Here is a 69,188-nt window from a genome sequence, read left to right on the forward strand (position 1 = left end):
CCCTGTAAAGACCTAGCTCTTGGCTCACGAGCATGTGCAAAATGCAGGAGATTCAGACTCAGAGACTTTGCCATTGTCCCATGGCAGGGATGATGGCTAAGTCCACTCCTAGTCTTACCTCCACTCGTCCCAGCTGGGATCCCATTTTTAGCATGTGATTGTGATGGTAAAGAATGTGTCCAGGGCTTCCCTGGTGGCACAGTGGTTGGGAATCCGCCTTCCAATGCAGGGGACATGGGTTCGGGCCCTGGTCCGGGAAGATCCCACATGCCGCGGAGCAACGGAGCCCGTGTGCCACAACTGCCGAGCCTGTGCTCTACAGCCCACGCTCCGCAACGGGAGGGGCCACCGCAATGAGAAGCCCGTGCACTGCAAAGAAGGGTAGCCCCCGCTCGCCACAACTAGAGAAAGCCCTGTGCAGCAACGAAGACCTAACACAGCCATAAATAAATAAATAAATTTATTTAAAAAAAAAAAAGAATGTGTCCAATGGGGGTGGGGGCACTAAAGATGGCCATTGGTGCACTCCAGTTAGTTCCCTTTGAGTGAGCAGATGGGAAGTTCAGAAGGCAGGGAGGGCATAGCCCGGGATGATGACAGGAGAAGGAAACAGAGGTAGATGAGGCGGTGGAGGTGGAGGGAGAATAGATAGGTTAAGGAGGGTCTGGAGACCCCTCTGGCTCTTAGGAACACCCTAGGAAGAAGGTAGTTGACCCAGAGAGGACTTTGTCCTTGTAGCTCATGGTTGGAATTTATTTTTTAATAGTGATAGTTTCTTTTAATTACATTTTTGCCTATGAAAACATCTTACTTCTCTCTCTCTCTTTTTTTTCCCACACTGCACGGCTTGTGGGATGTGGGATATTAGTTCCCCGAACAGGGACTGAATCCGGGCCCATGGCAGTGAGAGCACTGAGCCCAAACCACTGGGCTGCCAGGGAATTCCCCTGGTTGGAAACTTTTCTGTTCAACAACTGGTTACCAAAGACCTGGCCCTGTTACTGTCCTCTTCTCTCTCTCTCTCCCTCTCCCTCTCTCTCTCTCACCTTTTGTTCATGCTCTGGCGAATGGCTAAGGCCTGGAGTTGGCTTCCTCTTCACTCAGTGCAGACTTTTTCCCAGGGCCAGTCCTAGGAGCTTACCTCCACCCAGGCCACCAGCCCTGCATCCTTTGCTATCAGCTTCCCTGAAAGCAGCGCCTCTGGGCTTCCCTGGTGGTGCAGTGGTTAAGAGTCCGCCTGCCAGTGTAGGGGACATGGGTTGGAGCCCTGGTCGGGGAAGATCCCACATGCCGCGGAGCAGCTATGCCTGTGCGCCACAGCTACCGAGCCTGTGCTCTAGAGCACACAAGCCACAACTGCTGAGCCCACGTGCCACAACTACTGAAGCCCATGTGCCTAGAGCCCGAGAAGCCACTGCCATGAGAAGCCTGCGCACCGCAACTAGAGAAAGCCCACACACAGCAACGAAGACACAACACAGACAAAAATAAAAATGAACTAATTTAAAAAAAAGCAGCGCCTCCATCCGCTGTCTGGACAGAGCATCCCTCTTCTCTGTGTGCACACACCCTGCCAGGTGCTGGAGAATGGGCCATAGGAGGGAGGGGTCTTGCTCGAACCTGCAGGAACTCAGAAGTAAGAAAGGTGCGGATTCCAGAGCCTAACGGAGCCAAGCGTTTGTCAAATAGCTGAGTACACATTCAGCCAATCAGATTAAAAGAAAAGTGGTAAAGACTTAAAGAAGGGGAGGAGGTGTTGAAGGAGCTGGGGTCCAGGCCCAGGTGCGGAGGGGCTGAGATGGTGAGGTGTAGAGTGGAGTGCTGTTTGCCTGGAGTGAGTCCGTGGATTCTGAGGTGAGGGTTGGTATGGGGGTTGTGCGGAGGTGGTGTAGACTTGACCCCTGGAAGCCCAGACTGAAATGTCTGGCATAAATTTGAACGGAATGGAGGCTCCTCTGTGGGGCCCTGGGCAGGTGAGAAGGCAGCTACCCCTTGTGCTCTCCCCAGGCAGAGGCAGGCGTGGGGGGACACAGTGTCCCGGGGACAGTTGCCCTAGACACTGTCTGGTAGCCCTCCACCCAGGCCAACCCGATGTCTCTGAAATCAAGGACCCCAGCAGCCCCTCCTGTCCCACCCCGCACAGCCAGTGACAGCAGAGCCATCTCTGAAATAAACACCATATAAGAACAACAACCCCCAGAAACTCCAAAGGGGCTTTGATGTTGGGGCCAAGGGTTTTGACTAAACAAACTGGAAGCGATTTAGGCCAGAGAATGCTGGCGGCGGCTCTGAAGCCGCTGCACTAGAGAATTGAGTCAGGTTGCCAGGAGCTAGTAGGGGCCTCTAGCCTCCCCACCCCCAATCAGCCACCCTAGGACCTCAGAGACCAGTCCCGAGAGGCGAGGGTGTGTGCATTTCCCCTGCTTCCCTCCTTCCTCCTTCCAGAGGGGCTGGACCATCTAAGGACAACATATCCACCCAGCGAATGCTGGGCTGTGAAGCGGACCAGTTGGAAGTCTCCCCCTCCTCCCCCTCCAGCCCCAGCGCACACAGCCACTGCCCTCCACTTCCCCCACGTCTTCTCTTCCCCAGCCAGTCCTTATCTCAAATGTCCTTATAAGGAACAACTAATTCTAGGAGCAAATCTTGCCCCAGTCCAAAAAATCCCTGACTCTGTAACAGCCACGTTGCTCTGGCGCTGAGTGGGATCAGTCCCAAATAGAGAGTGATGAGTTCAATCCTTGGAGCGTCACTGACTCCCTCCCTAGAGGGTGGCCTCCAGGAGGGCAGAAACTGCATCTGGTTCATCTGTGTCCCCCACCATGATACCTAGCGTCATGCCTAAGGAAGACAGGTGTTCGATACCTGTTTGTTGAATGAACAAATGGATTATCACTTGGGGGGGAATCATGGAAGGTTAAAGAAGAAAAAAGTCCTGGTTCTATCATAAGCCTCAGTTTCCTCTGCCAAGAGGTATGACCCAGCTCATAAGTGGTTTTATGAAATCACACATGCATACACACACATACATATATACATACTGTTGATACAGAAAGTATGTCCAGTGTTCAGCCCAGGGTCCAACATGCAGCAGGTACACAATGACTGGGTGTAAGTGTTATGATTTAGGCTACTTCCCAAGTGGTCTGTATCTCATCTGTAGCCAAAAGAACTTACATTGGTGAATGTGCACAGAAGGGCTTAGAAGAAAGTGGCTGATAATCCTTCCAGGGCGGCGATTCGGGCAGGAAGGCACCAGCAGCTCCCTTCCCTGCCCAACCATGGAAGTGTGGAGAAAGCTGAACCTTTCTGGAAGTGCACGGTGCCTTTCTCTATTAGAGAGGTTGGGGGAGGGGCTGGGGTTTTATCTGTAGCCCTTACAAGAGAACCTCTGCTCTCCCTTCTGACTCTACTCTGGCTGTTTCTATCCCTCATACCCTCTCCCTGAAGGCCATCTGCCTTCCTGCCTTTTATTTTTTTATCTTAATTATTGTTTTACATTTAATCACCAAGTCTTGAGTAATAGGATCCTAAAGAGCTAGTGAGATCTCCCCAGGCTGAACTGACTCTCACAAAGGAACAAAACAAAACAAGGGAGCCACTCACAGAGAGCCAGACACGTGCTTACACACTTTCTTACACACACACACACACACGCACAGACTCCTATACATGAACAAAGAAGTACAAGGAACATGGGCGTGCCACACAAACACTCAGACACATGCACTTAGACGCATACACATGCTGTCTCAAACACAGATGTCTACACACACACATACATTCACTACTAACAAAGAAACTCCAACAAAGCAGCGCACGCGCACGCACACGCGGACTTACAGGAGACCGGATGACTGTACTTCAAGCTTCACCTCCCCAACCCAAGCCCAAAAATCTGTCTCCAATTATCTGGCCCGTGTTGGGAGCAGCAGGAAATCCAGAGCTGCCTCTGTCTTCTGGGGCAGATGCCGGGATTTCAGCCATTTCTCCATCTTTGGAAAACAAAAGCCTTCTGGTCTTGCCTCCTTCTCCCTGCTTCCAAGGCAGCTGGGGCTAGGAGGGTGTGGGGTGGAGGGAAGTGTAAAACCGAGCCTAAGAACCTCTTGGGAAAGAACAGCCTGGGAAAGCGGCCAGGGGTCTCTGAGCCCTGAATATGAGCCATTCCAGCTTCCTCCCAAACACTGAACAGGGCAGTTGTTTGGGTCAAGGATAGGGGCCTATGGTGGGCACCTCAGAATCAGCAATGACCCTAGGCACCAGCCTTGTGGGGTGACAAGGCACAGTAGTACCACAACCACCAGACTTCCAATCGGAAGGCCTGGGCTCGTGTCCCAAATCTGCAGTGAGTCAGCTGCCAGTGACTTCACTTCTCAGAGCCTCACTGGGAAAATGGGGGTAAGAACATGCCTTACGGGGTGGCTGTGAGCAGGCAGCGAGCTGGTCCAAGTGCCTGTGTAGCTCTTGCTATGAGACGGTGTCCCAAAACGTGTTAAGCGGCCGACCGCCTCCCCAGATAGGAAGCTCCTCTTTGTCTTCCCCAGATACACTTGGCTATTCCCATAGAAGAGAAAATACTGTTTCAAGAACCCTGAATCGGCTTCTTCCTCCCTCTCCCCTTATTAGGTGGAGCTAGTCTTCCCATCTTGTGGCATTCCTAGTTGACCGCACAGCCCGTCTCCCTCCACGTCCACTCCCAGGTTTCCGCACATGATCTGAAGGCAACGGAAGTGGCTTGGGGCAGGGAAAGACCACTGGATTCGGGGATCTTGTTCTTTATACATTTATTTATTGATTGATTTTTGGCTGCGTTGGGTCTTCGCTGCTGCGCGCGGGCTTTCTCTAGTCGTGGCGAGCGGCTGCTCTTCGTTGTGGTGTGCGGGCTTCTCATTGCGGTGGCTCCTCTTGTGGAGCACAGGCTCTAGGTGCGCAGGCTCAGTAGTTTGGCTCACGGGCTCTAGAGCGCAGGCTCAATAGTTGTAGCTCATGGGCTTAGTTGCTCCGCGACATGTGGGATTTTCCTGGACCAGGGCTCGAATCCGTGTCCCCTGCGTTGGCAGGCGGATTCTTAACCACTGTGCCACCAGGGAAGTCCCCGGGGATCTTGTTCTTAAAGACACCTAACCCAGGGACAGCTTCCCCAGTGCAGCCCAGAGTTAATTTCCCTGGATAATGGACACTCTACCTGGCTTTGCTTAGGGAGGGTTAGAAATTGTGACCACATACATGTGATGGCTCCCACGAGGGCTTTAAGGAAGCCTTTTGGAGGACTCTTGCCACCATCCCAACCACTCTCTGGAGCTTCAGTGCTTTGTAGGCTTTGCAGCTGGGAACATACTGCTCTGGGAAATAGTATTTCACTGTTTTCATCTAAGTTCCTCCACCAGACAGGGACTTCTGGGTCACCCTTTCAACACTCCAGTCCACTCCTAGCCCAAGCACGCAGGGAGAGTGGACTTGTGATGTGCTAGAATTGCAGAGGGAAATGATTCAGCAGCCCGTCCCCAGGCCCCTGAGGTGGGACCATCTTTTTGGAGATCCAGACATCAATGGATGCTCAAAACAGAGGGAATCTTAAACCAAGAGTAAGATAGACACGGAAGGCATTCCCCCCCTCCTTATTATTATTTTTTTGTCCATTAAATGCAACTGCAGACACATGCGAATTATGATTTATTGTTTTCCACTTTTTTTATTGGGGTGTAGTTGTTTTCCCCCTCTCTTCTTTCTTTCTTTCTTTCTTTATTCCTGGCTGTGTTGGGTCCTCGCCTCCGTGCGAGGGCCCTCCCCAGCTGCGGCGAGTGGGGGTCACTCTTCATCGCAGTGCGCGGGCCTCCCACCATCGTGGCCTCTCTTGTTGTGGAGCACAAGCTCCAGACGTGCAGGTTCAGCAGCCGTGGCTCACCGGCCCAGTTGCTCCGCGGCCCGTGGGATCCTCCCAGACCAGGGCTCGAACCCGTGCCCCCTTCATTGGCAGGCAGACTCTCAACCACTGCGACACCAGGGAAACCCCACCCCCTCTCTTCTTTATATTGTGAAAGATCTGATGGGCTGATGTAGTGGGTGGGAAACAGTAGGATGATGGGGAGGAGGAGAGAGGAGAAGAAAGGCATGTGAGTGCCACAGGGCGCGGGAGGCGGTCTGCTTGATTCTCACTAACTCCAGAGCTGGAGTTTGGGTCCTCACAGCCAGTCAGCAGAGCCCAAATCTTTTGGGGAGGAAGGTCAGGAGCTCAGACAGGTCCCCCTCCTCTGTTGAAAAGCACAAAGAGGACACCTTTCCTCGCGCCTTTCAGGCTCCCAGCACATGACCTTTGAACATGTGGGGTCAAGGGGTGTGAAATAGTCCAGCTCGGGAATAAAGAGATCCCAACTCTGCCAGCCCAACCTGGCCCTCAAAGGCTGACTCAGGGGGTCCACCCACGGTCCGAGCGGCCCTCCTTTGAAGGCCAGGCCGAGAGGTTCCGCTTTCCAGACTGCGGTGCAGCGGCAGCAGCGGTGGTGGGAGTGAGTCACGGTCTAACAATGTGATCTGTCAAGTGCTGCAGCTCTCTGGGCCACTCGTACCCTCCGCCTCCCACCGCCTGGATCCTCACTGGGCGTTTCTCAGTCTCACGAAACTCCGAGATCATGCCCTGGCTTTTCTGTGCCCTCTGCACCGACCCCAGGTCCAGTTATTACTTTCGGGAGAGCCCATCTAACATGGACACCCAGCCAAAGAGATGGGTCAGAGGTGGAAAATCCTGGAAATACAGGGCCACGTTTCCGAATTTGAGTCCAGACTCTTAGGACTGGCTCCTTCAGAAGTATTAGGGTGGGGGGAGAGCAAGGAAAAGGAAGCGAGTTGGTCTGGGTGGCAAAGACGTTCTGATTAGTCTGTTGCTCATTCCAAGAGGTTAAGAGGGTCTGTATACTAAAGCCCACTGAAGGGTACACTTGAAAAGCGTGAACTTATGGTATGTATATTACTTACACATGTCAGTAGAGCTGGGTTGTTGTTTTTGTTTTTGTTTTTGCGGTACGCGGGCCTCTCACTGTTGTGGCCTCTCCCGCTGCGGAGCACAGGCTCCGGACGCGCAGGCTCAGCGGCCACGGCTCACGGGCCCAGCCGCTCCGCGGCATGTGGGATCTTCCCGGACCGGGGCACGAACCCGCGTCCCCTGCATCGGCAGGCGGACTCTCAACCACTGCGCCACCAGGGAAGCCCTGTTGTTGTTGTTTGAAATGAGTGTCTAAGTGGGAGGCAGGTGGGTCTGTCCCCAGAGGAGGGTAATGCTACTTGTGCAGGGTGGTGGGGGTGGATAGATGGTTAGAAGGACCTGGCTGCCTCCAGGTTCAGGTGGATCTGGGCTGGACTAAAGCAGTAGCATCTAGGCAGAGGGTGAAGTTGGGACCAGTCCCTGTCCATGGAGATCCGGGGCCCATCCAGAATGTGTCAGCCCTGCTGTGAGCGTTCAGTCTCCATGCTGGACACCCTGAAACACCACCACCCAAGCAACCCCTTTCACAGATTCAGATAACACTTCCACAAGATTCAGCAACCTTGAGACCCACCTGTAGCAAACAAGGGATGCATTTAACCTCATTTTGGGTTCATTATGTTCTCACTCTTTTTTACCTCTGCTAATCACACTTTTAATTTATGCTAGTTTATGTCTTCTGTATCTTTCAAGCCTCTTGGAAATCCATTGCCCAAAATAAGGCAGGGCATAAATAACATTTTAAAAAATACAACTTGCAAAACACTCGGGTACATTTTCTCTTTTGGTGCTGAGAATAGCCTTTGTGGAAGGTAGAGAAGGTGAAGCTTTTTCTATTTTTAGGCTAAGAGAGATGAAGGCACTTGGTCAAGGTTATCTGGCTATTGGATGTGGAGCAAGAATTAAAACTGGGGTCTTGGAACTCCAAGGTACCACTCTTTCCTCTGTGGAAGGCACCAGAAGAAAACCCTGGGGAAGGCCCAAGTTGTCTTCCTCCAGCCTGGCCAGGGCACACACCACCTCCCAAGGATGCAGATGGGACTTTTTTAACAGGCAAGTGCCCCAGCCCATCTGCTTAGTTGGGGAGACCAGGGACGCAGGGGAAGGGGAGATGACTTTCCATTTCCTTTTCCTGGCCTCGTCCCTTCCACAGACTGGAAGCGAAAAACGCTCCTCCTTCCAGTCAGTTAGACATGTAACCACGATAACTTCCCTCAGGAAAAGGGCAGACAGGACAGTTTTCTCCCAAGTCCCAGGCACAGGCGCCCACTGTTCTCTGTAGGGCTTGTGTCAGGAGATAATGGGGTGACATTATCTCCTGACACTAGTGGGGCAGCTCTGAGCCAAGAGGAAACCCCTCTTAGAGGAGGGTCTGAAGGGATGGTTGCAAAGGTCATGGTGACAGGTCCCAAACTCTTCCCATTTCTCATACTCAAAGTGGGAAAGAGGGAAATCCCTGGCGGTTCAGTGGTTAGGACTCTGTGGTTCCACTGTGGGGTGTGTGTGCGGGGGTTCGATCCCTGGTCAGGGAACTAAGATCCCACATGCCACACAGCTCTGCCAAAAAAAAAAAAAAAAAAAAAGGAACAAATGTACACAGATGGGGCAAGATAGAGCCTCATGAGAGACGCATAGACAGCAGTCTGACTGGGGAGCTAAGGGCTGGGGGTAGATGATATCCTGCTGCTGGATCGATCTGAACAGGAGTCTTTGGGGGCAATTACATTTGAGAAAGACCTGGAGAACTCCCTGGAGGTCCAGTGGTTTGCACTCCATGAGTCCACTGCAGGGGGCAGGGGTTCGATCCCTGATTGGGGAAATAAGATCCTGCATGCCACACAGGGTGGCCAAAAAAAAAAAAAGAAAAAAGAAAAAAGAGGACCTGGATGGTTATGTAAAATTTATTTTCTTTCATCTTTTTAAAAACCGATGACGCTTACTTTTTGTTTGTTTGTTCATTTAAGTTTTAAAATATTCTTCCTTTTTCTTTTATTGAGGTAAAATTGATATACAACATTACATAAATTTCATATGTACCACATTATAATTTGACATCTATATACACTAGAAAGCAATCAACACTAAAGGTCTAGTTACCCTCTATTGACATACAGTGGATCCCCTTCACCCACTTCACCCACCCCCAACTCCTTTTCCCTCTGGAAACCACCAATCTATTTTCTGTATCTACGAGTTTGTTTTTTTGTTTTTTGTTCACTTGTGGGGTTTCTTTGGTTTTTGTTTTTTTTGTTTTGACTGCACCGAAGCATGTGGGATCTTAGTTCCCCGACAAGTGAGATCTTAGTTCCCTGAACCTGTGCCCCCTGCAGTGGAATCTCGGAGTCCTAACCACTGGATCACCAGAGAACTCCCTGTTCATTTGTTCTGTTTTGTTTTTTCAGATTCCACATAGGAGTGAAATCATAGTGTTTGTCTTTCTTGCTCTGACTTACATCACTTAACATGATACCCTCAAGGTCCATCCATGTTGTCACAAGTGGCAAGATTTCATTATTTTTTGTGGCTGAGTAGTACTCCATTGCATGTATGTCACAACTTCTTTATCTATTCATCCATCCATGGACACTTAGGTTGTTTCCATACCTTGGCTGTTGCAAATAGTGTTGTAATGAACATAGGGGTGCACATGTATTTTCAAATTGGTGTTTTTGTGCTCTTTGGATAAATACCCAGAAGTGGAATACTGGATCATTCAGTAGTTCTATTTATTTATTTATTTATTTATTTATTTTGGCTGTGTTGGGTCTTTGTTGCTGCGCACAGGCTTCCTCTAGTTGCAGCGAGCAGGGGCTACTCTTAGTTGTGGTGCGCAGGCTTCTCATTGCAGTGGCTTCTCTTGTTGTGGAGCATGGGCTCTAGGCGCACAGGGTTCAGTAGTTGTGGCTCATGGGCTCTAGAGCTCAGGCTCAGTAGTTGTGGCACACGGGCTTAGTTGCTCCATGGCATGTGGGATCTTCCCTGACCAGGGCTCGAACCTGTGTCCCCTGCATTGGCAGGTGGATTCGTAACCACTGAGCCACCAGGGAAGTCCCCACCTATGTTTTCTTCTAGCAACTTTGTGGTTTCAGGTCTTACATTCAAGTCTTTAATCCATTTTGAGTTGATTTTTGTGTATGGTATAAGACAGTGGTCTAGTTTCATTCTTTTGCATATGTCTGTCCAGTTTTCCCAACAGCATTTATTGAAGAGGCTGTCCTTTCTCCATTGTATGTTCTTGGCTCCTTTGTTATAAATTCATTGATCACATATGCATGGGTTTCTTTTGGGGCTCTCTATTCTTTTCCATTGATCTGTGTGTCTGTTTTTAATGCCAGCACCATAACATTTTGATGACTGTGGCTTTGTAGTATAGTTTGAAATAAGGGAGTGTGATACCTCCAGTTTTGTTCTTCTTTCTCAAGATTGCTTTGGCTATTTTGGATCCTTCATGGTTCCATACAAATTTGAGAATTATTTGTCCTACTTCTGTGAAAAATGCCATTGGAATTTTGATAGTGATTACTCTTACTTTTTAAACAAAGGGTGGGATGGGGAGAGAGACAGAAGAGGGCATCAGTGATGGAAGGCAAACAAAGAGGAAAGCATTCCAGGCAGAGGAGGGCTGGCAAGGGCACAGGCAAGGGGGTGGAATGTGGGCACACTTAAGAAGCATTGAGTAATTCCTCTTGATTGGAGCATGAGGTAGTGGAAAAAAGGACTGGAAAGGTAGACTGGAGCCATATCACCACAGAGGCCCTTAAATTCCAGGCTAAGGAATATGTGTTTCATTTAGTAGGCCACAGGGAACCCCCACAAGTGACTGGCTTAGCGTGTGTTTTGGGAAGAAAACTCTTTGGCAGCCAAACATGGGATGAATTGGAGGTCCCTCTAGTTAAGCTATTAACTAGAGAATGGTGCAGGCCTTCGCGAGGATGCTATCCTTCAGAACTGGAAGGCAGGAAGACATTCATTCAAAATTCCCATGTGTTGATTCTGCCTTTATTCTGAGGGGAGATACAAAGATGAACAAAGACACAGACACTAGTTGATTTCTAGCCTTGCAGAGAAGGCCGGCAAAGGAACGGTTACCCTACGATGAGGTCAAGTGTGCTGGGACCCCAACAAAAGGAGCATTTGAGAAACAGTTCAGAGGTTTCTCTCCAAGAAGAGAACAATGATCCTAACATCTTGTCTTCCTCACTTTAATCTAAATAGTCCTGCTCTTAACCATATTTTACATTTAGGAGGCGCCTAATCTGAGGAATTTCAACCAGCCAGTCATGAAGCAAATAATATCCACTGAATACAGACAAGTGTCCAGGTACCTGCTCTTTGTTTTCCTTTCTAACACCCCAGAGTGTTAGGCACTGACTGGCCCATTGGACTGGGTGGGTCTGAGAAGCCCAAGGACTCAGGGCTAACTCTGACCTCAAGACACATGTCCCCCACCTCTCAGCTTTGCTTAATTGGGTTACAGGAATTAGTCTCGAGAAACAGAGAAAGTACATTCTCCTCACTCCTAAGCCTCTAAAGAAGAGGTCAAGCGAGGTCGCCCCTGCTTGACCTGGTGAGGATAGCCAAGCAAGGAAAATAGCTTCTTGGAGGCTATGATAGGGCAGGCCAGTACAGGGCAGACAGGAAAAGACAACAGAAGTCAGATCTGGGACAGCTGGAGGAGGATGCCCCCAAACGGTGCCTGGCACATAGGAGGCACCTGCTAATTATTTACGGATTGCATGAATGAATCTCAGAGGTTGGGGGGGGGGGTACCCATTTTCAGAGAAATGCAATTAAAACTGCAGTGATAAACCATCTTTCACCTACGGGATAGGCAAAGATCAGAAAGCTTGAGATTTTATGTTAGTGAAGGTGCAGGAAATAGACCTTTGCATGCTCTGCTGAGGCAGCAATAAATGGGTAGCTTCTGTGCAAGGCGATCTAGCAATATCGATCAACATTATAAATGTGTGTAATTTGCAGGCAAGCAATTTCACTTCTGGGGATTTATCCTGCAGATACACATGTGTGCAAAGTGGCCTGTGTACAGTTGCTTATGGTTGTAGAAGATAAAAAATAACAAGGAGCTGGCAAAATTGATGATGGTTTATCCATCCAATTAAATATCATGAATTATAGTATGGACTGATCTGCAAGATAAATTACTTCAAAAGACTAGAGGAAGAATAGCTGGTGTAGTATGGTACCATTTGTGTGAACAATAAAAAACAGTGTGTGCATGTTTGTATGCTATCATTTGTGTGGGAAGAAAAATACGTATTTGCTTACATAACAGAATATCTGGAGAAGGAAACAGGAGAAAACTTCCCCGGTTTGCCTCCAGGAGGGCGATCTGGGTAGCTGTGGAGCAGGTACATTGTATACATGCTCATTTGTACCTTTAAAATTTTACACTATGAACAAGTAGTACTTACGAAAACTTTTTTTTTTTTTTTTTGCGGTACGCGGGCTGCTCACTGTTGTGGCCTCTCCCATTGCGGAGCACAGGCTCCGGACGCGCAGGCTCAGCGGCCATGGCTCACAGACCCAGCCGCTCCGCGGCATGTGGGATCTTCCCGGACCGGGGCACGAACCCGTGTGCCCTGCATCGGCAGGCGGACTCTCAACCACTGCGCCACCAGGGAAGCCCACGAAAACACTTTTAATATAAACAAATTAAAAAGAAGAGAGAGAGACTTATGGCTGTTTCCTCCAACAGGGTTCCCGGGGCAGCACGGTCCCTGCGAGCTGGTCTACAGCGCCCCCTGCTGCTGTTTGTGAGTAAGTACTGAAAAGTGGGCGTAGGGGGTGACCCGCAGGGGATTCGAGGGAACGGGAGGCCTCTTGGGGGAAAAACAAAGAAGAAAGAATAGTGTACGCTGTTGGAGCTGCGGGAGGTGAGAAAGGAAGGGCAGGGTGTGCCCTTTGGCATGTGAGGTATAGCAGGAGGGGCACCGGAAATGAGCAGTCCTGGGTTCAAGTCCTGATTCTGCCCTCGCTGGCTGTGTGCCCTCAGACACACGACCCTCTTAATAAGTCTCAGCTCTTGCCCCGTAAATAAGGCTAATAATTTCTACCCCTAGGGTTGTTGTGAAGATCAAATAGGGTACAGAATGTGAACAGTGGTTTAGAATTGGAAAAGTGCTATAAAAATGCTAAGGGATTATTTTAAATTAGCCCCCCTCATTTTATGAGAAAATAAGAGGTAGTATAGGACAGTGGTTAAGACGAGGACTCTGGAGCCAGAACTGCCTGAGTTGTAAGCCCAGCTCCACCGTCCACTGGCTGGAACCATCTACGGTAAATTACTTGCTTTGAAGACCTCCGTTTTTCCATCTGTGAAATCGGGTTAACAACATTTCCAAAGGATTGCTGTGAGGATTAAATGAATACGAATATGTTAAGTTAAGTTAACACATTAAGTTCTAGGTAAGCATCTGCTATTACTGATTTCTTATAATGTATGCAGTGCTTATGTGCTTTCTGTAGGTGCTTGATAAATGTTAGCTAGTCTTACCATTTTATATGTGAAGAAATGGAGGCTTGGAGAGGGGATGTGACTTGCCCAAGCCACCCAACTAATGAAATATAATAATTCCAGAACCTTCTAGACATGAGTGCTCTAGTTGAGAGGGCATTTCCAGGTGGGGCTGTGCTTAATCCTGGCAACCTGAATTAGAGCTGGACTGGATGGGGGATGGAGAAAGGGGGGACCATGAGGAAGATGGTCCGGAAGGAAGATGTGGAGAGGAAGAGGGCTTGTGGGGAGACCCAGGGGCACGCTGTGGCAGGGTCTGTGAGAATTTAGCAAAGAGATGTAGCACTAATAGGAAGCTGAGTGGGAATTAGGAGTCCAGGACACTGGAAGGACTTTAGGGGAGAGGATCAAGGAAGGGGGATTTTCAGCCAATTTCCTGGTGGGGTGTGGTTAGGAACAGAGAACATGATGATAATTATCATCCTCACTACGAATAAATATTTCCTGAGAAAGGCAATATGGTGTAGTGGAAAAAACACAAACAAGTATTTTGTTCATCATCTACTCTGTGCCAGGCTGTCAACCAGAGAGTTAAGAGACTGCTATTTGCTAACTGGGTGCCCTCAGGCAGATTACTAAACCTTCTGAGCCTCTGTTTTCACAACAGGCATCGTTATACTTACCTGGCAGGATTCTCATGAAAAATGAAATTAGGCGGTAATGAACGTGAAAGCCACACACAGTGCCTGGTAGCCTGTGGGGCTCACAGGTGTTAGCTGAATTTGAGTTGAGCATCTATATGTAGGGGACTGAGCCAGGTGCCATGAGGGATACAGGAAGGGCTTAGAGTCCAGTTGGAGAAACAGGACAGATGCATAAAATATTTAAACACAACACATAAAAACAGTCACTGTCGTATATTTCAAGGACTGGAAATGAGCAGCATCTACCAAGGGCGGGGCCACTGAAGGGGGCTCCCCGAAGACGTGTAAGGGAAACCTTGAGGGACCTATCAGGTGGAGAAGGTGGTACAGCCCAGGTGGAGGAGAGCAGAGGGAAGTTGCGGGACGGTCGATCAGTGAGCAGGAACAAGTGTTTCCTGAGCATCTGCTCTGTGTCAGTCACCACACCAGGGGCTTTCCCAGATCTAATCTTGCTGGATCCTCACAGCAACATGTAAGGTACTCATCTCTCTCCTCATTTCATAAACGAGAAATGCTGAGAATCAACAATAACATCACTTGCTAATGGTCACCTTTAGTAAATGGAAGAGCCAAAACTCAAAGCCAGAATTCTGAACACAAAATCCACATACAGGGATAAAAGTTAGAAATATCAGGCTAAGGGAATCTGTGTTGGACTCACACTCATTCGTTCATCAATTAATATTTATTGAGTGTTTACTATGCTCTAGGCATCGTGCTGCGTGCTGGCTGGGCTACCGTGAACAAAACAGGTCCCCACCTTAATGGGGCTTTATGGCTTGGAAGATTGGGCAGATTTTAAATAAACCCACAGCCAAATAAATGCTAGTTTTCTGTGTCCTGGGCCTTGGAATGGTTTAAATGGAAATGGAATATCTTTCCTGAATGGCTCCTTTGAAATTTCGATGTAAGGGAATGATATGAAAGGTAGGCATTTACATTCTTTTAACAAGTGTACGTGGCATGTTCTCCTCATGTCCTACTAATGCTGGGGCTATGGCCATGAATAACGTAGATCAAGCCTTGACCGCATGAACTGTGAGCTGTAAAGGACACAGACAACAGACAAAGGAATAAGTATGTAAGATAATACCAGATTGTACTTTTTGTTATCTGCCATTCATGGCTAGTGACATAAGTTTTCCTCTTTTTTTTTTTTTTTTTTTTTTTTTTTGCTGTACGCGGGCCTCTCACCGCTGTGGCCTCTCCCGTTGCGGAGCACAGGCTCCGGACACACAGGCTCCGCGGCCATGGCTCGCGGGCCCAGCCGCTCCGCGGCATGTGGGATCTTCCGGGATCGGGGCACGAACCCGTGTCCCCTGCATCGGCAGGCGGACTCTCAACCACTGCGCCACCAGGGAAGCCCAAGTTTTCCTCTTTAAAGAACTATGTTAACATTTAAAAAGTGAATTAATTTCAATAAAATATATTAAGTAAATAATTTTAAAAAAAAGAGAGAGAGAGAGAGAGGGTGCTATGCAAGAGAATAACGCAGGACCTAAGGAAGAAACTAAAGGTCACGTGAGGGAGCCTTGGGACGGCAAGAGGGTGCCGAGGTGAGGCTGGAGAAGCGGCACAGCCCTGCCACGCACACCCTCGTACACCACACACGTTCAGAACTTTGCGCTTGATCCTAACTCAAGGAGAAACCAATGAAGGGTTTTAAGCAGGGGAGTGACGTGATCCAGCTGATGTCTGAGAAGGCTCATTCTGGGATGCTGTAGGGAAGAGGGTTGAAGTGGCTGAGGATGGAGGTGGCAGCGAATTGCAGTTGTCTTAGAAGGCTGGTGCCTTGGGCTGGGGTGGACGAAGAGCTTAGGAGTAGCAGTGTGAGGTAGGTCTTGATGACGCATTGGCTATGAGAAGGGTAAGGAGAGTGTGTTGTCAAGGTTGACAGCAAATGCCATTTCTGGGAAGGGAAAGACTGGAAGGAGAGCAGATTAGAGCCAACAAGGGGTAGATCAGGGGTTTACAGCAATGTGGGCCAAGAGAACATTTACTTGGAGAATATTCAATCCTGTTACAAAAGATAAGTAAGTGTGTAGTTTGTAAAACATGAGTGAAATATTTTAAGATGTTTTAAGTACAGATAAGTAGCTAGCAAGCAAAATGTTAGATGTATGCAGAAGTCATTGTTAGCACATAGTTAAATAGCAAGTAGAGCGTGTGTATGTGTGTGTCATATGTAGATAGGAATCAGTTCATGTTTGTTTAATCTTTTTTTTTTAATTTATTTTTGTCTGCATTAGGTTTTTTTTTGCGGTTCGCGGGCCTCTCACTGTCGTGGCCTCTCCCGTTGCGGAGCACAGGCTCCAGGCGCACAGGCTCAGCGGCCATGGCTCACAGGCCCAGCCACTCCGAGGCATGTGGGATCTTCCCGGACCAGGGCACGAACCCATGTCCCCTGCATCGGCAGGCGGACTCTCAACCACTGCACCACCAGGGAAGCCCTGTGTTGGGTCTTTGTTGTTGTGCACAGGCTTTCTGCAGTTGTGGTGAGTGGGGGCTCCTCTTCGTTGCGGTGCGCAGGCTTCTCATTGCAGTGGCTTCTCTCTCTTTTTTTTTAATTTATTTATTTTATTTATTTTTGGCTGCTTTTTGGCTCTTCATTGCTGTGCGTGGCTTTCTCTAGTTGCAGCGAGTGGGGACCACTCTTCGGTGCAGTGTGTGGGCTTCTCATTGCAGTGGCTTCTATAGTTGCGGAGCAGGGGCTCTAGGCACGTGGGCTTCAGTAGTTGTTGTACGTGGGCTCAGTAGTTGTGGCTCACAGGCTCAGTAGTTGTGGCACATGGGCTTAGCTGCTTCACGGCATGTGGGATCTTCCCCGGCCACGGCTCAAACCTGTGTCCCCTGCATTGGCAGGCGTATTCTTAACCACTGCGCCACCAGAGAAGCCCTGCAGTGGCTTCTCTTGTTGCAGAGCACGGGCTCTAGGCTCATGGGCTTCAGTACTTGTGGCACGCAGGCTTAGCTGCTCCTTGGCATGTGGGATCTTCCTGAACCAGGGATCGAACCCGTGTCCCCTGCATTGGCAGGCGGATTCTTAACCACTGTGCCACCAAGGAAGTCCCCGTGTTCAGTTATTCTTTTACTGAATCACTAGACTATAAGAATCTGAGGGCAGAATCAATGTCCCTCTAGAGTAGCAGTTTTTAGACTTTTAAAAATCATAACCCATAGCAAGAAATGCATTTTACATATGTCCCAGATCACATATACTTATAAAAATATATAAGTGAAACAAAAGTTTCTCAAGACAATACTTACGGGCTTCCCTGGTGGTGCAGCGGCTAAGAATCCGCCTGCCAATGCAGGGGACACGGGTTCGACCCCTGGTCCAGGAAGATCCCACATGTTGTGGAGCAACTAAGCCCATGCGCCACAGCTACTGAACCTGAGCTCTAGAGCCAGCGAGCCACAACTACTGAAACCTGCACGCCTACAGCCCATGCTCCACAACAAGAGAAGCCACCGCAATGAGAAGCCCGCACACTGCAACGAAGAGTAGCCCCCGCTGGCCACAACTAGAGAAAGCCCACACGCAGCAACGAAGACCCAATGCAGCCAAAAATAAATTAAAAAAAGAAGACAATATTTACTCTTCCTACCAGCCATGCACTCTGATCTTTCCTATTTGATTCTCTATTTTCTTTTTAAATGCCGGTTACATCTCACTAATTGATTTTACAACTCACTAATGTATTGTAACTTGCACTTTGAGAAACTGTTCACAAGCGTGTGAAAAGGTATAAGAACAAAAAGCTGGGTTTGAGCCCCACTTCAGCCATTAGCTGTGTGGCCTCAGGCAAATTACTTTGTCTCTCTGGGCTTCATTTTTCTTATCTGGAAAATGAGGAAATTAAACTTAATGATTCCTTAACTTCCTTCCAGCATTAAGGTCTTTTAGCTCATCAGTATCCCCAGTGCTCCACACATGCCCTCACCCCCCAAATACACTCAAACATAGCCCCCAAGATTGGGCTCGTGTTATCATTGATGGAATGAATATGTCACCTAGGAGGCCAGTCCGATAAAGTGTCATCTAATAAAAATAGTTATTGAAGTTAGTGCTCATCTAACATCCACTTGGAGGAAAAGTCTTATAGCCATTTCACAAATTGTCAGTGCATTTGCCCAAATTTGGTCCTTATCATTACTTATTACCTCTCCGAAGTCTTTATCATGCAGTTAAATGATGATAAGGGCTTGATAATTTACAGCAAACTGTAACCATGATGTTACAAAAAACTTACAAGCAGGTAAGAAAGATGCTATCATTATAGCCCCCCCCCCGTTTTTAACAGATGAGGAAACGTACTAGGACCAAGTGTCTTGTCTGGTCACAAAGGTCACACGAGCTGCTAAGTGGCGTTGCTGCATCATGAACCCATGCCTTCTGCTTCCACATCTGAGGCCTCTGTCCTTGAGAACACAGATCCTGGACCACACCATTCCAGAGGTGGCCTGTCTTTCTGCACCTGTGAGGGAGAGGCGAGGCTGTGTGGTTAGGATTTGCTGATGTACCCCAAACCTGCCATGCCATACTCTGAAGCCCATCTGATCTGTGTCCCAGTTATTTTCCTTTCCACTTTAAAATGTGAGTCTCTTCTGAGGGAAAGCCAATCCACGTGTTTCTGAATTGTTTACACTTGATTTCTTCAAATAGCATTCTCTGATGTCCCTGAGCTTCACACAGTTTCTAGAAGACAGGACATTGGGAGATGCTGTGTGAGCAGATCCAGAAGAGATGGCACTCCCAAACACCCCCTTAGGAGAATTATGTCTCCCTTTCTTACAGTTGAGACTGCACCTGTCTTCAACTCCAGATACCAGCTCCAGCTCTAGCCAAGGAGACAGTTAAAACAGCTGGGCCAGCCAGCATGGGACTCCATCCAGAATATAGATTATAATGGAGCAAGGAATGACGTTGGTCCTTGATCGCTTGGTCAGGGCATGAAATAAGGTCCTGTGTGAGAGAAGAGGTGACTCTTTGGTGCTTATTGGCTATCCTAATCATATACTTCAGCAGGAGGGCTTAGATGTTTCCTCTAAGCAAACCTGACTATAACAGTAGAAGTGAACTGGGATAACCTGACAGGTAGCCCTTGATGGAGGGAATATATGGAGACAACACAGCAGTCTAGAAAGCGCTGTGTAGTCAGGCAAACTTGACTTCAAAGCTTGGATCTGACATTAAGCCCAGGCACTCTAGGTAAGTTGCTTTACCTCTGTGAATATATAGCATCAGTAAACCACCACTCCAGACTGTTGTAAGAATTAAATGGTATGACAAGACAGTTAATAGACACTTAATAAGTGACAGCTAATGGTTTCATATTATCTGAAATTAAAAGACTGTGTGTTGAATTCCCTCTTAATTCTCATTTAAATCATGCTACAGGCAGTCTCTAAGACACCCTGCTGAGTCCAATACGGAAATTTTGATAACCATACATCAACAATAATTTAATGAGAACGTGACAGTGTAAATCCAGAGCCAGATGCTCTGAGGGTGGACTGGAGAAGAGAAAAAACAGTAGCAGGACTACAAGGCTGTTGAGGAGACATAACACAAGTCGCAGATGCTTGAGAAAAATCACAAAGCAATTTAGCAGATTAACAGAATCCAAGTTGAGTTTGGGCTACTGGGGATACGGAAGCAAGCTTGGAGGATGCAGAGGCATGCTGGAGTAAGGCCTTAATCAGGAAAGTCTTCTCTGTGATTCTGAACTTGGGCTTGAATTTTAAGCTTCCTTAATACACGGTAGACATGAAACCTGAGGTTTTATAATAAAAGCTCAATTTTTTGTGTTAAAAATTTATGGATGGGGGAAGGAGAAAAAACTATTTAGTGGGATAGGGTTTCCTTTTAGGGTGATGAAAATGTTTGGGAACCAGATAGAAGTGGTGGTTACTCAACAACGTGAATGTACTAAGTGCCACTGATTTTTCACTCTAAATTGGTTAACTTTAAGTTACATGAATTTCACTTCAATTTAAAAACTTGTGGAGTAATAACCTAAATGAGAAAATAATTTGAAATAGAACAGATATATGTATATGTATAACTGAATCACTCTGCTGTACACCTGAAACTAACACAAAATTGTTAATCAACTATACTCCAATATAAAATAAAAATTTTTTTAAACTTGTGAAAATAAAAACTAATATTTTTAAAGGAGTAGCCATACCAGATATTAGAATTTTATTTATTTATTTATTGGCCACAACACGCGGCTTGCAGGATCTTAGTTCTCCTACCAGGGATCCAACCTAGGCCCCCACAGTGGAAGCACAGAGTCCTAATCACTGGACCACCAGAGAGTTCCTTAGAAAATATTTTTAAGCTACAGAAATTAAAACAATGTGTTATTGACACAGGAATAGACACTAGATAGATCAAGGGAACAGGGTAGAGTCCAAAAGTAGACTCAAATGTACTTGGGAAATTAGTATTCACTAAATTAAACAGTTAAAATTAGTGCAGAAGAGACTGTTCAACTGTTCAATAAATGCTGTTGAAACAAGTGCTAACTATTTGGGAAAAAATTAAAGCTAGACCTCACAGTTTATACCAAAATGAATTCCAGATGGATTAAAGGATTAAATGCAGGAGAATGGAAGCATGAGAGTTCTAGAAGGAAAATATGGTAGCACTTTGTATAATCCTGGGGTGAGGGTTTTTTTTTTTTTTTAAATAGGTTTAACATGAAGCCCTGGAACCAAAAAAAAAAAAAAAAAAAATTGATCAATTTGACCACACACACAAAACACAGAAATGAAAGCACATTCTGTATGGCAAAAATTAATATAAATAAGTTGGAAAGACAAATGACAAATTGGGAGAACATTTGCAACTCTTATGATAGATAACTAATTTCTCCAACATACAAAGACTTTTACAAGTTAATAAGAGAAAGCCAATCATTTCTATTGAAATGAGCAAAAGAATGGATAATTTTTAAAAGAAAACCTGAAAGGTCACTAGATATTGAGAATATGTTTAACCTTATTAGTAATCAAAGAATTATAAATAAAATCAAAAAGGAAAGTGTATTTATTCCTTACCAAATTGATGAAGAAAAAAAATTTATTCCCAGACAATAGATCCTTTCTGCACTTTTGGTAAAGGTGTGTAATAGTACATAGAACTTTCCTAGAGGGCATTTTGGCTTGTGTATCAACATATTAAATGAACTTACTCTTCAACTCAGAAATTCCACTATTATGACTTTATCACTAAGAGTTAATAAGACAAGTGAACAAAAATAAAAGGTGAAAACTGGGGGGAAAAAAACCTAAATGTTAAATCAGGGCTTCCCTGGTGGCGCAGTGGTTAAGAATTTGCCTGTCAATGCAGGGGACACTGGTTCGAGCCCTGGTCCGGGAAGATCCCACATGCTGCAGAGCAACTAAGCCCGTGCCCCACAACTACTGAGCCTGCGCTCTAGAGCCTGCGAGCCACAACTATTGAGCCCGTGTGCCACAGTTACGGAAGCCCACGTGCCTAGAGCCCTGCTCCGCAACAAGAGAAGCCACCACAATGAGAAGCACTCACACCACAAGGAAGAGTAACCCTGCTCATCACAACTAGAGAAAGCCCGCACCCAGCAATGAAGGCCCAACCCAGCCAAAAATAAATAAAACTTATTTTTAAAAATCAATCAGTCAATCAGTCGAGGGCTGACCCATATTACTGGGATACTATGCAGTCATTAAAAAAACTATATAATTTGATATAAGCACCATGATATTGGTCGAAAAAAGTAAGTTGCAGAATCATCTTACACCATGACCTTACACTGTGACCTCATTTTTGTAAAAATAAAATTAAAAACTGTATATTGCTTACTTCTGTTTGAATCAAAAGTAAAAATGTCTGGAAGGATACATACCAAATTATTAACAGTAAATTCTCTTAGAAGGGAGTGGGGAAGATGGGGGGGAAGAAACTTATATTTTACCTTGTGTATTTCTGTAGTGTCTCAAAATGTTTTAAGGAAAGCATGTATTACTATTATAATCAAATAATACAACTGTGAGGATTAATTATAAATTATAGAACATTTGTATAAGGGAATACTTCAAAGGACTATAGATAGATAGATAGATAGATAGATAGACAGACAGACAGGTATCCTTCTAAGTCTATAGATAGAAAGATCTCCATAAAATATTGTCTGGTGAAAATGGGGTACACATCACAGTGTGTCCCCATCACTTTATAACATTTTCCAAAGAAACAATGTAGTAACTAAAAGCCCCAAAGGGAGAGGGAATTTTTTTAAATTCTAAATCTTATGAAACACACATGCACAAAGGTGTACATGCGCGTGACAGCATATGAACTCACCTACATTAATTGTAAACTGTAATTTCACAATTGTCAGAACAGAAACTAAAAATAAAAGTAATCTTTGAGTACCATCTCATGGAGATATTTACCACTACCATGTTCAATTATGCCCAGTATTCCTGTTTGTGATATGTGGAGGAAAATTAGTATGACATGACATGTACTATTTATCTATTATGCGTGTGTGTGTGTGTGTGTACACATATACATGGAAGAGAGGGATTGAAGGCTTTGACAGTATGGTGGGATTTCTGGGGATAGTTTTCTGTTTTCTTTAACCTCTTTGTCTAACCTCTCTACCACAAGCAGTGTTACCTTTCTAAACTGAAAATAAACATTTTTAAGAAAGAAGTGAAAATTAAAGTAAAATGTATATATATCTTTCAGATTTTTAGTAACTGCTCCCAGCGTGGGCAATTCCTGAAAATGCTTTCTAATAGAGCACTGATCAAAGAATATATCAAGGTCATGATCCATGCAACCCCCTCTTCCCCACCCAAGGTTTGACATTTTCCTAGAGCCAAAAAGAAAGCTCAAACAACAAAAATAATCAAGATGGGGTGTGTGTGAGACTGGGAGTACTGGGTAAACAAAAGCAGTTGAACTCTCCAGGCAGGTTTGATCTTAATACCCAGTGGGGTGACCTGCAAACAACATCACCACAATCCCCTTAACTCCCTTTGAAGATCATTTAGCAGCTCTCACTAGTACAGAAAATAGCTTCCCACCAGGGCTAATCACATGGAGTCCTTCTTTCTCCTAAATTAGAGCAAATAACCATGTACTGCAAAAAAAACAAAACATTCTTAGCTCGTGTGCCATACAAAAATAGACAACAGATTTGGCCCACAGGTTATAGTTGCAAACTCATCTAATGTGGTCCGATAGATGTATGATGAGAGCCATGTATGTAACTTAAAATTTTCTAGTAACCCCATGCCAAAACTAGAAAGAAACAGGTGAAATTAATTTTAATAATATGTTTTATTTAACCCAATATATCCAAAATGTTATCATTTCAATGTTATCAATATAAACATTACCAATGAGATATTTTACTTCCCCTTTTTTCATACTAAGTTTCCAAAATCTGGGATGTATTCTACACTTACAGTACGTCTCTATTCATTCTAGCCATATTCTAAGAGCTCAATAGCTACATATGGCTGGAGGATACCATGTTGGACAGTGCATGCCTTGAACAGTGTTTTCAAACTTTAGCTTGCATCAGAATCACCTGGAGAGCTTTAAAATACAAATTTCTGGGCCGCATCCCCAGAGCTTCTCATTTAGTAGATTTGGGGAAGGCCCCAAAACTTGAATTTCTAACAAGTTGCTAGGTGGTGTTGATGTTGTTGGTCTGGGGACCACACTTTGAGAACAAATTATCTAGAAGCTGAGCAGTAAGAGATAGTAGAGAAGCATTAGGAGCCAGGTATATGTAAAAGCAAGAGGTAAAAAATGAACACTAAACAACAGTGAGGTACCACTACACACTAAAATGGCCAGAATTCAAAACACTGACATCACCAAATGCTGGCAAGGATGTGGAGCAACAGGAACTTACATTCATTGCTATTGGGAATGCAAAATGATACAGCCATTTTGGAAGACAGTTTGGCAGTTTCTTACAAAACTAAACATACTTTTACTATGCAATCCAGCAGTCATGCTCCTTGGTATTTAATTTTGTAGGTGTCCTAGGAAAGGGAAGGCTGGAGAACTCTGCCTAATTAGGGGTCAGCTCAGAATCTGAGCAGGTTTTAAAGCTTTTGCAATGGAACAACTATTTCCAGGCTCTAACAGAAATTCGGCTGCTGAAAGATTGCAAAACGGAGGTGGGCTGTGTGTTTTCAGGAAGATTCTATAAATCCAGAATCTACTTCCCACCCTAAGGGTACAAAATCATTCAATTTGAAAACCACATCTTTTGAGGAATGTCCTTTAATTTTTTACCTTTTAGAAGGAAGCTTGCTTGCAGCAGTATATCAAAACACAAAGCTTTAATGGAACTTTAAACATGGACCTCTAGTAAGTTCTCAAACTCTGTGGTCCAAATTAAAACTCTGGATATTAATCAAAAAAAAAAGAAGAAGAAGAAGCTGTTTTCCAGTCCCTTGGTGTCAAAAGACACATTCGATAGCCAGGGGATCCCTCAAATTCAAGAGAATTTTAAAGACCTAAAGGAAATTTATAAAGACATCTTTTTAAAAATGTCTTTTTCTGGTGGCACTCATTTATGAATCTTTTCTAACCTCTGGTTCCAATCAAACACTGAGAAATAGCAACTCAGTTTTGGAGAGCCATGTAACAGAGGTATTCAGAACGTTTCAATTTGCAATGAAAACCCTAGCTCCATGCCTAATTCATAGCTTAAATATCAAATACACCCCATTAGAATCCATCCAAGAAATAAATGCGATGCTTAGAAAAAGATCAGAATATTAAAAGATGAAAGAGAACGTTAATCCTGACCTTTGAAGGGATAAGAGAAGTATTTGCTATATGAAATGCACATTAATGTTATATTTCATAAATATCAACTCAAGTACCTCCCCCCACTCCTAGTAGAAACATTTACTCAGCAAAGGTAAATGCATGAATTTTTCAGGGTCTCATCTCAAACTAAGTAAAAACCTACAAGTTTCCTGGAGCACAGATTAAGAGAGAATGACCTAGAACCCCATCTAACCAGAAGGGGAAAAGCAGAAACAAGCTTACTACCTACCAAGGAAGAAGCTCTAAAACTAATGCTAGAGATCCAGAAAAACACTAATTTGAGTATACGAAAAAGGAAATGTAGTTTTAAATAGCTCTAATAAAGAGCATTTTGTAAGCCTCCCAACAAGCTATTAGAGGTTGAGAAACAGTATCTGGCAGCCCAGTTAATTTCAAAAGTTATAATTTAAGGAGTTGAGTCCTTCAAATCAGAGAAGCCTGTGAAGAATTGCATGGTTGAAATCACAGCAGGTTTGCAGCCCATTGGAATTGTTGGACAAAGAGTCCATTGAGAAGCTGGAAAATTCATTTAATACAGATGTGAGCATATATAACAATTCTGCAGCGATTTAATTATATACTGACTTGAAATTATATGACGGCTTTCTATGGAGGATTAATTCAGAGTTCTCTCTTTGACATTGAGGTTGTGCCACTAATATTACACCTTGAATTTTCAAAAATAAGCACTTGGGGGCTTCCCTGGTGGCGCAGTGGTTGAGAGTCTGCCTGCCGATGCAGGGGATGCGGGTTCGTGCCCCGGTCCGGGAAGATCCCACATACCGCGGAGCGGCTGGGCCCGTGAGCCATGGCCGCTGAGCCTGCGCGTCCGGAGCCTGTGCTCCGCAATGGGAGAGGCCACAACAGTGAGAGGCCCGCGTACCGCAAAAAAAAAAAAAAAAAAGAAAAGAAAAAGAGAAGCACTTGGGGACTTCGCTGGTGGTCCAGTGGTTAAGAATCTGCCTTCCAATGCAGGGGATGAGGGTTTGAGCGGGGAACTAAGATCCCACATGCCGTGGGGTAACTAAGCCCACGCACCCCAAGGAAAGATCCTGTACCAGCACAACTAAGACCTGGTGCAGCCAAAACTAACTAACTAAATAAATATTGTGAAAATAAGTGCTTGATTTGAACTGAAAGTTTTTCTCAGGAGAATAATGAAATACTATTTATTACTCAAAACATTTCTACAGGGCAGGCTGATTTTTTTTTAATGAAACCAACAATTTATTTTTGTTACAAAACAGAAGGTTTAAATATTTGTAAAAGTATAAAAAGGGCTTCACTAATGTAACTGAAGAGTACCACGTTGTACATTGTCTTCCAGTGTTGCAAGAAGAAGAAGAAGGAGAAGGAGAAGAAGAAATTAACCTTTAAATATATTTTGGAGGAGAAAGTCTGCATTCTGCAATAAGTTTTCAGGATGGAATACGTTTAAATTGTTCTTAAAGAATGTTCTTAAATATCTTTTTTTAAAAAAACAATCATAAATTCAGATTCACTTACTTATCCCAAAAATAGCAAGAAAAAATGAATTTATTACTTGAGGGCACCATAATTCTGAGCTGGATCAAAGTTACTGAAATGTGGTCATCTTATGTAAAGATCTTCCCTGGTTGCTCCTATATAGGGACATTCAATAAATGGAGACAGGTCACCATTTCCCCCAAAACTTTAAATTCAGATGAAGGCAGAGAACACATAAAACAATTATTTGAGTATTTGTAACCCCTTCTCATTTTAGTCTAAGGTTTGTATATATCTTTAGGTAATATTGTGAAACCAATCCCATCTACCTCTCAACATACCCATTCAGAATGAGATCTTCCAAAAAACAAATACAAGAGCTGAAAGAAAGAACTAACTACACACTGAATACTTGTTCTGCTCCATAACCAAAATGTTCCCTTCACTAATGTATTCACTTGAGTTCAATGGAGTGTTACATTTTCCTGTAATATTCATTTCCAAAACAAACCATATCAATACTAAACAAGACAGTACAACTTCAAAAGTGAGCAAAGGACTTAAACAGATATTTTTCCAAAGAACGTACACAAATGGTCAAGAAGCACGTGAAAAGATGCTTAACATCATTAGTCATAAGGGAAATGCAAGTCAAAACCACAATAAGATTCGTTACACCTTCTAGAATGGCTACTATTTTTTTTAAAAAAAGGAAAATAACAAGTGTTGGTGAGAATGTGGATAAATTGGGATCCTGGTGCATTGTTGTGGGAATGTAAAATGGCGCAGTTGGTGTGGGAAAGTTCCGTGTGGGAAAGTTTCCTGTGGAAAATGGTAAACAGAATTACCATATGACCCAACAATTCCACTCTTAGGTATATGTATATCCAAAAGAATTGAAAAAGGGAATCAAATAGATATTTGTACACTAATGTTCATAACAATGAAAAGGTGAAAACAATCCAAGTGTCCATCAGCTGATGAATGGACAAAATGTGGTATACACATAAAATGGAATACTATTCAGCCATAAAATGGAGTAAAGTTCTGACACGTACAACAACATGGATGAACCTTTACATTATGTTAATAAGACAGTCACAAAGGGACAAATATTGTATGATTCCACTTATATGAGGTACCTAGAATAGGCAAGTTCATAATGATGGAAAGTAGAATAAAGGTTCCCAGAGAGTGGAGGGAAGGGGAAATAGGAGTTATTTTTTTATTGGGTACAAAGTTTCTGTTTGGGATAATGAAAATTTTCTGGAAATGGATAGTGATGATGGTTGTACAACATTGTGAGTGTACTTAATGCCACTGAATTTTACACTCGAAGGTGGTTAAAATGCTAAATCTTATGTATATCTTACTACAATAAAAAAGATACATAAGAGGATTCGCAGCTTTTCAAAATCATTCTGGGTGTTATGGGAGAGAGAGAAAAGACAGTACGCTCTGTGAATGGCAGGGTGGAATATGCTCCACGTCAGCAACTTTAAGGGTGAGGTAGGGAAAGAAATGTAATTGGTTCAGCCATGTCATCTAAACAGCTTTCTTAATTCAAAGCTGAGTAGACAATCCGAAATAAGTCTCAGAATAATATGGACCAATAAAATGTGTCCCCCATCCTATTTCCATTTGTGCCGGAGTTAAAAAGAACATCTTCCGGGCTTCCCTGGTGGCGCAGTGGTTGAGAGTCCGCCTGCCGATGCAGGGGACACGGGTTCGTGCCCCGGTCCTGGAAGATCCCACATGCCGCGGAGCGGCTGGGCCCGTGAGCCATGGCCGCTGAGCCTGTGCGTCCGGAGCCCGTGCTCCGCAATGGGAGAGGCCACAACAGTGAGAGGCCCGCGTACAGGAAAAAAAAAAAAGAACATCTTCCACTTAATTGAGCACTTCTCAAATTTTTATTTTAAACATACGTGCCCCAAAGGTGGCTACTGTGTTTACTCTGATCGTCTTCAGTATTTCAACACACACGAAATTGTTTAGCATTGTCTGGGGACAAAACCTTGAGATATCACATCCCCAAATGGGACCACCGATGTGAACGGCCTGTCTGGTACAAGTCAGAGTAAACTTTGTTCAGGAGTTCCATTAGCACCAAGATGCCTTCACCCCCACCGAAGTGTGGGGCCTAGGACAGAGAAAAGCTCTCTTCCCCCTCAAAAGGGGCTTTCCCAATAACACCCAACTCCATAACTCCTTCCTCAGGCTCCGTTAAGCAGGCCCAAGTCTATCACTCTCCGGGTGGCTCCAAAGGATTCTGGGAGTTAGGGGCGGGACCAGGGGCAAAAAAAGAAATGTTGGCCCAAGGTGAGCAGCCGATAGGTTTAGGATTATCGGCTGGTTGCTGAGCGATTTCTCAAATCTTCCGACCACCTCCATCACTTCTCCCACCGGGTAGGCCCACGCTCCTTCTCCTCCTTCCACGCTCCGCCTCCTCGGCTGCCCTGTTAGCCAATCATCGGGCGGGTGCTTGACGGGCCGGGCCAATCCCGAACAGGTTTACTTTGAGCGGGAAAGTCTCAGAAGCTCCGGGAGAGCGAGGTCGCCTAACGGCCGGTTCTTGGCCTTGTCTCTGGGTGGGAGAGTGGCAACAGGCCCCGGAGGCAGCCGCCCATTGGCCGGGCAGGAGGCCAATGAGGGATGCGAAGAGGGAGGCGGCCCTGCCGTAGGGGGCAGGGCGAGGCGGGTCGCGTGCCGGTCGCGAGCCGGTGTAGACAATGTAACGACTTTCCACCCCGCTCCTCCCTCTCTGCTCCGGTTCCCGCACCCACAGACCGGCTCCAGGCAGCGCTGGGGGCGGCGGTGGCGGTGGCGGCGGCGGGGTGCGGGCTGAGGTAGCCGGGCCTCGACGCCCCCCCTCACCCCTGTACCCCAGGAGCTGTGCCTAGTCCAGGAGGGGCTGGGGGGCACCATGGAGGTGAGCGGCGGAGACGCCCGTCCGCCCTCTTACCCCCCAGGCCTGAGGAAGGGACCTGAGGTAAACGGCGGGGACGGTCCGGGTCCGGGTGTTGGCCGGGCTTGGAGGACGGCGACGGTGAGGAGAGACTGAGGAGCGGGCGCGTCCCTGGACGCGGGTCTCTGAGGCGGCCGGGCCGGGAGGGAGAGACCCGGTCACCAGCTAGGAGCCCCGACGGGGCGCCCGGGCTGCGCCGCGGGGGTGAGCGGGGGGCGCGGCGGTCGGTCGGGCCGGGGCCTGGGGGCGCGGTGCGGGCTGACAGGACGGGCGGCCGGGCTGGGGCGGGAGGTGACGGCCCGCGACGCCTGGGCTGCCGCCACCTCCTCCACGTTGGGCCGTGGCGGCGCTGAGGCGGAGGCCGGAGGCGAGGGCCCGTCGGACGGGCGAGGGCCGCGCCTCGGGGTCGGGCCGGAAGGTGGAGAGGGAAGCCGGGGCCCCCAAATAAGTGTCCTGGGAACTGATTCCGGGTGGAGCTGGGCGCACAGCCGACGTGGAGCCGTCGTCCAGCCCTTTCGGTCCTGGCTCTAACCTGTGATGTCTCTCCCCCGTTTCCTATCCCCGTTTCGTGCAGCCGAAAGTCGCGTTACGTGGAGGTGCGAATCGCTGCAGGAACCTCAGTGCCGAGGCCAGCAGTCGCGTGATGTTGACTGGCTCCCCTTCCTTCTATGATTGCTACAAGTCGCAGGTCAGTTACTCGGCTTTGCCTGTATTAGAGGATTTTTTTCTCCATCAAATCCAGCACCACCCCCACCCCCACCCGCACCCCCACCCCCACCCCCACCCGCACCCCCACCCGCACCCGCACCCCCACCCCCACCCGCACCCCCACCCGCACCCGCACCCGCCACAGGTTTGTTGCTCCATACTTAGGACCAGACACCCGGTAACTATACTCTTTTTTAATGAATTTATTTATTTATTTATTTTTGGCTGCGTTGGGCTTCTCGTTGCAGTGGCTTCTCTCGTTGCCGAGCACGGGCTCTAGACCCGCGGGCTTCAGTAGTTGTGGCACACAGGCTCAGTAGTTGTGGTGCACGGGCTTAGTTGCCCCGCGGCATGTGGGCTCTTCCCGGAAGGAGGGCTCGAACCGGTGTCCTCTGCATTGGCAGGTGGATTCTTAACCACTGCGCCACCAGGGAAGTCCCCGGTAACAGCATTTTTAAATCCAGAGTCTGCAGAATACACACTGGTTTCGAAAAAAAGTTAAGGAATAAGGTTTTTCGTTGATTCTTATTTTTGACTTGTCCTCAGCATGACGTGATGCCAGAAATGTAAGAAAAATCTGCATTTACTAAGACCATAAAATATTTCTTCCTTCCGGCGTTTATTGCAAGTCGGTGCAAACATACGTTTTATAATTTAAATTTTTCTTTACTCTTTTATTCTCTGGCTCTAACAATGTCTTTGATGACATGCTGCCTTTTACCTCACGTAAAACATTTAGTTTTGTTGTTAATCGTGTTAAATTAGGCTTAGGTTAATGTAAGTCATTTTCATTTGAAATTATTTACCCAGGACATCACTGCTGATATTGTTATACTTTGAATTATAACAATATCCTGAAATAAATAATTTCATTTAATTCACACTACAACCTCGTATAGTATTATACCCACTGTACAGGTAGAGAAACAGGCTCAGAGAGTTTGACTTGTGCCCTAAGTTACAAAGCCCAAGTGGAACCCAGCTCTTTTTCACTGCCAAGACCAGCATTCCACTGCTCTCTGTAATGTTTACATGACTACTAAAATTTACTTGGATTTAATTTCAGTTGATTAATCATAGCAAGGGTAAAGTGATACATTTTGCAGTTATCTAGACTAATTAATATGCCAACCCTAAGCATTTGCATATTTAATTTCCAGAAATATTTTGACTGGGAAGGATCCAGATATTTAAAGTATAATTGTTTGAATCCACCACATTACTTTTTTTTTTTTTTTTTGCGGTACGTGGGCCTCTCACTGTTGTGGCCTCTCCCGTCGCGGAGCAAAGGCTCTAGACGCGCAGGCTCAGCAGCCATGGCTCACGGGCCCAGCTGCTCCGCGGGATGTGGGATCTTCCTGGACCGGGGCACGAACCCGTGTCCCCTGCATCAGCAGGCGGACTCTCAACCACTGCGCCACCAGGGAAGCCCCTCCACATTACTTTAGTTGCTTGTTTTATCCTAGCATATTACATTTAAATCAATCTTTTAAAAGACTTAATTTTTCTAATACTCAAATCTTACTTTAAAATATAAAATATACTTGAAATAATACTCCCAAAATACATTTAGTTTCAAATACTGTTTACTTCATTTGATATTATATAATCTGAAAATGCTTATTTTGTTTAAGTAACTCTTTCAAAAAATGAACAATTATTTATGTCACTTTGGATACTTCAAACCTAAAAGAGAGTTAAGGGGGTCTGTGATAAAAACTGCAGAACTAAAGGAATAAAATTATGAAAGGTTCTAACAATAAAATCCTTTAAAAAGTTACTGCTAACGAACAGAAATTTTGGAAAGGCAGTTTTTAGTGGCACTCTTAGCAAAATCCCTTCTGTGCCTCAGTTTCTCCAGCTTCAGAATAGTCAACAAAATATAAGCTATAAACGAGAAAATTATAATGTGTAGGTTTCAAATAGTAATCATAACTGGAATTTAAACAAATGGCTGTAAAATATTTGAGATTCTTGAAGGTGAGTGATTAGAAGGTATTAATTTTCATATATTATTGGTATAAACTCAGTGAATGTTTAAAGTGTTGTTTTTCAATTATCATATCTATGAAGAACAAAAATTTAGGAATGTTTTGATCTAAACATGTTTTATCTCTTTTTACATAAATTTCGATTAAGAGAATGAAAGCAATTAGAAAATATTTTTAACCAGGATTATATACCTTCTATATTTATAAGAAAATACTATTTCTACTGTGTTTATGCCTGGATATTTATAGTTATTACATCTCACGTTTTACTAGCTCCTTATTTGGAGAGTTAAAAATTGTGAATCTATACTTTCAGACTATTTTAAGTATTTAAAATTTGAGGGGCAGTGTTTTCACTGTACCTCAATCCCTTTGGGAAGGAGGCAGGACTTTAAATAATTCATTAAAATCTTAAAACTCAAACTTTTTATCTTATTTACTCAAAATTCCTTATAGAAGTGTTAAGAAAAAAGAAAATGAGCTTGTTTTTTCTTCTAATTATAATATCTTTAAAATTTCTTAAGATAAAACATTTTATGTCTCGTCTCATTTTTACACTTTCTCTTGGAAATAGAAACTAGGCTGAAAATTAAAGGTACTGTTTTAAAAGGCCCTAGTGTAGGGCCATTTCCTCATTTTTAAAATATAGAGAATATCCATGTCACAAGGTTGACTGAATACAATAATGTTTGTGGAATTTCTTTGAAAATTCTATGTAAATGTACATTCACTTTTTTTTTCACAGATTGGGGGCAGTAAGACTGAGTTTTGTAAATGATTTATTAAAAATAATACTGCTATAGTCCACATAATGCTCATCTGTTCAAAAAACTAAAACTGCAATAACTCTAGGTGTTTTATACCAGTGATAAGCAACAGGTACTGAACAGGGGCCAAAATTTTCTTGGAATAACCACGCCCACTTGTTTACATACTGTCTATAGTTGCTTTGGTGCTAGGACAGCAGAGTTGAGGAGTTTCAATAGAGACCTTAACACAGCAAACCCTAAAATATTAATTATCTGGCCCTTTACAGAAAAAAATCGCCAACCCCTACTGTAAAGTAAGCTTAAGTGGCTAAGTCTAGATTTGTCTCCCAACTCCTCAAATTTCCTATTCTTTGGCTAATATTCTGTAATAAATGCAGTTTTGGTTGTGTCTGGTATACAAATATGTCTTTAAAATTTCAGAGTGAAGACAGTGTTGACCTAAGGCAGACCTATGCTCCACTTTCTTCATCAACAGAATATGCAAGTTCTGTAGATTCTTCACTTTTCTATGCACCATGGTCTGTGTATGGAGATGATATTAAACAGCCCTCTAATTCTCAGATCAATGTAAAGAACAGGTAAATTAATAAATTAGATTTCTCAGGCTAAATGAAGTGTTTTTAAGTTTGATTACATGGGAACCTAGTTGTATTAGCTCTTTGTTCCCTATATCAGCATTTTTATGTTATGGCATTATAATTTTGTTTATCAAACTTTTAGGAAATCTTAAATGGGATAGTTACGTGTGTATAATTTTTTCTTATTATTTTTTTTTCATTCATTAGAGGCAATCCTGAGTAAATCTTAAGTTCCTCTTTCTAAAGATAACTTATATAAATGAGTTACAGTTTTTCAATCTATTTTTTTAATACAATTCTAAATTTTCGGTAATTTTTCCTTCACAAGTATACAACAAACAGGATTTTATCAAACATAAGATACTTTAATTATTTTTCTGTTCAATTCCAATAATAATAAGGGCCTACTCTATGTCAGATTCTCTCCTACTGGGGATATTAGAATTAACATGGCAAAAATTATCCCTGCCTTTATTATAGATCTTACAGTAATGATGATGATGATGATGATAACTTGTCAGGCACTGCAAGTATAGTGAGGTTTAAAAGAAGTAGTATAGAATATTATGGGAGCTTACTGCCAAGAGAAACTTAAGGGAGTGACACTACCTTTATGTTAATTATAATAAGGGAGCAGTTAATAGAGGCCGATGCATCTTTAGTTTAACCAGGACATAATTATTTTTAAAATCTACTAATTAATTAAATAATTGTTAAAACATTTAATTTGGTAAGTTCTCTAAAATAGTGATTTTATTAGAAGAACCATATAACATATAATTCCACAAAAAAACAAAAATTTTTTTTTTTTTTTTTTTTTTTTTTTGCGGTATGCGGGCCTCTCACTGCTGTGGCCTCCCCCGTTGCGGAGCACAGGCTCCGGACGCGCAGGCCCAGCGGCCATGGCTCACGGGCCCAGCCGCTCCGCGGCATATGGGATCCTCCCAGACCGGGGCATGAACCCGTATCCCCTGCATCGGCAGGCGGACTCTCAACCACTGCGCCACCAGGGAGGCCCCCAAAAATATTTTTTAAGTTGATACATGTTCATTGAAAAACTTCACACTTTACAGAAATATATAAAGGCAAGCATAATTTTACCATAACTTTGCCTCTCCACCTCCCAGTAACAACTATTAACAGTTTGGTATATATTACATAGAATATTTTTCTAGATATATACTAACACATTATTAAACAAAAAAACTTTATATTGAATCTTTTTGAAATAACAAGATGTAGTGGAAAAAGCATTAGACTTGTAGGCAGACCATTTATTCAGCAAGTGTATAGTAAAGCATGGCAAATCACATGCCCTTGCAAAATTCAAGTTTCTTAATATCACACATGATCACTCATTCAACAGCTTAACGATTACTAATATCTTCCCTTCCTATGTTATGAAGATCAATGACATTTTGAATGTTATGCAAATATAAGGTATTTTTATTTATTTCTAAAATGTCCTAACACTATGAAATGATAGACATAAAATATGAAAAAACAAGAAGTTACCATTTAAAACAACATATTACTTCTAGGAACAAATTACCCAAAATCCATAAGCGGTAAAAAGGCACCAATTTTCCATCTCCTTGTGGTTTTTACATTTTGTATTATTTAGATAGTTTTAGTAACTAGGTAGGATTTCAGGTACACGGAGTACCAGTCACTTCTTCGGCAAAGATTTAGGGGTAGCCTCCAAATCTTTTACATTTAAGGGACAACTGCAATGTTGCTGTGATATCTAGGATGACCATATCACATTTCACTTTTTAATCCAACGTTTAGTATAAAGAGTCACAAAATAGAGCAACAGGTTCATATGGTTTTCAAATCACAAATGGAAAAACTGAGCAAGTGTTGTTGATGTAATGATGTATACTAGGACTAGACATGATTTCAGGAGCAGCCATGGTACCAACCATGTCTGCAACATCATGGATCAGAGATTTGTATCTTGGTCACCTAAAACGAATAGCATGTGTTTTGGAGAAATAAGAGGTAAGCATACATTGTGAACTAGACATAGGATTTGGAATGAAGGAGAAATACTTATGTAACATAAACATTATGCTAAAGTGGAAAATATTCTGAGTTCCTGTTCCCTTTTTATTTGAAATGATGGTATAGAGTCAATCCAAATATTTTATCGAAAAATAATGGCAGAATAAGTCTGGAAATAGAAATCAATATATTGTATTTCAATATGAGCAAAAATATTTACATGTGATATTCATTTATCTTTAGGATTCAAACAGAAAGAAATGACTATGGTAGTGAAACAGACTTATATGGACTTGTGTCTAACATTTTGGAAGAGCAAGATAAATCACAGCCATGTTTCACTGAGGGGTTAGTATATTATATAAGCCATATAGTGTGTAGTAAACTTTTAAATTCCCAGGTACTAGATTACCCTATTTATTAACTTTTATTTTTAGTTAATAGAGGATCATCTGACAGTAGACATCTTAATTCAGATATTTGTTTTGAGAAGCCTTGATTTTGCTTTGGTGCTTGCCATACAATTGAAAGTTTAATTTGCTATTAAAAACTTTCATTTGTTGGGGTGTGCTTAGAGCACGGGGTCTGAAGAAATGGCTCGTCTGTTTACAACAAACCCGACAGGAATCTGGGTTCATCGTGACAAGGGGCAGAAAACTTGTGGCCTTCCTATGAACAAATACCCAACACGTATCCCCCTGTACCTCCATGTGGCTGCTGGGCAGGACCAGTGGGACAGAGCTCAGTACTGGAAGGAAAGCTACAGTATTTAGTGGGGGAGTTTGCCACCTGGAGCCTGTCCGGTCCACATGTGGGTGGGCCATGAGTGGTCTTATAGGCATAAAGGCTTTGAACCCCTCTCTTCAAGGAAAACAGAAAAATAGATTCCGACTATATGCCATTCTGGAAAAGGCAAAACAATGGAGACAATAAAACGATCAATGGTTGTCAGGAGTTTGTGGGGAGAGGGGAGATGAATACATAGAGTACAGAAGTTTTTATGAGGGTGAAAATACTTTGTATGACATGATAATGATTTTATGTCATCATACTTTTGTCCAAACCCATAGAACAAGAAACACTATTCACTTCGTAAAGTGAACCCTAAGATGAACTAGGGATGATGGTGATTATGATGTGTCAATGCAGGTCAGCCTTGGTTAAAAAAAAAGTCTTAAAAAGAATTAACACTCGGGGTAGACGTTTTTGGCAAAACTTTTGTTTCACTTTTATATACGTATACACAATGTATATGTGTGTGTTTGTTGGATTGTGATGTAAAATGTGCTTTTTAGATTAAAAAAGTTTGCAGGCTACTGTAGTTATACTGGCAAATAAAAGACAAATTAATCTTAAAAAAAAAAAGAACTTTCATTTGGAAACTTGCATAATTATTCTTGCGTAATTGAGAGCTATTTCCCTTGAGTTTATGAGCTAAAATTTGGCTTAAAGAATATAAATTCCAGGGCTTCCCTGGTGGTGCAGTGGTTGAGAGTCCGCCTGCTGATGCAGGGGATGCGGGTTCGTGCCCCGGTCTGGGAAGATCCCACATGCCGCGGAGCGGCTGGGCCCGTGAGCCATGGCCGCTGAGCCTGCGCGTCCGGAGCCTGTGCTCCGCAACAGGAGAGGCCACAACAGTGAGAGGCCCGCGTACCGCAAAAAAAAAAAAAAAAAAAAAAAAAAAGAATATAAATTCCAAGGACTTTTATACTTATACCTCCAAAAATAAAACTATCATTACTGCTGTGCGGAAATATGTATGGATTTTATTCATATGGTAAAAATTTTTAAAGTATGCTTGAATCGTTTTATTTGGGTGTGGAAGCCATGTTATGCGGCATGTGGAATCTTTAGTTGCAGCATGTGGGATCTTTGGTTGCAGCCTGTGAACTCTTAGTTGTGGCATGTGGGATCTAGTTCCCTGACCAGGGATCAAACCCGGGCCCTCTGCATTGGGAGCACAGAGTCTTAGCCACTGGACCACCAGGGAAATCCCAGCACATCTTTTTTATTTAAAAAAAATTGAGGTCAACAACACTTTTGTATTATATAATAACTTAATTAAAAGAAAAACTTATTTTGGTTTTTACTTACTATATATAAACAATTCATGTGGGGACTTCCCTGGTGGTCCAGTGGTAAAGAATCTGCCTTCCAATGCAGGGGACACAGGTTCGATCCCTGGTCGGGAACTAAGATCCCACATGCTGCGGGCAGCTGAGCTTATGCACCTCAATGAGAGAGCCCGCGTGCCGCAAACTACAGAGCCCATGCGCTCTGGAGCCCGTGCACACCACAACTAGAGAGAGAAAACCCACACGCCACAACTAGAGAGAAGCCCGCGGGCCGCAACATAAAAGAGCCCGCATGCCTCCACAAAGATCCCATGTGCCGCAACTAAGACCCGACACAGATAAAAAAGAAAGAAAGAAAACTAAATTAAAAAACAAAACAAAACAATTCATGTAAGACCATATTGTCACCAGCCTCAGGCCTTAGTATATGTTTCTTGGGAAAGTATAGTGAAGACATATTAAGATTAGAATCCATATTTCTGTAGCATATAGCACATTTCAAGTGATAGTTATTTGGATGTAATGGCAGCTTATAAGGCAAAGTTGGAAAGAATTAGAGAATGGTGAGGTGGGGCATTATAAATGTTTTTGAAAGCCTTTCCTACCTTCTCCACTAAGGAAATAAAGACTTTTAAAACCTAAATTGTAATTAAATATATTTACTTGTTCTAGGACCTGCTCCTCCAATTTAAAGTCAGTTTGGCCAGTGAACACAAGCAGATTTGCAGATCACCATGACCTCTTAACAGAAACCAAAAGGCCAATAGATACAGCCATCTCTCAGCAAGCTTTTTATACTAGTGAATCTGTGTCAACAGTGGAGAAGCAGTACCTGCATAATAGTAATCTGATACCACAACAAAAGATAGATGAACTTTCTCATGGATTTACTGGTTTAGACCTTGAAGAACAATGGATGTACCCCTCACGAAGTGATCATTCTAACTGTTACAGTATTCAGACAAATGATACAGCTAAGACGACATTTCAAGAACATCTGTCTATCAAAAACTGTTTTACACCACACATTGGTCTGTCTGACATCATGAAAGAACCAGGAGTTGATACCTACTCTTATGGAAGAGAAAAAATATGTGCTAAAGGTCTTGAAGCACCATTACAGCAAAAGAGGGCAGAGATGTTTCTTTCCCAATTTAATAGATACAATGAAAATGCAGATTATTGTAGATACCCAGAATATGCTTATCCTAATAAGGCTAAGCTGAATAAGTGTTCAAATTTTAGTGTCCAAGATAGTAAAAAATTAGCCAGTGGCACACCTGAAACACCAACTGTAGAAGCAGACACCTACACAAAGTTATTTCAGGTTAAACCAGCAAATCAGAAAAAAATGGAGGCGACAATACCTGACCAGCAGAATTTCACATTTCCAAAAACTATACCATATCTGCCAGAAAAACAGTTTGCAAAGGAAGCATTTACTGCTGATTTTGCCTTAAAATCAGAATATGGACTAAAACCTCACACAGCTTGTCCAGCTAATGATGATTTTGTTAATGTCACAGAAAAGCAACAGTTTACTAAACCTGACCCCCCAAATTCTGAGTATTTTAGGTCAGTGAATTTACTAGCAAACTCAGCAGCATCTTCAGGTGGTATCAACTTAAACAGACCAACTTGGATGAATATCCAAACAAAAAATAACACTCTTATTCCTTATCAAAATCAAGGTAACTTGATGAAATTAAATACTCATTTAAGTGCAGCTTCAAAAGGTTCTAACCATTCTTCAGATTTCCTGCAACTATCATCTACAAATTTAACAGCAAATAGCAATTTATTTCAGAAGTATTGCCAAGAAAACCCTTCAGCATTTTCTAGTTGTGATTTTGGTTATAATGGTGCAGAAAGAATTCAATCTGTCAGTCACATGGAAGGACTGACAAAGACTGGAGAAGAAAATCTCTTTGAATCTGTTACTGATAAAAAAATAAAGCAGTCAAATGGATTTTGTGGTAACTATTCAGCTCAGCAGTATGGGACCATTGAAAATGTAAACAAACATAATTTTCAGGCTATGCCCCAGAGTGGCCATTATGACCCTGAGGAAGGGCCAAAGCATTTAGATAGCTCATCTCAAAATACATATCAAAATCTGTTGGAGTCACAGGGTCATTTTAATAGCCACAGACAGGGAAGTGGAGACAACAATATTAACAGCCGTGTGAATCGCACACAGGTGTCATGCTTTTCTAATAATTATATGATGGGAGATATAAGGCATAATCAGAGTTTTCAACAACTTGGTTCAAATGGGTTTCCCCTAAGATCCACACACCCACTTGGCCATTCAGTTGTTCCACTGTTGGATTCCTATGATTTGTCTTATGATGACTTAAGCCATTTATACCTATATTTTAATGATACGATGTATGGTGATAATTCCTTTTCTGGTTTCGTGCCAACTTTTGGATTTCAAAGACCAGTTAAAACCCGTAGTGGACCAGCCAGTGAACTTCATATTCGTCTAGAAGAGTGCTATGAACAATGGAGAGCATTAGAAAAGGAGAGAAAAAAGGTAACACAAAACTATCCATTTAGGTGTAACTTAGTATATCCCCTTTGCCTATCTTCATTTTATTTACCTTAGTGTAGTTTAAGAAAGAGTACTTGCCTTATTTTTAGGTTGCATTTTTCTATAATGTGTAGTATTTGTTAAGTTCATGACTATAGAGAATTAATTAGGTAATTTAGAGACAAAATGCTTGGGGTTTAAAAAAATTTGTTATTTTAAAGTTTATTTTGCCTATTAGGTAGACTTTTTCCTTAATGGGTTAAAAGTTTATTTCTTTGAATTTTCTAAGTATTAAACTATTGGAGTGTTTAGAAAAGTACTGTGGTACTGTGGTTTGTATTTGTTGCCTTTTGATACTGAAACAATTTTTATCTAAAGGAGTAATTTTCAATATACTTCTTAGGCCTATGAGAAATATTATTCATGATTGAATCATATTTAGAAAATTTAGCATCTAAAAGTTATATAATTTTTTTACAGACTGAATTGGACCTTGCCAAAAATTATCCAGGGAAAAAGGTATCGAGTACTAATAATACTCCAATTCCAAGGCTGACCTCCAACCCATCTAGAGTTGATCGCTTAATTGTGGATGAACTTCGAGAACAAGCCAGAGTAAGCTGTGAAAATATCCAATAGCAGATTTTTTAAACTGATAAAATTTTAAAATGCTTCAGCAAGTTAGAATTCTGAAGGATTTAAAAATCACATTTATGTGTAACTCTCTGAAATGTATTCTTTTCCATGTTTGGACCTAGAACTATTAGTTATTTAGGAAAGGGAAAATAGCCCCATTCAGTCATTGAAACAGTAGATTTAATAGTCTAAGTGGTTCCTCTTCAAGAAACCCAAATTAGCAATGGAACTAATCCTCAACAGAAAGAAAATTTTTTTAAGCAAAAATCATTTTGCATATTATTTACAGGGAAAGTCCCATTTCTTAGTCACAAACATTTGTTTCCTAGCTTCATGAGCAAACTGTGCTTGCATTATACAAGATAGTAAATTAACAGGAAATTACCATATTTCATTTTCTTAACCCTGTACTCTTATTTATTTTTGGCTGCATTGGGTCTTCATTGCTATGCATGGGCTTTCTCCAGTTGTGGCCAGTGGGGGGCTACTCTTTGTTGCAGTGCACGGGCTTCCCGTTGTGGTGGCTTCTCTTGTTGTGGAGCACAGGCTCTAGAGCATGGGCTTCAGTAGTTGTGGCCTACAGACTCTAGAGTGCAAGCTCAGTAGTTGTGGCAGATGGGCTTAGTTGCTCCGCAGCATGTGGGATCTTCCCAGACCAGGGCTTGAACCCATGTCCCCTGAATTGGCAGGTGGATTCTTAACCACTGCACCACCAGGGAAGCCCACAGAGTCTTATTTTATTGAACATTAGTTTCTTACTTGTACCATGCTGTCTTTAAAATACAGATATGAACTACTTCAATGGAAAAAGATTGATTTTACCTAGCTTTCAGCCTCATTCAGTTGTAATTTTTAATCAAATTTGTAAATTTGTACAATGGAATTTATCAGTGGTATAGTCAGATACTGACATGGGTTACAGCCAAACATTATAAAAACTTAGGTCTTCTGTTTTTTTCTTAAAACTGTTCCAAGTTAAAATTCCTTTTTCTCAGTAATACATTTCTAGGCAATAAATCAAAGGATTGCTAACTGTGGATATTAAGAAATATACTTTTTCCAGCCTTACTTAGGCTTCACCCTAATTTAGAAGGTTATGTTTATAGCTGTTATAATAATTTTGTTTATCTATATTTAACAACATTAGATCAGTAATACACAAAGGGCAAAAATATTTTTATGTGTACTACTTTCTAGTTTGCTGGTTTTGTGGAATTCTGAAAAAAATCTTTTAAAAGTTTATTAAGGGCTTCCCTGGTGGCGCAGTGGTTGAGTCCGCCTGCCGATGCAGGGGACACGGGTTCGTGCCCCGGTCCAGGAAGATCCCACATGCCGTGGAGCGGCTGGGCCCGTGAGCCATGGCCGCTGAGGCTGTGCGTCCAGAGCCTGTACTCCGCAACGGGAGAGGCCACAGCAGTGAGAGGCCCGTGTACCACAAAAAAAAAAAAAAAAAAAAAAGTTTATTAAAAACCACCTGTGTAAATTTCTTTCTTTACACTTATCATTTATTCAAAATGATTGTCTTATTTTAAAAATACATAATTTGTAGTTCACTGGAGTTTTTTCTATGGTATTTTCTTTTGTTGTCTTATTTTCCCCTCAAGAATCTGGCTGGTTGTACAGTTGGGAAGAAAATATTTTATACCTGTACACTTGTGTTTTCTCCATGGGCTTAAACTGGGATAGACTTATTCCAAAGAAACTTGATAGGAGTGTGAGGTTAAGGCAATTATTGTATTTATTTGATGTCCAAATCCTACTTACTCAAAAACTGCTCTTGGGCTTCCCTGGTGGCGCAGTGGTTGAGAGTCCACCTGCCGATGCAGGGGACGCGGGTTCGTGCCCCAGTCCGGGAAGATCCTACATGCCGCGGAGCGGCTGGGCCTGTGAGCCATGGCCACTGAGCCTGTGCGTCCGGAGCCTGTGCTCTGCAACGGGAGAGGCCACAGCAGGGAGAGGCCCACGTACTGCAAAAAAAAAAAAACAAAAACTGCTCTTTCCTTACACCTTCCAAGTTTAGACTCTGAAACAAGTTAGGCATATACAACTATGAAACGTACTACGCTTACTGATATACAGTGCTCTTCTTTAAGCTTAATTAACCAGAAGATTGAGACTTCCTGATTTTCCTTAGCAGTTTTGACAGTTATAGGATTTATTTTGTATTAGTTCAGCATACATTTAAATTGGTATTTTCTGGATTATGGATTCCTTAAAACTACCGCTAGCCAGTATTATTTCTGATTTCCAAAAGGAGAACTTTGGAGGCCCAGAAAGGAATTGCTGAAGTCAAGATTAATCAATCTAAGGCTTCCCTGGTGGCGCAGTGGTTGAGAGTCCGCCTGCCGATGCAGGGTACACGGGTTCGTGCCCCGGTCCGGGAGGATCCCACATGCCGTGGAGCAGCTGGGCCCGTGAGCCATGGCTGCTGAGCCTGCGCGTCTGGAGCCTGTGCTCCGCAACGGGAGAGGCCACAACAGTGAGAGGCCCGCATACCGCAAAAAAAAAAAAAAAAAAAAAAGATTACTCAATCTAGGATTTCTCCTTTTTAGCTCAATTTTTTTCCCTTTTAATTACAGTAACTACTAATAATGCTCTATTTGCAGGCTATTCTCCTATTTGCCAAAAAGAATGTCATATCTTATATTTGCACTTACTGTTAATAAGATGGAAATATTTGAATGTTTGACTTTTTCATTGTTGCTTATTCCCAGTAACTGACTACCCTTAAACCTTTTAGAATTAACATACACAAATAGGTACAAAAGACTGACTTTCCATCTTTGTTTCCCCCAGCGTGGTGTCAGGACATAGTAAGCATTCACTTATTTATTGATTGAATATTACTGCTCTCATCTCTACTCTGCTTCATTGAAGATTTGTTTTAAGTTAATGGCAGGGCAATGTGGTTACATGCCTCATCAAAATTTAAAATGTTTCCCTCAGGTTGTGACTTTACTGGGCAAAATGGAAAGGCTTCGAAGCTCTCCCCTTCATGCCAGTATCTCTACAGCTCTTGATAGACACCTGGAGTCCGTTCACATTGTACAGTCACGTAGAAAGGACGAAATTGTTAATGCTTCAAATCGGCAAAAGCAAGGTGTTCCTAGATGCCAAGATGACAGAGGTACAAACATTAATGCATATTCTTTTGATAAGGCACTGAGATAATTTGAATGTTAATAAAATCAGACTCTGAAGTTAAAAGGTTGAATTTCTAACATTTATACTTATGTAAAGAATAAATTGTTAAATGGTGCCCACATAATTTACTCCAGAAGTACTTTGATCTATTTTGCTAATATTACCCATTTAATTATAATAACTCTGTTAAAGTCTGTGTTCTACCTAAAGCATAGTCATGGTTATACAAGTCAGAAATAAATACAAGTATCAACACTTTTAAATATTAAGTCAAATACTTTGGTTAGCTCAGTCAATAGCCATCCTTCTTTTATAAAAATAATGTTTGATCATTTAGTAGCACAGCACGGGGTTTTATGAGTTAAGGGGTACTTAAATGGCATCTGATATGAACTGACCCCAAATATTTCTTTTACAGATGTTTTTGCCCTTGCTTCAGCAATTAAAGAGATGTGTGTGGCTACTCGGAAAGCACGCACTACCCTGTGGTGTGCACTGCAGATGACCTTGCCCAAAACAGCCAGTACAGCTGGCCAAAGAGATGTGGAAAAGGCTTTACAAGATATAGTAAACTGTGAAGATAAAGTCCATGAAAGCGTAAATAGTAGCAATCCAATGAACCAGAGAGGTGAAGCAAACAAACATTAAGGAAATGCCAGCAGAAAGAATAAAAAGCTGATAAGTAAATGTATCAAGACATGCTAAAAAATGTTAATGAACTTGTCAAACTTGAAAATTTCATTACATTAATTTTCTTTCAGATTTAAAGGTAATACCTTAATGAAGTCTAACGTCTTTTAAAATCTTCTATTTGGAATGAATCAGATGTAGTTTAAAGTGAATTCAAAGGTAAAGTTGACTACTCTAGGGGTTCCTGGGTAGTCAAAGATAACAAGTTTAAGTAAATTAAATATTTCCTAACAGCTAAAATATTGCTGAAACCCATTCTGCAGTGCAGGTAAATGCAGATGTGAAATTCTTCTAAAAGATAAGTTTCATTTACGTCTGCCTTAGTAAGTATAATTCCAAATAATGAATCTAAGTGACTGTAATCCAATTATGGCTACAGTCTAGTAACCAAGACATAGTTTTGATTGTGATATAAAAGTGTTTTCCTTACAAAACTGGATAATACCTAGGGAACAAAGGAAAACAAGGATGAACCCAATATTCATGTAAAAATTTAATATTTAAAATACTACCATATTTATAAATTTGAAATCTTAGTACCTAAGTATATGGAGGAAAATGCATCTGATTCTCCTAAAGTAGGGATAAAACATGCAAGTTACTGAATATAAAACCTGTCCTCATTTGTGTATATTCTTTAAAATTTAATTATACTATCAATTATTAAATATTTCCAGTTTTAAAGTATTTTAATTGAATCAAAAACAAGACATTTCCTTTATGTGGATCTTTTAGACTTGATGCACAGTAACTAAAATAATGATTATTGTTTTAATACCCTTAGTTTGCTGCCTTTTATGAGGGTATCATGAAGTTCTAAAATGTATTCTTTTAAGGTTAATCTTTAACTGGTTTAGTTTGCAGTTGGTTAGTGTATATTTTGTGTAGCTCTGTTCATTAGTTTGCTTCTGTATTTTTTTAAAAGCGTTCTTGAAAGCTTGGCTTTTTCTGTTTCTCATCAATTAATATCTTTGTATGGAACCTGAGTAATTTATTCATTAATATGAAATGTTGGTATTATGTGATTCAGAAGATCTTGGGTTTTAACATTTCTAGCAGGAGTTAAACTATAATATAATGTACTGATGAAATTTAATTGAACTATCCTTGACTAGAAACACTAATGTTTCAAATGTTGGTGTTTTTCCTAGTTTTAGAAATCCTGGTATTAAAAAAAAAAAAAAGAAGAGTATAATCACACCACATAAATTTTCTTTAGATGATATTCAGAAGAAACTGATTGAGAATGCAGGAGTAACTGTAGGGAGAAACACTTCGATCACTGAAATGCCTTAGAACTACCCAAATGAATTACATTGAGGGTAGTCAAATAAAATAGATCATCCCACCACAGTCACTGCATAGAAAGTGGTTAAGTTTGATGTAAGACATGGGTGTTATGAAAACAAATATTGAACTGAATTTAGTTCCTCAGGAAAAATAAATAAATTACTTTGTTGAAAATATTTAGTTTCATTTTTTTTACGTTTGTATTAGTTTTTTTAAAATATTTATTTATTTTCTTTTATTCTTTTTTGGCTGCATTGGGTCTTAGTTGCAGCATGCAGGATCTTTCCTTGTAGCTCACCGGCTCTTTGTTGCGGCATGTGGGCTTCTCTCTAGTTGTGGCTTGCGAGTTTTACTCTCTAGTTGTGGCACACAGGCTGTCCAGGGCACGTGGGCTCTGTAGTTTGCAGCACATGGGCTCTCTCGTTGAGGCGCGTGAGCTCAGTAGTTGTGGGAGCTGGCTTAGTTGCCCTGCAGCATGTGGGGTCTTAGTTCCCCGACCAGGGATCGAACTGGCATCCCCATCATTGCAAGTCGGATTCTTTACCACTCGACCACCAAGGAAGTCCCTGTATTAGTTTCTAACATTGAGTCACTCATGCCAGAAAACCAATTAAATTTCATTTAACTGATAAGAACTTGTGGTAAGTTTTTAATTTCATTATTAACACATAAAATAGAGTTGGTAGATAATAAACCAATGCCATTCAGATATCCTTAGATCTAATCTGACCTCCTTCAAATTTGTTCTGCCTTTGTGCTAATCCTGGCAAACCAGAATAAAAATTCTGGGGAAACTTTTACATGACAGTGGTCAGAAATTAAACACTAGTCCATTAACAAAAAAATACAAAAATTCTTTGAAATTCTGTTAATCAAGTCATGCTTTGGATAACTCAAGTTAGTAGGTTGTTCCTTTCTATTGTATACCCTCTGATGGTTCTTAAGCACTGTACTTCTGAATTACAACCTATGAATAATCTGGTACTATAACGTTTTATAGGGTTGGGAATTAATGTTATGACTGAAATTCCAAATTTGGCCTAAAATGTCAATCATACCACAGAAAATATGGTTGTTTCAAGTTTGCCTTTTGCGGTGTTGAATATTTTAGACATAAAGGATTTATTGGCACCTGAGTTAAGTGGATAACCTTACTCAGAGCCTAATGAGCTGATCCTTTTTGTCTGTTTAAGCATTAGTTCAAGTGTACACTAATTATAACCTATGTAATAGAGTCCCAAAAGAAAGAATTGCCTACTGTTATAACAGATTGAAACTAGAACCCTTCAGGGGTCTATGGATATAAACTGACGCTGCTTCAGAGACCAAAATCAAGGTGAGAACCAACCAAAAATCCAAAATATGGGTTATTAAATTAAAATAGGCTCTCTCGGGCTTCCCTGGTGGCGCAGTGGTTGAGAGTCCGCCTGCCGATGCAGGGGACGCAGGTTCGTGTCCCGGTCTGGGAAGATCCCATATGCCGCGGAGCGGCTGGGCCCGTGAGCCATGGCCGCTGAGCCTGCGCGTCCGGAGCCTGTGCTCTGCAACGGGAGAGGCCACAACAGTGAGAGGCCCACATACAGCAAAAAAATAAATAAATAAAAATAAAATAAAATAAAATAGGCTCTCTCATATGCTATCTGTAGCCACAGCCACATATGAAACTAAGACTCCAGCAGTACTTCAGAGACTTCAAAGCCAATCTACTGACTGTCCAAAAAAGAAGGTAATCTTTCTGATCTCCTAATATCCAACTCATAGAAAGGAAAACTGAGGCAGAGAGTTTATGGATTCCAGGAAGAGGTTCTACTAGCAGAAGAGATAACTGGGCTAATCAAAACATAAGTAAAATTCAAACCCATTCCTAAGTGACTATCCACACAGAACTCACTTCCAGGTGGAAGGAATCAGAATAAATCAGAAGACTGATTTAAATAGTTTATTTTTTTAAAAGGTGGTTATGTAAAAAAAATTTTGCAATGCCACGGTTATAGGAGTGTATAGAGGTGACACATCGTTTCCTTAACCATGCGTTTTACCTTCTGCAGAAAGGTAAAAAAATTTGTTAATCTCATAGTTAATGGTATAAAACAGAGGTCAGCAAACATTTTCTCCAAAGGGCCAGGTAGTAAATATTTTAGGCTTTAAAGGTCACATAAGGTCTCTGTCACATATTCTTTTACAACCCTTTAAAGATGTAAAATCCATTGTTAGCTTGCACCATACAAAAACAGACTGGGCAAAATTTGGTTGCTGGCAGTTGTTTGCCCACCCCTGGTATAAAATATCTACTTTCTGTCTTGACAGAGGAATTGCTGTCTTCAGGCTTCTTGACAGTCTACTGCCTGAAGTAGGGAAAGGCCTATTTACAACCGAATGTAGCTTGTGACAAAAGTAGACATGGAGGAGAGTTCCTACCCACTTTTGACTCTCCCAAGCAGTTTTTCCATTCACTCACTCATTCAATAAATTTGTTGCACCTACTATGTACACTCTTAAATATCTTTGTGTTAGCAGAGATTTCCAGTGTTTCTTCCTTAAAAGGGTTTCTTTAAACTTGTAAGTATCAGGTCCTTATATGTTTTAGGGCAGATCAGGATTAAAATCTCTACTAGCACTCAAGAGGATTCATGATTATAAAAAATGAATCTAGCTAACAATGATATCCTTGCACTCAATACTGACACATCCTTCTTAAAGTCAGAGCTCAGGGCTTCCCTGGTGGCGCAGTGGTTTGAGAGTCCGCCTGCCGATGCAGGGGACATGGGTTCGTGCCCCGGTCCGGGAAGATCCCATGTGCTGCAGAGCGGCTGGGCCCGTGAGCCATGGTCGCTGAGCCTGCACGTCTGGAGCCTGTGCTCCGCAACGGGAGAGGCTACAACACTGAGAGGCCCGCGTATCGCAAAAAAAAAAAAAAAAGCACAGCCCAGATGAGGAAAAACATATAACTATCTCTTATTAAAAGACACTTTGTTTCCTACCATAGGCTGAAACTTTTAAAAAATCTCAAATGTAGAACATCCACCAAATAACTTCTCATTTTCCTAGTTTGTTGCCATGTAACATAAAGTCTGGATCCAGGTAGGGCTCTTCATCAGCTTCCTATTTCAGCCATAAAACAATACATTTAGGGGTGAATACTACTTCTGAAGCAATTGACACTCCTACATTTCATCTCAGGGAAGGAGTAATCATGATTCTGCTCCTTCAGGACAAAAACTGTCAGCTTTCTGAATATTCCTGCTCTTTATCCCAGGTGAGGGAAGACTTTTTAAAGTGGCCAAAAGGAGTACAGGACTTCAGTATTAAAATATAAAGGTTGCCCCCATTCCAGATCTTTGGTACAGACATCAACTACAATAATCTGCTTACCCACATCACAGAGACATGGCACATTTTGTAATTAGAAATGTTTGTGATTTTCCTTTTGACCATGTAAACAAAAGGGGAAATGCCTTGGGAAACCACTTTTGCAATGTCTTCTCATTTCTCTTAAATACACAAGTGCACAACCAGTTCTCCCTTTGACCAAGTTCATGAGGAGAAAGAATAGAGTGGACCAAGGTTATCGCTTTCGCTCTCCTCTTTGAGTCCTTTTCTTTTCCTTTTCCTTGCGCTCCTGCTTGGCTAGCTTGTCCCTCTCCCTCTGCAGCTTGTCCTGTTCCTTCTTCCTTTGGGACTCATCCCGAAGAGAGTCTCGCTCCAGTTTTCGGGCATTAAGGACATCTTCCAAGTTGGTGTTTCGAAACAGAGCTACAGCTGAGTTAAGGGATGAGGGTCCAGGTCACACAGGTCTCAGCTCCTGCTCTCTCCTCATTCTTGCTGTCGTCTCTCTACATGCCAAGTCTTCAATACTCTCTACCTATCCCTAGTCTTAAAAAAAAAAACCTTACGTTTATCTTTGGTCTAATGGGAAATCCTAAAACTACCATTAGTAAGAAATTAGAATAAAAATCTCATTCAGACTTATCTGAGTGTTAAATATTTCATGAAAATGAAATTTCATTCTACAATAAGTACTTATATCATTCACTGACACAATATTGTATAGTATCCAGGCTAGTTTTAGTAACTAGAGTATTAAAGTAACTGGCAAAATTTTTATGTACTTGGTATTAAAATGCTTGAAAAGAGTTAAGTTGTTTAACCTTACTAAACTTTATTAGGTTGCTTTTTTCCCTAGACCACTAAAGCTTAAGTGAAAATCATGTTCTAAGGAAATAAGTTTAACCAGTTAGAAAATACCTAGCCAAAAACTTTACTCTTCATTTCTTACAACTTTAAAACATAACCTGTTACTACCAGACAAGATCCTCTTTACTCTTAAAACATAATTTTTTTCTGTTTTAGTGCTTTAAAATGAGTAAGTCTCCCTGAAATAACCCCCGCTTCTCAGATAATCCACCATACTCCTCACCTTTAAGGTGGATTTGTAAATCCACGTTCTCTAGGAAGCTGCTCATAAGTGATTCTGTTGGTAGGGATTTTCCTCAGCACGTATGTTTCAATCTGTCTGTATTTTAACTTAAAGTCTTCAGTGTTTGTAGTCTCTTTCCACTGAATTATAAGGTCTTTGAGGACAAAGACCAAAACTGCAATATTGTTCTATTTGCTTCCACATTGCTCGGAAACCCAGCACTTTACGCAAGGAATATAGATTCTCATTTTCCCTTAGAAATCCTTTCTCTAAACTAACCCCTTCACAGTTCGTGTTAACATAATTTCTTTGGGGAAAATTCTTGCTAAATTGACTATTTAGTACTGTCCTAGGACTGGGGCTCACACTGCTGGCCTGACCTGTGTCCTTGGAGGTAAATGGAGCCCCCAGCAAGGACAGTAAAATAAAAACTGACCCACAAGAATATTCTATGGAGAAACACATGGGGATGGACACAGAGAAGGATACATTTCTCAGAACCAATGCTCATCATGGTGGCACCTGAATCATCCTTCTCATCTGCTTCAGTGAGTGATGTTAAGGAAGGTCGGATGGAAAACAAAGGTTAGCACATCCCAACCCAACATCAGAAAATAGTGACTAAGGTGATGGGTAGGGAAAGCACGCTGAATGGAAGGACTCTGTCAGGGATATGACGGTAGCCCCAGGAGAGTCATCTTTGGAAGTCTCAACTTGGGGAAGACTGCTCCGAGCTTCTGTAAAACCCTTATCTGTCAGAGGCTGAAAAGAAACTGAAGCTGGTCTAGGTGGACTGCCACATTATCTGGGAGCCAGGGGATGGCAAGATAACCTCAAAAACAGTGGTTCTCAAAGTGTGGTTCCCAGAACTCCCCGAGAACTTGTGAGAAATACACATTCTTGGGCCCCACTCTGGATCTACTAAATCCAAAACTGTGGGGCATAAGGCCCAGCAATCTGTTTTAACAAGTCCTCCAGGAGAACCACTGCTTAAAACATTCTTTTCTAGCCCAGGAAATGAGATTTTGTAGTTGGAACCTCAGCTCTGCCAAACCTGGCAAGAAAAATCATGAGGGAAAACTAGAAGAGGAGTTGGCCCCAAAGAGCCTAAGAATTCTTTCCTAACCTAGTGACGTTTCGGTATGATGTCCACTCCATTCAAGCAGGCTCAGTAAGCTAAGCATTCCCTAGACAAATTTCAAATTCACAGGGAACCAAGTCTGCCCCTACCAGAAACACTTTCTTTTTACACAGTCCCCACTCAAATTCCAGGTTTATTCTGGTGTTGCTTTGGGGGGGTTCAGTCTCACTTTTATTAATTATGTGGTCACTGGAATATTAAAAAAAAAAAAAGATTCAAATGAAACTGCTCCAAATTTGGGAATCCAAATTCAAATCCAGGTTCTAGTCCTGGTTTTGCTATTAATTCTTTGAATGTCTCTGATCATCCATTCATCTCTTAGTGCCTCAGTTTCCTTATCAACTGTGAAAAAATATAAAGATGGATTATACATGTAACACTGTACTTCATAGAAAGGTATTATACAAATATAAAGAATCATAAGTGTAAATCAACTATGAAGAATCACAGCTAGAGCATATTTTCTGAAAACACAATAACAGTGTTCCATTCAGGCATTATTTGTTTCACACTGAAGTTTTCAGGAACACATAGATGTGTCTTAAAAAATGTAAGTCCAGTATCAACCATTCCAACATCATTCCTCACGCCCACCAAGGGCTATATAGATCACTGCCATTTTAGAGGAGAAAATTAAGCTATAGAGGGGGATTGGCAGCTTCCCAGAACTCACTGTAAACCAGCAAAGGCTTTTGGCTCAAGCCTCAGGGAATGGCGCTGAGACTCCAGAAAGGATATTCCTCTTCGTCTGTCACGTCAGCATACTGCGCCAGGAGCGCAGCTTTCCTCTGCTTCTCCTCTTCTGACACCATCCTGGGCTTCACCACAATCTGCGCCTGCTTCTCAATGAGGGTGGCAATGGCCTGGACCTCATCTGGGAGGTGGTGAGAGGGAAGGGAGGGACAACAAGGTTGTATGTGAGAGGAAACACGCTCACCGAACCCCTAGTCCACCCTGGCAGTGCTTGGAGTAAAGGCAAGGGCATCTGCTGACTCCTTAGAGCTCTGGGGTGCAAAGGAGGTGCCTCAGGGGCCAATGAGAAAGGCAAGGAAAGGCCATGCAGGCCAGGCTTTAGGTCTCGTATCCGTCTTCAATCAGAGCAGCCCTGCTTTTACTTGTTTTATATATTGAAGTTCTGCTGCTTAAAAAAAAAAAAAAGGTTAAAAAGCACTGCATTAGAACCATAGATAATCAAGCCTCCAAACATGCAGCTTTCTCTCCTCTCAACTCAGAAACCAAAGAAGGAATCTAGCACCAACTTAAGCTGGTCTATTTCATGTTGATAATTATGCTAGGTGAAATTCTTATATTATTTTAAAATAAAATCATCTGTTAACTTCTCCATTCTCAAAGAAAGGAGGCAATGGTGTCAAGCAGTGATTCTCATGCCTGGCTGCATATTAGAATCATCTGGGGGAGCTTTAAAAAAGATAGCAATGCCTGGGTCCCCACCCCAAAGATGTTTATATAATTGGTCCATGGTGCGGCCCAGGCCCAGGCACTTTTATTTTTATTTATTTATTTAAAAAATTAATTTATTTTATTTTATTTTTGGCTGTGTTGGGGCTTCATTGCTGCACGTGGGCTTGCGGTGAGCGGGGGCTACTCTTCACTGTGGTGTGTGGGCTTCTCATTGCGGTGGCTCCTCTTGTTGCAGAGCACGGACTCTAGGCACATGGGCTCAGTAGCTGTGGCATGCAGGCTCAGTAGCTGTGGCTTGCGGGCTCTAGAGTGCAGGCTCAGTAGTTGTGGCGCACGGGCTTAGCTGCTCCGCAGCATGTGGGATCTTCCTGGACCAGGGATTGAAGCCGTGTCCCCTGCATTGGCAGGCGGATTCTTAACTACTGTGCCACCAGGGAAGTCTTGGCACTGGCACTTTTAAACGTACAGCAAGCAATTCTAGTGTACAGCCACGACTGAGAACCAACATGTAGATAGCTTAGAATAGATTTTATTCAAGTTTGGATTTATGATTTGAGCTTTCTGCAGTTAATTTGTCATCCTAATGGTAACATCTCTTTCATTTTAAAGGGTGGAGGGTTTAGCTGAATAAAGCAAAAGACCAATCATAATTTGTGTTATGAAATGAGAATATGAAAAAGATGGGAAAATATAGTTGACCCTATACCTGCAGAGGAAATCCACAAGGGGGAGTGGGAAGAGGAATGAAAACGAAAAAAGAAAAAACCACAATGAAGACAGCTATGGTCAGCTGAAGCGGAAAAATGTAAAAGGAAAAAAGAAAACCAATGCTCAGTTAAAAAGTTAAAGTAAGCTGCTCTGTGTTTGCCAGTTTAACTTATTTTAGGGCAAATGAGCATCCACTGGAGAAAACTAAAATCTCTTTCTCTAACAGCTGTAGAGTAAAGGCTGTTGGAGATGAGACGTAAAAACTCCAACTCTACCTTCTTTTTTCACTTTGGTGACAACATTCTGACTTTCCGACCATCGCTCCACAATCTCCTTGCAGATGTTAAGAAGGGAATCTTCTTCCTGGTTGGAAAAGTAGACCAATTAATTTCCTGAGAGCCCTCAACCTGAACAAAGTCTATGCAGAGGGCAGAGCTCCCCCTGCTGGTGATGAGAAGAAATCACAGGGAGGGTTTGGGAGCCACAGAATAGAGATGATGTTTCTCTTCTGAGGCTCCAAACACAGAGGTAATCCTGTGTGTGAGTCCCAGAAGCCACATCTGCTAGGACAAGAGCACCCACCCCATCCTGCCAAGCTCCAAAGGAAAGGGTTCTCACCAACTCAGGGCAGTCCTTCTCCTTTTGGGGCAAAAACCTGTTGCTTGAGTCAAAACTCTATGAAATCCTTGGCCAATTTACTCAACTCAGAACACTCTCCAAAGTTTATCAACTTTCTTGCTGGAACATATCCACGAGCTTGCTGATCCACAATAAAGAGAAGTTAAGTGAGTAGATGGTCTCCTATACAACCATCCTGGGGATCCTTGCAAGACTGGAACTCTGGACCTCTGGAACTCTGTCCATTTTTCATAAGCAGACATATTCTGCACACCAACCAATCTTCCTCCTTAGCATGGAATGACAGAAAGGATGCTGGCTTTCGTGTCAGACTTACTTAAATTCAAATCCCAGATCTATGAGCAAGTTTCTTAACTTTTCCAAGCTTCACATCTTCCCAGGATTTGAGAGAGGATGAATGTGTATAAAGGGCCTACAGTCCTAACCGCTGGTGGTCCAGCGGTTAGGACTCCGTGCTTTCACTGCCGTGGGCCAGGGTTCAATCCCTGGTCAGGGAACTAAGATCCCACATGTTGTGCACCACCAAAAAAAAGGCCTACACCACTGGGCAAAGAACAGGCATTTCAACAAATATGGGTATTTCCCTCCATCTTCTTTTTGGCTGCCTTCACCATCTTCATCTTCTACCCCTCATGATGAGCTGTCAGTGTTCACATTTCCTAATGTGTCAGGCACTGTTCAAATACATAAGAATTCTCAGAGTTCTTAAAACAATCTCAAGAAGCACTCTCAATTTAGAGATGAGGAAACCAAGGCACAGAGGTTAAGTAACTTGCCCAAGGTGATACAAGTAATAAGTGGATTAAACAGGATTTGAACCCAAGCAGTCTGGCTTTGAGCCCACGTTCTCAACCGTTATATTACACCATCTCTCAGACAAAAGTAAGGAGAGGCAGAACACAGACTTACTGTGGATATCCTTATTTTGTACCCAACAAAGGATTCCATCCTCTACCCTGCATACTTTTAGCATGCATGTCAGACATATTGAACTTCTTTGGTCCAGAGTTCCAGTCTTGCAAGGATCCCCAGCAGGAAAAGCGAAGGGAGAGGAAAAGAAAGAAGGGTAGGAAAAGGAATGGAGAGGCAAAAGGGAAAGGGCCCTCATCCAAACCAAAGAAGTTCATTCCTCCGTTCATTTATTCATCCAGATGGTTCCTGCCATATTCAAGGCACCAAGATGAGTGCTAAGAGATGAATGAGAAACAGTCACTAGCCTCATAACACTTACAACTTAGAAGGCTGGTATATAAACAGCTGCGACGAAATAAAATATCCTGTCTACTAAATCACTGTGATAATCATTTAATGATGTATGTAAGTCAAATTGTTATACTGTACACCTTAAACTTATTAGTGCTGTATGTCAATTATATCTCAATACAACTGGAAGAAAAAAATGTAACGTCCTACTTAATGCTATGACCCTACTTAAAATTGCTCACCCCTCCATTCCACTCCTGATCCTCTTACAATGCTCCTTTTTTCCTAGCACTAATCATTTTCTAACATACTACATAATTTACTGATTATGTCTTTCCTTACCGGAATATAACCCTTTGAGGGCAGGGATTTCTGTCTATGTTGTTCCCTAAAGTACCCCAAGCACTTAGGGCAGTGCCTGGCAGAGAGTAATCCATCAATAAAAGTTTGATTAATCAATCAGCGTGGGACTTCCCTGGCAGTCCAGTGGTTAAGACTTCGTCTTCCAATGCAGGAGGTGCGGGTTAGATCCCTGGTGGGGCAGCTAAGATCCCACATGCCTCACGGCCAAGAAACCAAAACATAAAACAGAAGCAATATTGTAACAAATTCAGTAAAAGACTTAAAAAAAAAATCAGTCAGCCCAAGTGCAGTCAGAAGGAATAAAGGGAAGGATGACAGAAGTTTTTGTTTACTGTCATTTGCTCCCAATTATATATACTATTCTTGAATCTTACCTCAAATTGTTGCTGACAAACTTCTAAATTCCTAATATTGAATTTAGCCCAATATGGCGATTGATTTGGCTATGCCTTTTGTTTTTCCTAGAATGGGATTTGGTACAATAGTCGGGAGGTTTTTTTTTGGCGGTACGCGGGCCTCTCACTGCTGTGGCCTCTCCCGTTGCGGAGCGCAGGCTCAGCGGCCATGGCTCACGGGCCAAGCCGCTCCGCGGCATGTGGGATCTTCCCGGACCGGGGCACGAACCCGCGTCCCCTGCATCGGCAGGCGGACTCTCAACCACTGCGCCACCAGGGAAGCCCTAGTCGGGAGCTTTTATATGCAGCCCAACTGACTGGCAGACAATAAGCAGTGCTATATTCATTGGCCTTGCTGCCCTGTAAAGTTGCTCCTCAGTTTTCATGGACAGGACCCCTGCCTCCCCATATCATTTATGAGTGATGTGTTTGGTCTATACCATATTCATTGGCCTTGCTGCCCTGTAAAGTTGCTCCTCAGTTTTCATGGACAGGACCCCTGCCTCCCCATATCATTTATGAGTGATGTGTTTGGTCTATACCATATTCATTGGCCTTGCTGCCCTGTAAAGTTGCTCCTCAGTTTTCATGGACAGGACCCCTGCCTCCCCATATCATTTATGAGTGATGTGTTTGGTCTATACCATATTCATTGGCCTTGCTGCCCTGTAAAGTTGCTCCTCAGTTTTCATGGACAGGACCCCTGCCTCCCCATATCATTCCTGGCCAATTCTTCCCAAAGTCATTTTCTACATAGAAGGGGTTGGGAAAACTGTGAGAAAATTAAACATGGTGTGTGAATTGGGCAGAGGGAGGGAAGCCACCTTAAAAATGAGTTTGTCTTCTGCAGTTTAGGCAAACAAGAGGGAAATACAAAGAACCAAATCTGGTCTAGATAACCCTTCTACCAAGAGACTGTTAAGAGTCTAAGGCAAATTCATGCCTGCCTTTATCTGCAGACATACAGTTCTAAGTAATGATACAATGTAAAGAACAGGTCACGGAGCTGGTACCAATGAGTACCCAAATTACTTCAACTTCTTTTTCATGGAGTCTTTAGAAACTTCCCAGTGGGAGATTTTTGAAAAAGTAACTTAAATTGCTTGCCTCCTACTCTTTCCCTCTATGACCTGCAATGTAATGGTTCAAGAAAAGAAGTTACTCCACTGTGTTGTATTTCCACTGAACTTATGAGTTGCATCACAAGCTATGTTAAGGCTTTCCCATTTATAGGTCAATCTCACCAGAGCAGGCTCTGGAACTAAAAGAGGGCCCTTGCCAGGAGGCCCTGGGACAGCTGCACTAGCGTTATGTTTTAACCATGTGACCAGTCAATGAACTGCACTTTCAGCAAGTAAGTGTAGGTAGAGATGAGGGCAGGAGAAATGATCAGGTTGGAAAAGTGGACATCTTGGTGACTTACTACTTAAATACAGTTTAAAGCACAATTTCTGAATTCTTGAATTTGCTTCTAAAAGGCTAAGTATCAAGTTTATCTCTCTTCTTTAAAACTCTGATCTCTCTTACTCCCCAACCTACTCCCCCCAATGATTACTTTATTTCTCAATACAGTAAAGGATCAAGCGCAAAATTTGTTTCCGTTCTGCCTAGGCGTGAAAAGACCTCTACCGCCTAAACTGACCTTTTTTGGACTCCTACCTCCAAAATAGGAAACCGAGAGGGTACCTCCTGCAGGCTTTTGTCAGGGGCACTGCCTCTAAAAGGGCACAGACATCTCAGAGCACTTAATTTCCCCCTCTGAACACTGTCAGCGGGTGAAATTGGTTGTTAGACGTTTATGATAAAACTCATTTAGACATTTCAACGCCTTTGGAAGAATACTCACCCAGCTCATCCACAGGCATCTGAGAGGGCCTTGTCCTCAAGAATAAGGTAAAGCCTTTCCTCTCTATGCACCTGCAACCTTCCGGCTCCCAAAACCCTGGGTGGGGAGCAACCCCCTTCCCACAAGGGCCAGGGCTCAGAAGAGTATTCCTCTCCCAGGTGAGACCACTAATCCTTTGGGACACCAAGTAGGGGAAAGGGGATACGAAGAACTGACAGGGGCCGGCAGAGAGGCTAAAGGAATGTGTCCGGGCTTCTCACCAGGAAAGCAGAGAGGATACCCTGCAGAGCGTCCAGCTTCTCCTCTTCCTCCTCCTCCTGAAGGACACCCAGGATGTAGGCACCGTAAACGGCTCGGTCCACTCCCAGCGCCTCCAACCGTCCGTCTAGCCACGATTCAAAGCCGCTGCCCCCTCCATCGCTCTCGCCGGAGGTGGCAACGGCCACTGCGCTGGGCGCCGCCATCTTGGGGCCAGGGTCCTGCCAGCCCCCAGGGCGCCTACCGCAGCGCCTGACGGGCCGCGCCACGGGCTCACTGCGCATGCTCAGAAGCTAAATCCACGCCCCGGCGCGCGGGGCGTAGAACCTAGTCGACCCGTCGGGACCTGCCGGGGAGGTTCGTACCTTGTAAGTAGAGCGCATCTTGGCTTACACACGGTCATGTGGTCTCAGGAATCCTGGCTGGTGAGTAGTCTTCACCGACTCTTTTTTTACAGTTGGGGAAGTTCGGAGGGGTTCAGTGACCTGACCAAAGTCACGCGGCTAATAACTAAACGGGACTGGAACTCACCTTCGATTCTAGCGCCTCGACCGGCCTCACCAAGCCGCCCTTTCACGCCACTCGTGGGAAGCTAAGCCACCCACTCCCATACAGCTTTCAAGGAGAAAACAGCTGGCTCTGTCCGGAATGCCCACTGTCTCTGTCAGCTGCTACCACCTGCGCCTTTCCGTGCTCCTCCCGTATGGAAACTCAAGCTCCAGAAAACCTTCCCTGATTCCCTGCAATCTGTGTTAAGACCACTCCAGTGTGCTGCGGTTGCTTCTCTGCATTTACCATGCTGTGCTTAACGCTCCACCGGACACATAGTGGGTGCTCAGTAAATGAACAGGCAACCTCGAGTCATTTCTTTCCTTCACTCACTCAACACTTACACAGAAATAACTCCGAGGAGCCTTCTTTACCCATTGTCAAGCATTATCTAAGAGCTTTTGATACATTATCTCTAATCCTCCCAACAAACGTGTGAGGAGATGCTTTTATTGTCGACATGGTAAAGATAAGGAAAATGAAACACAGAGTCACACAGTTACAGGGAGCCCAACCAGAGGCAAGTGCTCCTGCACAGCAGGCGGAGCCTCAGATGGCTCTCAAAACACCTGGCTCTGGGCTGAAATGAATTACCCAAGAACCCGGGATGGCTTTCCCTGAACTGCAGAGGAGGCTGGCAGGTCACTGGCCTGACTTTTTCATTCACTAAATATTTATTGGCATTGCTGCTAGGCACTGAAATATAAAGATAAATGTCACAAAAGCTCTCCCTTCAAAGGGTCTTCAGTGGAAACAGACATGTTTAATCATGACAGTACAGTGAGATAAGTGTTTCAGTGTCTAATGGAGATTGCAGTAGGTTGCCTGGAAGAAGATTAGGTTAACATTGCCTGTTGGATTGGAGTTGGAAACTGGAGATGGGAGATCAAGATACTTTCATTTTTTTTTTGAAGAACAAGTGAGAGTTCTTTAGGCAGAAAGACTAGAAGATGGGCTTCCCTGGTGGCGCAGTGGATGAGAGTCCGCCTGCCGATGCAGGGGACTCAGGCTCGTGCCCCGGTCCGTGAGGATCCCACATGCCGCGGAGCGGCTGGGCCCGTGAGCCATGGCTGCTGAGCCTGCGCGTCCGGAGCCTGTGCTCCGCAATGGGAGAGGCCACAGCAGTGAGAGGCACGCATACCGCAAAAAAAAAGAGAAGACTAGAAGAGAAAGGGAGCAGACCCAGATGCATGGCACTGTGTGGGCCCTCCAGAGAATCATGGATGGCTTGAGCAGCAGAGTTCAGATAGAAGATTTTCAAGGGATGACAACAAAAGGAAAGGAAGGGTCTTATATACCTGGCAGAGCGCCTCCTGAGAGAATTCTCTACCCTTATTATCGTTGGGATAATGTAAATGAATGAACATGGAACATTGTAAAGCTCAGTAGAAATACAGGATACTGTGACCATGGCTTCTGTGTGCTCCCTGAGTTAGAATGTGACAATAATGGAGTCAGAGGCCAGAGTCAGCCCCCAAAGACTTGCCCTTATTTCAGAGCCTCAGATGTACTTTCTAACCCAGTGGCTGTCTTGCAGGTGGGGTTTGTTGGTTAACAGACTTGAAGCCATCATGATTCAAGGATCATAGTTTGAGGTCAGAGCCCCAACGATCAGAAAAGGAGCACAGGGGACTTCCCTGGTGGCACGGTGGATAAGACTCTAAGCTCCCAATGCAGGGGGCCAGGGTTTGATCCCTGGTCAGGGAACTAGATCCCACATGCATGCCGCAACTAAGGAGCCCACGTGCTGCAACTAAGACCAGGTGCGACCAAATAAATAAATAACTAAATATTAAAAAAAGAAAAAGGAGCACAACATTTTGTTCCTTTTTAAGTTTTTACTTTGCAATAATTACAGACTCACAGGGAGTTGCAAAAGTAGTACATAGAGACCTGTGCACCTTCACTCAGTTTCCCCCAATGGTAACATCTTACATAGCTATAGTATAATATCAAAATCAGGAAATCGATATTGGTACAGTGCACAAAGGCTTTTTGAAGACATCCTAGAAACTTCTTACAAAACTGAGTGAAGGCTCTACAGACCCTGCATTTTAAAAAATCCTCATTGACTATTTTATTACAAAAGTTATAGCTCATAGTTCAAAAAACCAATTCATACCACTGGACAAATGACAGAAAGCTTACAGAAAAAATCAAGATGGCTTTTTACACTGTAAAAAAAATAGTGTCATTTATAACTTTTAAAATATGCAAATTAAACTTGCAATCAGATAACATGTTTTCTTCTCAAATTTAAAAGTCTGATAATACTGCTGATCTGACATTGGGTAACAGGCACTGGAAAATGTTTCTGCAGAAAGTAAATCAGTACAATCTTGTTGGAGGGCAATTTGAAAAGACCCAGCATTTATCCTTCTGGGAATTTATTATAATACATGCATGTGTGCAGAATGACATAGTTATAAGGATATTCGTTGCAGTGACGCTAATTGTAGTGAAAAGACAGGAGTAGTCTACATTCTATCTGTAGGAGACTGACTCAAAAAAGCCACAGAAGGAAGTATTGTGCAGCCATAAAAGTGGAAGAAGCTCTTTATGTAGTGACATGTTAGAAAATTCAAGATACATTGTTAAAGAAAAAAGTGAGGCTCAGAACAGTATATAATGTTTGCTACCATTTGTGTTTAAAAAGTTGGAGGGATGGGGAGAAATACACCACATATCTGACCTGGCCTGTGCATAAAATATCTCTGGAAAGATACACAAGGGAATGTGAAGATGGTCGTCGCTGAGGAGGAGAACTCAGGGAGACTAATTTTAAAACATCTTGTTTTAAAAGTATGAGCTATTTGTTATATTAATTTACCTTGCATCTTTCTAAAATATTTTTGGCTGCATTGGGTCTTTGTTGCTGCGTGTGGGCTTTCTCTAGTTGCGGCGAGTGAGGACTACTCTTCATTGTGGTGCGCGGGCTTCTCATTGCAGTGGCTCCTCTTGTTGCGGAGCACGGGCTCCAGGCGTGAGGGCTTCAGTAGTCGTGGCTCGCGGGTTCTAGAAGGCAAGCTTAGTAGTTGTGGCGCACGGGCTTACCTGCTCTGCGGCATGTGGGATCTTTCCAGACCAGAGATTGAACCTGTGTCCCCTGCATTGGCAGGCGGATTCTTAACCACTGCGCCACCAGGGAAGCCCCATCTTTTTGTTTTAAAGAAATAATGCCTCCAATCTCCTTTGCTTCCTACCCTACCAAGAGGTAACCTCTATTCCTGAATTTGGTATTTGTCCTCCTCTTGAATGTTTTTAAACATAGTACATATTACTACATATGTAATACATATTATAACATATGTGTGTATGTATCCATAAACAATATATCACATTGTTTTGCACGTTAGACTTTTCATTCTGCAGTATGCTTTTTTCACTTAAGATCTTGAAAATATTTACCCATGTTGATACATGTAGCTCTTATCGTGGAAAGGTTTCTCTAGGCCAGCGAGCATCAAACATATTTTTGCCACATCCTCTTAGCAGGAAAAATATTTTTGCTATGCACCCCTAAAATATGAATATGTATTTATTTATGAATTACATATGTGAACCACTATTCCAAATTAGTGTGTCCATCATAAGATATACAAAAAGATTACTGTAAAAAGGGCAATTGAAAAGAGAAGGAAATAATATACTACAAATATTTATTTATTTGTAGTACAAAAATCATTAGTGAGGGACTTCCCTGGTGGTCCAGTGGCTAAGGCTCCACGCTCCCAATACAGGGGGCCCAGGTTTGATCCCTGGTCAGGGAACTAGGTCCCACATGCCACAACTAAGACCCGGTGCAGCCAAATAAATAAGTAAATATTCTTTTTTTTTTTTTCGCAGTACGCAGGCCTCTCACTGTTGTGGCCTCTCCCTTTGCAGAGCACAGGCTCCAGACACGCAGGCTCAGCAGCCATGGCTCCTGGGCCCAGCTGCTCCGCGGCATGTGGGATCTTCCCGGACCGGGGCACGAACCCATGTCCCCTGCATCGGCAGGCGGACTCTCAACCACTGCGCCACCAGGGAAGCCGAGTAAATATTCTTTTTAAAAAATCTTTAGTGAAAATAATGTGACTGAATATGCTTCATTACTTTCCCACCTTATTATTTATTATTTTTAAAATTTTTTAATTGTGGCAAAATGCCCATAATATAAAATTTACCATCTGAACCACTTTTAAATATACAGTTCAGTAGTGTTAAGGATTCATTACTGGCAAGAGTTTCTCTTGAACTTCAGTGATATTCTCACCCATTGACCAGCTGACTCTCTCATTGAACCTGAGAGTTTGTACTCACACTTGTGTGTGAGTCATTAGGATTTTTTGTAATCTTAATCTTGCTTCTTTGGAGGAATCTTGTTAAGCCTCTTGTTCACTTTTGGGGGCTAGGAAAATCCAAATAGCATAATCTGTAATTCCATTTATCTGAGGATATGTAAACTGTGGAGAACAGTGAAAAACACGCCACCAAACCCTGAAAAGAGAACACAGACAGCCCCTCCAAATATAAAGCTCCCTTACCCTTTACCCAGATAACTCACTTGCTTTACTTCATGACTCAGGATCTCTGACGAGCACAGGGAGGGCACCAGCATCAGTCTGTTTCCTAAAGATTAGTAAAACTTACTTGTTTTTCTTTTGGATAAAAAAATATATTTAAATACTAATGCTTCCTTTTGGCACCTCTGTGATTATCTTGTGTCTGAGGGGTGCCCACCTCTCTTTGGAGACCAGGACATACCTAGAAACAGAATTGCTGAGTTCAAGGGCATAAACCTTGTGGATGTCACCATATTGCTCTCCCAAGGGCTTGTCCCAGTTTGCATTCCCACCCTTGCCTTCACATTTTTACTAAAACTTGCTTTTAATATACTTTAATTTTTGCCAGTCAAAGGGGTGTGAAAGAGCATCTAATTTAATTTGCATTACTCATTTAATTTGCATTTAACTACTAGTGAGTCTGAGCACTTTTAATACATTTATCTGCCATTAAAATTTCCTCATCTTTGGGCTTCCCTGGTGGCGCAGTGGTTGAGAGTCCGCCTGCCGATGCAGGGGACACAGGTTCGTGCCCCGGTCTGGGAAGATCCCACATGCCGCGGAGTGGCTTGGCCCGTGAGCAGTGGCCGCTGAGCCTGCACGTCCGGAGCCTGTGCTCCGCAACGGGAGAGGCCACAACAGTGAGAAGCCTGCGTACCGTAAAAAAAAAAAAAAATTCCTCATCTTTGATCAGCTTGATGCTTTGTGACAATCTAGAGGGGTGGAATAGGGAAGGTGGGAGGGAGGCTCAAGAGAGAGGGGATATAGGGATGTATATATACATATAGCTGATTTACTTTGTTTTTTTGTTTATTTCTTAATTTTTATTTATTTATTTATGCCTGTGTTGGGTCTTCATTGCTGCGCACAGGTTTTCTCTAGTTGCAGCGGGCGGGGGCTACTCTTCCTTGCGGTGCACGGGCTTCTCACTGCGGTGGCTTCTCTTGTTGTGGAGCACGGGCTTTAGGCACACAGGCTTCAGTAGTTGTGGCCCACAGGCTCAGTAGTTTTGGCACAGGGGCTTAGTTGCTCCGCGGCATGTGGGGTCTTCCCGGACCAGGGATCAAACTCGTGTCCCCCGCATTGGCAGGCGTATTCTTAACCACTGCACCACCAGGGAGGTCGCAGCTGATTTACATTGTTGTACAGCAGAAACTAACACAACATTGTAAAGCAGTTATACTCCAATAAAGATACAAAAAAAAAAAAGAAAATGAGCAAAAGACATGAAGATATTATACCAAATAAGATATACAAGTGGCAAATAAGCACATAACAAGGTGTTCAACATCATTAGCCATAAAAGAAATGCAAATAAAAACCACTCTGAGTGAAAAAAGTCAAAAAAAAATTTCCTCATCTTTGAATTGCCTGTTTATATCCCTTGTGGGTTTTTCTATTGGATCATTTGTTTGTCTTTGCCATGCTAATTTGTAGGAGTCTACTTTTTCTTTTTTCTTAATTTTTTCATTAATTTCATTAATTTTTCTTAATTTCATTAATTTCTATCCTTTATTATTTCTGACCATCTGTAATCTTTGGGTGTACTCTTCATTTTCTGACCTCTCAAGGTGAACACTTAGCTGATTCATTTTCAGTCTGTCTTATTTTCTAATATAGCATATACATTTAAGGTCATACATTTCTCTCTGGTTACTTAGCTGAATTTTACAACTTTTTAAAAGGAATCTCACAGCTTTTGATATATCGTTTTTCATTGTTGCAGTTCTAGATATATTACAATTTCCATTGTAATTGTTTTATTCTCCTATCATGAATTATTTAGAAATGTGTTTTTTTTAATTCCAGAGTAGTGCATTTTGTTTTATCTTTAACAAACAAACAAAAAAACTTACCTTTTTGTTTTTGATTTCTAACTTCATCATACTGTGGTCATAGGATGTGTTCTGTATGCTGTCGATTTTTTGGTATTGGTTGATACTTTAGTGGCATAGTATGTCAATTTTTATAATGTTCCATGTGTACTTGAACATATTTTCTAATATTTATATATTAATGTTTGTTAGTTATATCGTTGAATCTTTTATATGTTGCTAATGTCATTTTATTTTTGTTTCATCTGTCATCTGTTTTTTGGAGAAAAGTATATTAAAATGTCCGGTATATTTGTAGATTTTACAGTCTTCCCTTGTATTTCTGACTTAAATATTTTGATGTTGTTAGAGTCATATAACTATTAGGTTACTTCGTCCCTGGCAAATTGTTTATCATCAAGGAATGACACCTGTATTCCTAATAATCCTTTATCTCTTGAAATCTATCCTGTCAGATTTTAATATCACTGTATCAGTTTTCCATTTTGCCCTGCACTGAGAGGCAGCAGAGAGCAACGTGAAGAGCATGGACTCTGAAGTCAGGCTGCTGGGGTTCAAATCCCAGCACTGACACCTTCTAGCTGTGTGACCTCAAGCAGGTTTTTAACCTCAGTGTTCCCATGTATAAAATGGGTGCAGTTACTACCTACCTCAAAGGATTATTATGAGGATTAAACTAATTACTATTTTTAAAGCACTTTGAACATCATAGTAAGCACTCCATATGTATTTGTAAAATTAAATAATTAAATATATATCTGTGCAGCCCTTTTCTGTGTCACTATTTTATAGGTATTTGTCTGACAAACACCATATAGCTGCTAGATACTGTAATGCTGCAGTAGATACCTTTATTACATAAGTCATATCCCATATGTCTGAATGTATCTGTAGAATAACTCCTAGAAATGGGATTGCTGGGTGGAAAGATATGTGCATTTGTAATTTTCCTAGATAGTGCCAAATTGCCTTACATAGGAGTCTGGTGCAACCCCAATGTAAGGCAATTTGGCACTATCTAGCAAAATTGATCTTTGCCAGGCTGTTAAGTGAAAAATGGTATTTAGTATAGATATAATTTGCATTTCTCTTATTTTAAGTGAGGTTGAGCATATTTGAATGTTCTTTGTATTTCCTTTTCTGTGAATGTTCCTTTACCCATTTTCAATTCGGTGGTTGATCTTTTCTGGATCTATTTGTTAAAGTTTTTTACATATTGGGAAATCAGTCCTTGTTCCATGATATAAGCTGATTTTTTTTTTCTAAGCACTTCCTCTCAGGAATCAAGAAAAACAATGAGAGAGAACAACTTGAATTATTATCTCAAAATATTTTTGCCGAGTGGTAAATGCTACCTTTTTCTGTTCACAGACTTTGTGCTAGACACATCTTTAATCTTTAAAACCTCACTTCCTGGTAGATAATATTATCTTCACTTTACAAATGAAAAAACTGAAGATCAGAGAGATTCTTTTTTTTTTCACTCATTCAACAAATATTCATTAAGAACCTACTAAATTCTTGGGGCTTCCCTGGTGGCACAGTGGTTAAGAATCTGCCTGCCAATGCAGGGGATACAGGTTTGAGCCCTGGTCTGGGAAGATCCCACATGCCGCGGAGCAACTAAGCCCGTGCGCCACGACTACTGAACCTGTGCTATAGAGCCCGTGAGCCACAACTACTGAGTCCGTGTGCCACAACTACTGAAGCCCACGCATGAAGAGCCCGTGCTCCATAACAAGAGAAGCCACTGCAATGAGAAGCCTGTGCACTGCAGCAAGGAGTAGCCCCTGCTCGCTGCAGCTAGAGATATCCCACGCGCAGCAAAGAAGACCCAATGCAGCCAAAAATAAAATAAATAAATTTTTTTAAAAATTAAAAAAAAAGAACATACTAAATTCTTTACTTAGGGGATATAGCAGTGAATAAAACAGAAAAGGTCCTTGTTCTATGGACTTACATAGGGCGGAAATATAGACCACAAACAAGAAAACAAATTATATACTTTCTGATAGTGGTAAGTGCTGTGAAGAAAATAAACCGAAATGGTGTAACTGGCAAGGAATGGGGGCGCTACTGTTAGGTTGGGTGGTCTCAGAAGTCCTAGCTGGAAAAAAAATGAGATTTGATCTGATGCCTAAAAGGAAAGAGAAGATCTGGGAAACGGAACTGTTAGTGCAAAGGCCCTAAGGCAGGAACGAGCTAGGCTTGTTCAAGACTCAGAGAGGTTTGGTCTGAGGAGCAAACTGGGAAAGCCGCTCAGAGTTTTTGAAAAGGAGGGTAATATGATGTGATTTTTGTCAGTGAGGATAAGGTAGGTTCTGGTTTTAGGCCCTTTTCCATTTTTTAAAATGGAGAATGCCAAACAGCTTTTTTGCTTATGTGTGTATTTGTTATCTATTGCTGTGTAACAAATCACCCCAAAATTTAATGACTTAAAACAACACTAATCATTTATTTTCTCTGGGTTTCTGTGGGCATGCAATTTGGGAGCAGCTTGGCTGGGATTTTATGACTCGGGATCTCTTGGGAGGTCGCAGTCATCTGAACGCTAGACTAAGGATGACGGATCTGCTTGCCAGATGGCTCAGTCACAGGATGGGTAAGTTGGGGCCGGCTATTAGCAGGAAGCCTCCATTCCTCTCCACGCGAGCCTCTCCACAGGCATACTTGAGCGTCCTCATGTCATGGCTGCTGGCTTCCCCCATGTCAGGTGATCTAAGAAACAGCACTACAGATATTGAAATATCTTTTATGACCTAGCCTCAGAAGCCACACATTATTATTTCCTCAATACTCTATTGGTACCTAGCCCTGTTGGATGTGGGCATGCTATCAGGAGTCGAGGATAGTCAATGCAGGCCATCTTGGAGACCAGCTACCACAATGTGGGTATCTTTAAATTTATACTAATAAATATATTTTATGTATTTGTGTGTATATATATTCTTATAAAATCATATTTCATATTTACCATCTTAGGAATTAAACCAAAATTTTAAAATACTAGTTTGTTCATTTAAAAATAACCCTCTTGGTCTTCCCTGGTGGCGCAGTGGTTGAGAGTCTGCCTGCTGATGCAGGGGATGCGGGTTTGTGCCCCGGTCCGGGAGGATCCCACATGCCACATAGCGGCTGGGCCCGTGAGCCATGGCCGCTGGGCCTGCGCGTCCGGAGCCTGTGCTCTGCAACGGGAGAGGCCACAACAGTGAGAGGCCCGCGTACCGCAAATAAATAAATAAATAAATAAATAAATATAATTATAAATAAGTGCTCTGAGATGGGATAGGGAGGGTGGGAGGGAGGCTCAAGAGGGAGGGGATATACATATAGCTGATTCACTTTGTTGTACAGCAGAAACTAACACAACATTGTAAAGTAATTATACTCCAATAAAGATGTGAAAAAAAATAAAAATAAAAAATAAGGTGGGGGGCTTCCCTGGTGGCGCAGTGGTTGGGAGTGCGCCTGCCAATGCAGGGGACGCGGGTTCATGCCCCGCTCCGGGAGGATCCCACGTGCCGCGGAGCGGCTGGGCCCGTGGGCCATGGCTGCTGAGCCTGCGCGTCCGGAGCCTGTGCTCCGCAGCGGGAGAGGCCACAGCAGTGAGAGGCCCGCGTACCGCAAAAAAAAAAAAAAAAAAAAAAAAAAAATAAGGGGGGCTTCCCTGGCGGCACAGTGGTTGAGAGTCTGCCTGCCGATGCAGGGGACATGGGTTCGTGCCCTGGTTCAGGAAGATCCCACATGCCGCAGAGCGGCTGGGCCCGTGAGCCATGGCCGCTGAGCCTGCGCGTCCAGAGCCTGTGCTCCGCAACGGGAGAGGCCACAACGGTGCCAGAGGCCCGCGTACTGAAAAAAAAAAAAAGGTACTTACTTGGTGGCGCAGTGGTTAAGAATCTGCCTGCCAATGCAGGGGACACGGGTTGGAGCCCTGGTCCAGGAAGATCCCACATGCCGCGAAGCTACTAAGCCCATGTGCCACAACTACTGAGCCT

The 69,188-nt window shown here is 42.8% G+C and overlaps 2 protein-coding genes across 2 annotated transcripts; one reads left to right on the forward strand and one right to left on the reverse strand.

The window, feature by feature from the left end:
- Positions 1-29,406: 29,406 nt before the first annotated feature.
- MEIOC (meiosis specific with coiled-coil domain) lies at positions 29,407-45,770 on the forward strand (the record flags this gene model as incomplete). The annotated part of the gene is made up of 8 exons (XM_082605089.1): positions 29,407-29,472; positions 30,023-30,136; positions 33,338-33,495; positions 35,746-35,850; positions 38,250-40,116; positions 40,594-40,728; positions 43,696-43,876; positions 44,312-45,770. The coding sequence occupies 8 exons, from the start codon at positions 29,407-29,409 to the stop codon at positions 44,539-44,541; spliced, it is 2,856 nt and encodes a 951-aa protein (XP_082461215.1). The 3' UTR covers positions 44,542-45,770.
- Positions 45,771-49,268: 3,498 nt separating this feature from the next.
- Positions 49,269-58,545, reverse strand: CCDC43 (coiled-coil domain containing 43). Its single transcript, XM_082605148.1, has 5 exons — positions 58,268-58,545; positions 53,837-53,924; positions 52,170-52,305; positions 50,780-50,838; positions 49,269-49,626 (listed from the first exon to the last, which is right to left on the reverse strand). Exons 1-5 carry the CDS (start codon positions 58,469-58,471, stop codon positions 49,439-49,441), a joined length of 675 nt encoding a protein of 224 aa, XP_082461274.1. The 5' UTR covers positions 58,472-58,545; the 3' UTR covers positions 49,269-49,438.
- Between the last annotated feature and the right edge of the window lie 10,643 nt (positions 58,546-69,188).

This window comes from Mesoplodon mirus (genome assembly GCF_964341445.2).
Source record: "Mesoplodon mirus genome assembly, chromosome: 18".
Lineage (NCBI taxonomy): Eukaryota > Metazoa > Chordata > Mammalia > Artiodactyla > Ziphiidae > Mesoplodon > Mesoplodon mirus.

Bases quoted from the DNA above. Each gene is read 5' to 3' on its own strand.
- CCDC43 (XM_082605148.1), bottom strand. From the start codon at position 58,471: ATGGCGGCGCCCAGCGCAGTGGCCGTTGCCACCTCCGGCGAGAGCGAT. The intron at 53,925-58,267 runs GTGAGAAGCCCG...TTTTCCAACCAG, and splicing joins GTATCCTCTCTGCTTTCCTG to GAAGAAGATTCCCTTCTTAA. The intron at 49,627-50,779 runs GTATCCTTCTCT...ACTCAGCTGTAG, and splicing joins GAGCATTGGTTCTGAGAAAT to CTCTGTTTCGAAACACCAAC.